The following is a 68,636-nucleotide window of genomic DNA, read 5'->3' as shown; positions in this document are numbered from 1 at the left end:
CCACCGGGGAAGTCCTCTGAGTTTTTAAATTGCAACTGAGAACAGAGCTATTTGGTATGTTCTGACAGACTTTCTGGTCTTTTTCCAGTGGCTGTTAAGACCCAGCTGCACCTCTGTTGTTCAAGTGTTTATCTAAGTTCTTTTCAGTAATGATCCCTTTTGCTCAAACTATTTTGATTTGTGTCTCTTATGTGTGATGAAGAAAGTCCTAACTAGTGCAGAGGACTATCTCAAAATAGTCCTCTATTGGTACTATCTCAAGTACCATTTCAGAGAGGGAGTCAGGAACTGCAGACCAAGGACAGTGTGAGAAATTTGAGAGTTCTTAAAAACATTGTGTGTTCGTTATCTATTGCTACATAACAAATTACCCCAAAACTTATTATTAAACAACAATTTTATTATCTCACAGTTTCTGCATTCAGGAGCAGCTTAGCTGGGTTGTTCTGGTTTAGGGTCTCTCCTGAGACTGAAGTCATGATATTGGTTAGGGTTGAAGTCACGGGCCTTCCATAATGCTGCTCAAATTTTCTCAGTTATGGAAGCTAGCTTACCTCATTGTGAGTCATCTCAGCAAGACAGAGAGCAGAGAGGTAGCCTCAAGGCCTTTTTATGACCTAGTCTTAGAAGTGACACATCATCACTTCTGCCTTATTCTATTTGTTAGAAGCAAGTCACTAAATCCAGCCCACACTCAAGGAGAGGGGAATTATGTTCCACCTCTTGAAAGTAGGAGTAGCAAAAAATTGTGGACATATTTGAGAAACACTACACTTTGTCATTCCTCCATGGGTTATAAAGGTGACACTACCTCCACAGCTCCAACTAGACCATTATTCCATCTGAATTTACAGCCTCTCTTCTTTTGAAGTTCTTGGTGCCAGATTTAGCACCCACTACGCCTCATGTCAGGACTTGAAACCCATGTTTTGCCATTCATGAAACCTGCATCTTAGCCATGGCTAAGCCTGGGAGGCCCGAGCAAATGTAAGAGTTATTCCAGACCCCCAAAACCCTCAGATGGGTTACCCCAGACCTCATCACTGACCTACATCCCTCACAGGGTGGCAGTAGATAGTACTGACACACTTCACACGAGTTCCCTGTCCACATCGGTCCTGGCCTACCTGTTCATCAAGGAGGTACCCTGCTCCTATGACTCCCTAACCACTTGATTTCTGAATACTGTCTCCAGTCTGTCTCCTGATTTTGGAAGGAACAGTTGAGGCATTCTGACTCTGTATTTACCCATTCCCTGCCCAGTTTCTACTGACTGAGGACCACACATGAAGTGTCAACTGTGTGCTCAAGAACATCTTCCTCATAACTCTCCTGGTTCTCTCATCTTGCCACCTACAAGACGGCATCCAATTTGTACTCCATCATCCCCAACAGAACAATTATGGCCTCTACATCTCCCTGCTCTCTACACCCCTAACCCCACTGACACCCCGGCAGTCAGGTCACACAAGGGAATCTATAACCTCTGCTGGTCTGGAAAGTAAGGTAACCAGAGCCAGGCCATGTGGGAGGCCATGAGCATGGAACACATCCGTCTCTCCTTCTAGCAGGCACTTCCACATCTTCCACCCATGCAGTGAATAATTATCCAGCCTTGTGGAGAATGGATGAGGTCCTCAACCCCATGGCCCTATGATACTAGCTCTCCCTACCTTCCTTTTCTTTTCTTTTTTTAAAATATTTATTTATTTGGCTGCACCGGGTCTTAGTTGTGGCATGCGAACTGTTAATTGTGGCATGTGGGATCTAGTTCCCTGACCAGGGATCGAACACGGGCCCCCTGCACTGGGAGCGCAGAGTATTAGACACTGGACCACCAGGGAAGTCCTCTCTCCCAACGTTCTTAATCTACCTGATCTTTCATTGCTCTACAATCATACTAACCCTGATCATCCATACGATCCAGCAACTAAGGAGTTAATTAGGAGATGCTCTTCTGTGAAAGGAAAATAAAAATGGAGTCTGTATTGCCAAGAGAGCTCTCTAACAAGCTATTGAGGAAGCGTGACTTATGCACGTCTTAGCCTGTGGAACCTGACCTTTTGACCTAATGAAGTCATCCAGAACATCTGCCAGAAACAACATATCTACTTATTGACACTCTAAAAAAACTTGTGATTCCTGAGGACAAATCTTTTCCGATCATATCAGTGCCAACCACAATTCTTGCCAGGCAACTTTCAACAGCCTCGTGCTCTTTTTTTATAATAACTTAAAAAAACACACATTTATTTATTTATTTATTTATGGCTGCGTTGGGTCTTCGTTGCTGCGTGCAGTCTTTCTCTAGTTGTGGCAAGCGGGGGCTACCCTTTCTTGCGGTGCACGGGCTTCTCATTATGGTGGCTTCTCTTGTTGCAGAGCTTGGGCTCTAGGCACCTGGGATTCAGTAGTTGTGGCACGCGGGCTCAGTAGTTGTGGCTCACAGGCTCTAGAGTGCAAGCTCAGTAGTTGTGGTGCACAGGCTTAGTTGCTCCATGGCATGTGGGATCTTTCTGGACCAGGGCTCGAACCCGTGTCCCCTGCATTGGCAGGCAGACTCTTAACCACTGTGCCACCAGGGAAAGCCTCGTGGCTTTCTGTCTTTATAAGCCCCTGTTTCTCTTCCCCATCAGGGAATACTCTTTCGAGAGTTACCTGAATCTGTGTCTCCCAAATTACAGTTATTGCAATTGCAATAAGATCCCAAATAAACTTTTTTTTTTCATCCTCCTGCATTATTTTTTTGGCTGACACTTCCTACCTGGTCTCATTCTACCTGTGAGGAGGAGTTCCAGGTAGGGAGGGATATTAGGCCCCTTCAAAGACTCCAGTCCACAGACAGAACTGAAAGTGCTACTTAGGTCTCTTTCTCACTTAGGGGTAATATTTAAATTCTTAACAATTTACTAGCCTAAATGGATCAAAGCAGGTCCTTGATGGGCTAGGCATTAACTCTTCAATTGTTGTATCACATGAGTGATCCGTGAGGGGTTGGTTGGCGGGGGAGTTCCTGTGGGGTTCAGCGTGTGTTTAAATAGTTCAGCCACTATTTACCAACTGGAACATGGGAACTTTCAAAAATGATAAGAAAAAAAATGGTTGGAACCAGAATAGCTATAACCATATGTACAAACTAAAATTTGTACTGCTTTGTACCTGCTTCTCCAGCTGATAATGCCACAAAGTCTCTTCCAGTTATAGCCTAGGAACCAGCCTGCTCTGACTTTCTGATGTGAGTTTTGACCTTCATCCTTGCCTGTTGTTCTTGATATACTCTTGGCCTTAATATTTTGAATCATCTCTGCTTCTCTGGGTGGTGCCCATTCTTGGACAGGGACTTTTCATTGGAAACTTGTCCTTGAGCCTAACTAGCCCTCCTCACTACCCTACCCACAAACCCCTTTCTGTAGCTTCTGGGATACCAGGTCAGAGCCATGCCATCCCCTGCTCTTCCTCTAGATGGAGATGGGACAGGATATGATGGAAAGCTGTAGTGAAAAGATGGAAGGATTCGTCCTGGGTGGCTATCCCACTTACCTTACTTCCTAGGGCAACCCAAACCAATCTATGACAGGGAGTGTGCTAGGAGCTACAGGAACTGTGAGGTGATTAAGAAAATATACAGGCATGGTAATCAGTCACTCTCAAATAACCCTGTTACTTTATTTCTTTTTTTTGGCCACACTGCTCGGCTTGCAGTATCTTAGTTCCTCGAACAAGGATTGAACCCGCGCCCTCAGCAGTGAAATCGCGGAGTCCTAACCAGTGGACCAGCAGGGAATTCCCTACATTTTTTAACTTAGCATTTGTAAATATTTGATGTGAAGTTATTAGTGAAATGGCTTATCAATTTTCCACACTGGACCACTGGCTCTTTTCATAGTAGGTACTTGAGTGCCTTATGTCTTCAAAGACAGGGCCCAGATTGAGTGGCTAAAAAAAGGGTGAAAATCGCAGCAGGACATTTTACTTTCTGTCACTTGGCCACAGCTGATTCTCAGGCTTACATTCTGATCTATTTTCTCTGGCCACAGTCCTGACCACATTCCCACTCCCCATACCCAAACTTCAAATAGGAGGGAAAAAATTAAGGGGGAGATTTTCCCCTTCTTTTTAGAGGCAAAAAGCTGATGCATTTTAAATTTGAAAACACGCAAATGAACAAAGCTCTTCAGCCTGTGGCTTTTGCACGCTGCAGGGAATCAGGGTAAAAGGAAGGATCCTGCGCTCCCAGGTTGTCAACTTTGGCTACATGTTGGGATCACCTGGGGAGTTAAAGAAGTAGGAACACCTGGGCCCCACCCACAAAGCTTTGCGCTTAATTGATGTGCAATGTAAATGCTTTAAGAGCTCCCCAGGGGATTATACTGTGCAGCAGAATTAAGAGCTGGTGATTTACATTCACAGTTCTTTGCTACTCAAAGCCTGGTACAGGAACACAACATGGGCACACCTGTGAGTTTGTCAGACATAGTCTTTGCCCCCTCGCACACCTCCCAAATTAGAATCTGCAGTTTAACCAGTTAAACCTGTTTAACCTCAAGTGATTTGCATTCCCATGCACATTAAAGTTGGAGAAGCTCTGCCCAGGGCTCCTGCCAAGCAAACTGGCCCAATGTGAAAGGAGGTAAAACACTGAGGAAACAGAGCTCCAAGAATAGGCCCCCAACCGGAGGAGGGAAGAGACCTCCTTGCTACAGGCTCTGTGCTGTGGCTCTCAGAGAAATCAGGTAGTGGCTGAGGTGGGCTGAGCCTCAGGGAGCGGGGCAGGACTTCAAAACAGAGCTGCTCTCTGAGCAGAGCAAACAGAGCAAAGAGACTGCTTCTGCAGCGGTGCAAACGCTGGAGGGGCCGATCTGCTGGATCTGTTTGACCACACCAGTCTGGGTGCTGTCTATGTTAGCTGCTGTCCCGTTGCATAAGCACACCCCAAACACAGAACCTGCTCGAGCTCCTCTGTGATGGGAACACTGTGTTCTCAAACAGACTGTAAAACAAAAAATGTTGCTCATCATCCAGTTCTACAAGGATTAATTCATTTGCCACTGCAGCTGCTGACCGACAGTGCACCCCAGGAGGAATTCAGGATGAAAACCAGGATGAGGCGCTCTGTGCTTTGGAAAAACAGGCCCCTTAGACAGTTAGATGTATATCTCAGGAAGAATTTTAATGAGTCTGGATTCTTGCATTTTCCCAAACATAGAAAAAGCACTAAAATCATTAACTGAGATACCTGTTCCTTGTGACCTTTCACTGAGATGTATGCTTGACAGCACGTATTCCCTAGACACAATCATACGTGTACTGGCTTCTCCTCGATCTCTGCAGAGCAGCTCTCTCAGAGCTACTGAGAGGATGTCTTCTGGGCTATAGTCCTCAGTAAAACCCAATCTACCAGCTCTTATGTTGTGTGTTTTTCTTTCAGTTGATGAGACAAGACTCAAAATTCTTTCCTGTGTGTGGTGGCAGATGTCCAATCCTTTACCCATTCACCCACTCCTTGGAGACAAGTTGCTAAGAACATTATTTCAGAAGGAAAACTGTATAGATGAGCAGTTCCCACTTTCCTTTTTGGGTATGTTGGATATTTTCCAGTTCTCCCCCATATTCACTCTCAATCCTTCTCAACGCTGTCCTGAGACCTGAGAAGCTGACCTTCTTCCGCCAGCTTCCAGTTGAGTCATGTTGACTCAAAGAAAAACACACAACATAAGAGTTGTGAGTTTACATTTTGTTCAGGGTCTTGCTGAGGACTAGAGACCAGGAGACAGCCTCTCAGTAGCTCTGAGGAACTTCTCTGAAGAGGTGGGGGGGGAACCAGTTCATATATGGTTTTTTCCTTTTCTTTTGGCTAGGAAATACATGTAGGCAAGCATACATCATGGTAAAAGACCTACTGCTGGTCACAAAGAACAGACACCTTAAGTTAATAATTTCATTGCTTTTCGGTGTAGGGGAAGATGCAAGAATCTAGGGTCATTGAAATTCTTCCTGAGATATACATTTAACTATCTAGGGGCCTGTTTATCCAAAGCACAGAGTACCTTATCCTTTTTTCATCCTGAATTCCTCTCGGGGTGCAGAGTGCAGTGGGTTGCAACTTAACCCTTATATAATTGGGTGATGAGAGATACTCTTTGTTCACAGTTGGGCCAGTGGCAGGCCCTGGCAGGAGATCAAAGGCAGAGTCAGGAAACTTATTACCCCAGCTCACTGTGTGTTGGACCATGGGGTTGGGCGTGTCCCTGAACTGAAGGTCACAGCTTCTGTCAGGTAGCCTGCTCCTAGGGGTGGTAATAGTTTCCAAATATCGCTAGCCCTGGGGTTTTACTTTTCTTACGCTCACCCCACCCGAGTCATCTAATTACCTGTAATGAATACGCTTTGTTTGCATAATTGGGAGAAGTGATAAAACACAGAAACCAGTACTCCAAATTCGCGCCCCGGGCAGCGAAGCGCAGGCAGATACGCCCTCACCGGGGCGGGTCGGGCTCCCAGGCCAGACCCCCGCCCGGGCGCAGCCTCCAGGCCAAGCCTCACCCGCCGACCCCCGGGAACCCCATGTTGTGTTTTCTTAACAATTACACTAGTTTGGGGGCGGGGCACGCCACGAGGCATATGGGATCTTAGTTCCACGACCAGGGATCAAACCCGCGCCCCCTGCAGTGAAAGCGCGGAGCCTTAACCACTGGACCGCCAGGGAAGTCCCCAATTACACTTTTTATATGCTGCCGCTTGAACCCTCCTCATTTATGCTGTGCCGTTGGTTTGTGTCTCATCTCATCAACAGCTCTCTGGTGCCAGGATCCATTCTCTCTTTCCATCCTTGGCGGCTGGGGCATTGACAAAGAACCTGGGGTGGTTCGGACGGCTGGAACAGAGCCTCAGCGCACGGATGAGCACCCCTCCTACTGAAACATCAGTTGGCAACATGCTGAGGCCTGGCACTAGGGTGCATGTACCAGAGGGCAACCAGGACAGCTATCTGGCCCCTTGACACAGCAGCTTGCACGTGTCCTCCAATGGCAGCAGGTAGTCTTTATGGCATTGGCTCCACACCCTCCAGGTTCTCTGATGCTGTCGATAGAAGACATTTGCTCCTACAGGGACTGGGCAGTCTCCTGATGTGACTTCAGCCCTTCTTCAAGCAGCCTCTCTATCCCCAAACCTACTCCTCCAGGATTCCACATATTGGCAAATAGTACCATTGTTCACCCACTAGGTGAGCCTTGTTAGAAATCACCCATAAGATAAAAGAGCTGGAAGCTGTGGGAAGGTAGAGTTTTGTGTGCCTGTGGGCTGGGAATAAGCAAGTACCCCTGGTTGTGGTGGTGATGGGGGAAGAGACTGTCCTGGAGCAGAGCCTCCCTGAGGATCTGGTTCCCCTTGTTGAAAGGGGTCCCAGGGAGTAATGAGTGGTCCCCTTAACAGCTCCTTTTGGCCAGCCTGGTCGCTATCTTGACTCCTGGCTTTGTCACCGGAAAGAGACCCACACCTGTACAGAGGCTAACCTACTTTCTCTTTTTGTTCCCACGCCACAATCTGCTAATCTATGCCACAGCCGTGCTTGCTTAATAGAAAGGAAGGCAGAAGGCCACATAAGCAAAACCGAAGAACCGGCCCGAGACAGAAAGGCCCAAGATGGCAAAAGTCAACTCTCCTGAACATGTTCTAGCCCGACCACGAGGGCAACACCTGTGCAGATGAGATGGAAGTGTGTGAAAGTTGCCTTTGCTTCATTATCATGCTAGGATCTCTGCCCAAAGTGGAGACTCGCACTTTGCTAGGCACAACTAGTGCTGAGTGCAAGGGAGCCCAGAGGAATGCTCTTGCTCCTGCTGTTTCTGGAAATCTCCACCTCTTCCCCCAAATTCTGATGGCACACCCACCTCTTACCCCTTAAAAGTTGCAGGCTTCCCTCCCTCAACGGGAAGGGGGCTTCAGAACAGGAGCTCTCCCCTCCTCATTCCTTGATCAACAAATAAAGTTTCTGCTCTGCTGAACCTGGTCTCATTCTGTTGAGCCAGTAGCACCTCGCAAGGAAAGACCCAGTTGGGGTCCACCCAAGTAGCTGGGGATAAGAAACAGCTTTGATGTCATTCTTCTCTGGGGGGAGGGAGCCCTGGAGGGAAGCCCTGCACACACATGGGGAGGGGTGTAGGAAAACAGGACAAGTCTGATAGAGATCTGGGGCACGAACAGAAGGCAGGCGTCCAGTGGGTTAGGTGGGGAGTGTCGGGGACAAGCCTATGGGCTGGGCTCAGAGGCCGCCCAGAAAGGCACTAGGGCCCGGGAGAAGCCGAGACGTTGGCCCTCCCTGCTTCCTAGAGGGGCCTAGAGGCCCGGAGCGGCGATGCGCGTGCGCGATACGGGCCAGCGGAGAGCCCGGAAAGGGGGCTGGCGCGGGGCTGGTCGTGCAGTCCGCGGACTGAGAGTCTCGCGACCGCGGGCGTCGGTGAGCGGGGCAACAGGGGGCGTCGGGGGCTGCCGTGCGGGCGCGGGGTTCCCCGGGGGCGGCGGGTGAGGCTTGACCTGGAGGCTGCGCCCGGGCGGGGGTCTGGCCTGGAAGCCCTACCCGCCCCGGTGAGGGCGTATCTGCCTGCGCTTCGCTGCCCGGGGCGCGAATTTGGAGTACTGGTTTCTGTGTTTTATTACTTCTCCCAATTATGCAAACAAAGCGTATTCATTACAGGTAATTAGATGACGCGGGTGAGCGTGAGAAAAGTAAAAGTAACTGCAGTCCGTTAACTGTTTTTGTCTGGAGGCTTCCTTACCTTTTAAAATTTGTGCATGATTATGCAAACTCTTACACGTATATGTAAATTTTTAACTACGAAACAGGATCCTACTATTGCTTAAAAAATTTTTAGTATTGTAATAAAACAGTATTGTGATAATATATGCATAACATTTACCATATGATACATAAAAATTTACCATTTTAACCATTTAAAGTGTATAATTCAGTAGCATTAAGTATATTCGTACTGTTGCTTCTTGAAAATTATATCTTCAGCTTCCGGAATGCATTTGTTCATATATTGGTTAAAATTGATGCCAGCATTATGACACCACTGAGATATATATTTGCAAGTATAATTAAAATAAAACATTTTGTTTGCAGTTAATTTCGTATAATGCACATTACATGAAGCTGTAAATGCCGAGCAAGTGACGTTTGTGCAGAAAAATAGCAAATTCTTTACTAGGGTGATTATTTCTGTTTTCAAAATAAAAGAGTAGTGTCTATAAAATGCAGTTTTTAAACACAAGTTACAGCACTAACCTAAAACTACTCTACTGTCGTCTGACATATAGGCTTAAGAAATAAGAAAATGTTCTCCTTCCTAAGTTAAGAGTGGTGGCAAGGAAAAGAACACCATCCTCTTTCAAACTGTTTGTGGTTCTGTTACCAACCAGGGTTCTTGGCCTCCTTAATCAATAGAAATTAAGAGGCCTGACAAGAAATTCAGGCAAGGCAGCAGGAGGGAGCGAAAACAAGTAACAGGTTCCCTTGCTTGCTCCCTGAAGGGGTGGTGGGGTTTCTTACTTGGGGTGAGGGTAGGGGTAGGTCTGGGGGTCCCAACTGAGGGGTGGCTTCGGTCGTCTACCCACCCTTGGTGGTGCTGTGTGCAGGGTACATGGGCTATACTCTGCTTTTGCTCCCAGCTCCTCAGAAGTGGCAGTTGGGTTTTTGGTCTTTTTGTATCTTGTTGTTCATAATTTGCCCCAGCTGGGCCTGGAAGCAGTTATTTTTAGTCCCTTATAGTTTCTTTGTGTTTTGTTGGTGGAGGAGATGTTTGTCTAGGTGCAGGCACTGCAGCGAAGGGTGCTAGGTCCCAGCCTGTCTCACTTCCAAACTGAAAACTCCTTAATGTCAGGTCGCTTATTTTGCAAGGAAGTAATTTGCTTAGGGATTTCAGGGAATTTCCATTTGTTATACACATGTGTATATCTGTGCATTTTCAGGGACTGACAAATGAGGCTGCTCTTGCATGTTGTTCTCAATGCTGAAGAAAGGCAGACAAATTTTGGTTTAAAAAGTAAGCCAAAAAGATGGGATTGTTTTGAAGATAAACCTCTATATGTACTAATAAGGAAGGGAAACTGACAAAAACATGAAAAATAGTAACTATGCCAAGGTTAAGTTTTCTGTGGCTCTGGTATCCAGGAAGCATTAGTGCATGAGCATTCTATGCTGTCATTCTCCAGAGCAAAAATACAGAAAATGTAGTAAAATATAAGTCATTTTACTTTGCAATCTTCAGTATTTTTAATATCAGAAACTGTCTGGAAGAGGTCCCTCAATATTTCTAGATAGAAATAAACACAGTAACTCAGACTTCTTCAGTTTAAAAACCTTTTTATTTTGGGACTTCCCTGGTGGTCCAGTGATTAAGACTCAGTGCTCCCAATGCGGGGGCACGGGTTCAATCCCTGGACAGGGAACTAAGATCCCGCATGCTGCATGGTGCGGCCAAAAAAAAAAAAAACCTTTTTATTTTGACAATTGTAGACTCACAGAGGGTGTGCGAACTTTACAGAGTTCCCTTATATCTTTACCTGTTTTGCCTAAAGGTAGTATCTTGCATAGCTATAGTATAGTCATCAAACTTAAGAAATGTACAGGGGTCCAATACTGTTAATTAAACTGCTGATTTATTTAGGGTTCGTCACTGCCTCACTAATGTTCTTTTTCTGTTCCAGGATCCAATCTAGAATCCCTCATTCCATTTAATTGTCATGTCTTCTTGTTCTCCTTCAGTCTGACATTTCCTCAGTTTTACTTGTTTTTCATGATCTTGACACTTTTGAAGTATTTTATATTTGTAATTTTAGAATGACCCTCTCGATTTGGTTTTGTCAGATGTTCTCCTGCTTAGATTGAGGATGATGTCAATATGTCTTCTTACTAGTGATACTACTTTTGATCCAGTATTTCTGCCAAGTTTCATCACTGTAAAGTTGCTGTCTTTCCTTTGTAATTAGTAATTATTTTGAGGAAGACGTTTTGAGACTTTGCATAGAAATAGTCTTTCTCCTCAACTTTTAGCCACTAATTAGCATTTCTTGGTGGATCTTGTCTGTAGCAGTTATTATTGTGTTGTTCTTCTAGGTGCCTTTCATTTCTATTTTTTCTTCTACATTTGTTAACTGGAATTCTTTGTGAGGAAGAGTTGTGCCTTTTCTCCCTTTTGTTTATTTACTTAATTATATCAGTTACATCAGTGTGTGATGTTCAGTGTTTATTTTGGGGGTTTATTGCATGTATTGTTATTTATTTTGTGGCTTAAGTTATTCTGATTTTGGCTATTGGGAGCTCTTTCAAGTTGGCTTCTGTTTCCCCTTACATGCTTCCATCCTGTTGTGTGTCTTTCTCTGATTTTCAGGCACCACAAGTTACTCATCTTGTGTTTTTACCTCCCCCAGCCCTGGAATCAGCCATTTCTGCAAGGATTCCTGGTTTCATTTATTGCAGAGTGGTACTTAGAAACCAAATTTTGGGCACTAGGTTGAGCTCATTTTTTAATTGGCAAATTGGTATAAATATTATTTTAACATTTTAAATGTGTACTAGAAGCAATCTTTCTTTTAAAAAAATTTTTTAAATTGAAGTATAGTTGATATACAATGTTGCACCAATCTCTGCTGTACAGCAGAGTGACTCAGTTAAACACATACAGACTTCTCTTTTAAAATATTCTTTTCCATTATGGTTCATCACAGGATATTGAATATATTTCCCTCTGCTATACAGTGGGACCTTGTTGTTTATCCATCCTATATATAATCGTTTACATCTGCTAATCCCAAACTCCCAGTCCTTCCTTCCCCCAACCCCCTCCCCCTTGGCAACCACAAGCCTGTTCTCTATGTCTGTGAGTCTGTTTCTGTTTTGTAGATGGGTTCATTTGTGCCAAATATTAGATTCCACATATAAGTGATACCATATGATATTCATTTCTCTTTCTGACTTACTTGACTTAGTATGATAATCTCTAGTTGCATCCATGTTGCTGCAAATGGCATTATTTCGTAGAAGCAATCTTTCTTTAGTGGCAATTGCCTTAGGAACTTATTTGCTTATTATCAGTGTATAAAGTAAACCTTATGTACCCTCTCACTGGGCAGGAAAAACATGAGGACAGGAGACTACTTAATGAGGATTTTAAAAGGAGATCAAAATTACATTGCATATAAGATGATAAAGCAAAATGACAGAAACAAGAAAATGTCCCTGAAAAATGCCCACATGATTGCTTGGGATTTCCCCTGTTCTTCTGAAAGCCATTTTCATTTGGGAATGAAACTGGGCAGAGGGATGGAGCTCTGGGGGAGAAGAGGCCTGCTCCATCTCAGGTTGCCCCCCAGGCCGGGGGCTCCCATTTGTGGTATAATCTTAACAAGTTGATGAATGAAGCTTTTCTTCTGTCCTCAGAAGCTAGTTGGGACTTGGAAGGAACCCTGAGGCATTAGGATACCTGAATTTAATTGGGCAGTTTCAGCTCACTGGCTCCATCTCTTTACTATGCTGTGGGGCTTTCATTCAGACTTCGAAAGGCCCAGGAGGTCATTAACTTTTTTTTTCTTTTAAAGGAATGGTTTTCTTTCTTTTTTTTTTTAATTTTTTTTGGCTGTGTCAGGTCTTAGTTGCAACATGTGGGATCTTTGTTGCAGCATGTGGGAGTTGTGGTGCGCGGGCTTCTCTCTAGTTGTGGCACTTGGGCTCCATGGCGCATGGGCTCTCTAGTTATGGTGTATGTGGGATCTTAGTTCCTTGACCAGGGATTGAACCATCGTCCCCTGCATTGGAAGGCAGACTCTTTAACACTGGACCACCGGGGAAGTCCCAGGAAGTCACTAAATTTTATCCATGTTCATGGTTGCAGAGGCTGGGCTCAGAGGGCTGGAATCTTTTACCATATTCACAGGCAGTTGCCCTCATTTTTCTGTTGGTCCGTCTTCTCATCACCTCTTTACAATTACTTCACTGACCTCTTTGGACATTTCTGCAGCAGCTGCTTCAGAACAGGTCAGCTTGGAGGCTGTTTGGTGCTAATTTCCCTGTGGGTCTCAATTTCCTGAGATAGGTCAGTGCCATTTACATTTCCCGCTGGGTGTGTTTCTTCAAAATATTTCTCTCTGGTCTCCAGTTCATTCTGTTGTGTCTCACTCCCGGATTTCTCTGCACCTGAGTGCCTTTCTCTTCCCCAGTCTGTTCTGCAAGTTTGGCTGGGAAAGTCTCTCGCCTCTTCCTGTGACTCTCAGCTTCCTCCTGAGCAGCTCCCATCGGTGCTGCTGCGGCTCAGCAAGGCTGGAGCCTGCCCCTGCCGCTCCGGAGGCACCTTTCCTCTTCAGCCTCCTCTTGTTGTGTCTTCAAGTCTCTTTTTACAGGCCTTCAGTTATGTACCTTATCACTTCTCAGTTTTCCTTTGCTTTTGTTTTTCTCTGTGTACTTATTTTCCTTACCCCACCCCCTTGTTTCTCAGCAAAGCTTCATTTCTCTGCCAAAACTTCAGCAGCTTCCAAAGTAGTTCTTCAATTGATTCTCCATCCCCTTGTAGCAGCACTGCAGTTTCTTTTATCTGGGTGGTGACAGGCTTTCTGGTGTGAGCCTTCTTCCCATCTCAGTTTACGGTTGTATCTTTTTTGTCAGTCCCAGCAGTGCTCGCTGAGTCCAGGAGACATTGCCTAGGTATTGGTTTGTAGCAAATATAGGAGATGATGGCCTCTATTTTAATCGTGGATGAAGGTAGTGATTTTCTAAAAATTTGCTTAATAACATCGTGGGAGACAGAGGGTTCCATGCTCTCAGGGAAAGCTAGCTATCATCTGTGATCTGGTACACAGAGCAGTGGGGCCAGTTTGCAACAGGTGCCAAGGCCTGCTGTCCATATAATTTTCATACATAGTCTGAGGTACGGGTCTAACTTCATTCTTTTGTATGAGTACATCCAGTTGTCCCAGCACCATTTGTTGAAAAGTCTCTTTCCCCTTTGAGTGGTCTTGGGACTTCCATCAAAAATAAGTTGACTATAGATGTATGGGTTTATTTCTGTACTCTTAATCTATTTCACTGATATATGTCTATCCTTATGCCAGTATCACACTGTCTTGATGAGTGTTGCTTTGTCAAATGTTTTGAAATTGTGAAGTGTGAATCCTTCAACTTTTTTTTTTTTTTTTTTTGGCTGTGCCGTGTGGCTTGTGGGATCTTATTTCCCTGACCAGGGATTGAACCCAGGCCATGGCAGTGAAAGTGCCAAGTCCTAACCACTGGACAGCCAGGGAGTTCCCTCAGCTTATTTTTATTTTTCAAGTTTCTTTTGCCTTGTACTGGAACTCTTGAATTTCCAGTGAATTTTATTATCAGCTTGTCAATTTCTGCAAAAGGAACCAGCTGGGTTTCTGAAAGGGGTTGTGTTGAATCTGAATATCAGTTTGGGGAATATCTGTTAGATGTGGGTTTAAAGAAAAGAGAGTGTAAATTAAAGGTTTTGACTGATGTCTGGAATCATTAACAAAACGTGGGAAGATAGGAAATGAAGATAGTAAGAAGATGTGCTTTTGACACTGAGTTTATGCTACTATGGAGCACCAGGTGAAATGTTCAGTAGGCAATTAGAGCTTGTGTTAGATGTGGAGGAGAGAACAAGGAACTGGCAGAGCAGCATTAGAGAATGAGATCTCTGAGAGAAGGAAAGGAGAAGCTCTGAGACCTGAATGCCTACAGTGTCCGTGATGAGAGGGCAGGTGAAGGAAGAGAAGCCAGGGAATGAGGGGCAGAGAGGTGAGGGGGAGGCCAGGCAGGCTGCTGCTGGGGAAGCCATGGGAGAGAGAAGGTGGTCAGAAATGTAGCTTCCTTCTGAGAGTGGCAGAGAGAGGGCTGGAAGGAGCCGCCAGTTTGGTTTGAACAGGGACCCTCTGTGCCTCCAGGAAAAGTTCACAGCTCACAAAGGATAACGTGTTTATGGAACAGGGATGAGGGTCCGTGTGTGTGGAGCCACCTGGGTTCTCTTGAATCCACTTGCTGGGATAGAGACCTCATTGGAGCCAAGAGCAGGGCTGGTCCCACTCAGAGCTTTCTTTCCTCCCTCAGCTCAGCATGCTTCCCCAGTGCCTGCCCTTCCCCAAGTGGGGAACGTAGGAGACCAAGCAGCGGCAACTGTGCTCCGGATGGTCAGGCCCCAGGTGAGCTTCCTGAGTTCCAAGTCTGTGGCCCAGGAATAGCTAGAGCTCATCTCCGGGCCTCTGGCCCATTCTGAGTCTGCTGCTGTGGCTTCCCCGCCTAACTGCTTCCCCTGGAGCTGCTCCCATCCACTGAATTCATTGACTGTATCTTGCCCTGGACATCTCCTTTTATTAATGTGTCCTTCCAGCTTCCCACCCACCCCCACCCCTTTTGCCACCAGGGCCCTGACCCTGTGCTCTCAGTGCCGCTAATGACTCTGCCCCTCAGACTGGGAATGTCCCTGAGCAGTAGAAACTTGTCATTCCAGGAGGCTGCAGTGTTCGAGTTCCTGTCTGTGGACTATACTCAGCAGAAGTGGAAAGGTCCGGCACTCAGCCAGAGAGCAGCCCTGTACCGGAACATCATGCTGGAAAATTGCCGCAGCCTGGCCTCACTGGGTAATGACTCTGTTCCCCGGTACTTAGAGTCTGTCTTCTTTACACGTTCTTTGGTATATTCGTTTTCTTTTTTAACTTTTTATTATGAAAATATAAAAACACAAAGGGAGAGAATAGTATAATGAACCCCTCTCCATCATCACCCACTTTAATAGTTATTAACATTCTCCTATTATTAATTGAGCTGGGCCAGTTTATTAGAGTTTGTAGTTGGAAGGAGTAGAGTGCCATTCAGTTAGTTATTGTAAGGGATGAGCTAAGTTACTTACAGTAAGACTAAAGGAATGGAAGCCCTGAGCAGACTGACCAGCTAGACCAGACTTCGGGAAATGAAGCCTTGTGGGGACCTGGGAACCTGGGAACCTCAGCAGTGGAAGTGAAAGGATTTTTACACCAGTGTCGTAAGACAGCTGTGCCCTGCGTATCCGTTTTCTCCTCCCACTGATACCCATTCTCTTTACTCTGAATCTTTTTTCCCCCTCTGAGCTCCTTCTTAATTAGACTTTGTGTTTCCTCCTATGTTCTGCTTGCTGTGGCTCCTGATGGTTGCCTTCTCTCCATGCATCATTTCAGCTTCGGCTTCTACTTGTAATTTCCTTCATCTTGTCCTACCTTCAGTTCAGAATTTATGTAGAGAGGAACTCCACGGGTGGTTCAGCCATTAAATATCATCTTTGTTTGAGCAGAACTTTGGCCCAGGCCACGCAGAGGCTGATGACTAATCTACAGATAAGCTACACTTGCGTCTGGTGCTTGGCCCTGTTCCAGTCACCTGTTGTCCATCATGGGATGAGCTGGGTTGTTTGGCACAAAGCATGGTTGCCTCAGCTTCCCCTTCAGAAAGACTGGGGCAGGGCTGCTTCCTGGAAGGGGCTGTTGTCAGGGCAGGTTCTGGGGTTGACCAGTCTAATAACGGTAGCCTACTCTGGAGAGGGTGAGCTTAGAATCAAGGAACCAAATATCTTTAACTTTCCATATGCTAAGGTGGTATGATGGCTTGCGGCCTTGGTTAAGATGTGATTGAAAGGAACCAATATTTTTGTGTTTAGCTATGACCATGATTGCTCTGCCTTCTCCCAACTTTTGTATTCAAAAATTCTAGAATTCAAAAGTAGATACTCAGCTGTTCAGTCTCATTATGACTCCAGATTATCAAGATACAAAACATGTATTTTGATTTACGTTTCAAGTTATAAAAATTAATTTTTATAGGAGTGCCTACTGGCACCTACCAGTCCAATGCTCCAGGGACTAGGGGGTGCCCAATTTTACAGCTTTGCTTTCCCCTTCAATACTTTTCCCCGGTATTTCTCTACCCATGGCTTCTCCAAATCTTGTCACTGTCCTGTTACACCAGAATCACTTCTTTATGTACACTTTTCCCTAATCACATCCTCATAATATAAATTTCCTTTCTACTCTCAGGTTTGCCCACATTGTTTCTCTTATTTGATTTGAGGTATTTGCCACCACTCTCTCTCCCCTACATCTTTGCTGAGAACTGTGGAACCATACAATGTCATGGTTGGAAAGGACCTTAGGGTTCCTCTATTTACTAAGGAGACGTCGCATCTAAGTGACTTCTGGAAGATCACACCATGCTTTACAGTCTGGTCTCTTGCCTTTCAACTGGCCTTTTCACCTGGCTGTGCTGGCTCAGCATCCCTCTGTCCTGAGGGCTGTTCTTCCACCCTCCTCCACTGACCAGCTTCCCTTCTTTGTTTTCCTGTCCATGAAGAAAAATTTGAGCCATTTCCCATTTTCTCTCCTGTTCTTAATGTGTCTCCTCATTCCTTACCTGTAATGTGAAGTTTTTTCAAGTACATAGACTCCTGATGATTCTCTTTCTTCAGTAGGACAAGAAATGAGTGAAAGTTGTTTTCTTCTTTCTTTTGGCAGCAGGTGAGAACAGGATGGAGAGTTCAGAGTTGCCTCCAAAGCAGGAAGTTTCTAAAGTTTTGAAGTCATCTGATAGGACCTCAGTAGTACTCTGTGGAATGATTCCTGGAGGACCAGAAGCTGGAGATGCCTGTGAAGAGACTTTAGAGAAGCTAGAAGTTCAGCCCTCAGGTGAAGAAGGGACCAGACTGGAAAGCGATTTCTTGGAAATAACACAGAAAGATAAAAATAAATCCACAAAAGATGGGTGTGATGAATATAAGGAACTTGGGGGACATCCAGACCTGTCCTCCAGTCCTACAGAACATCAAGGAGTTCTGAAGGGACAGAAATTCTATCGATGTGATGAATGTGGCAAAGCTTTTAATTGGAGTTCTCACCTCATTGGGCATCAGAGAATCCACACTGGGGAGAAACCCTATGAGTGCAATGAGTGTGGCAAGACCTTCAGGCAGACCTCTCAGCTCATAGTCCATCTCAGAATCCACACAGGGGAAAAGCCCTATGAATGCAGTGATTGTGGAAAGACCTATCGCCACAGCTCCCATCTCATTCAACACCAGAGACTCCATACTGGGGAGAAACCGTATAAATGTATTGAATGTGGAAAAGCTTTCAATGAGAGTTCCAAACTCTTTGACCATCAGAGAACCCATACTGGGGAGAAACCATATGGATGCAATGAATGTGGAGCGGTCTTTAGTCGGAGTAAAAGCCTTGTCCGCCATCAGGTACTTCACACTGGTGAGAAACCTTACAAGTGTAATGAGTGTGGGAAAGCTTTCTGTTCTAACAGAAATCTTATTGACCATCAGAGAATCCACACTGGGGAGAAGCCTTATGAGTGTAATGAATGTGGCAAGGCCTTCAGTCGAAGTAAATGTCTTATTCGACATCAGAACCTCCACACTGGCGAAAAACCATTCAAATGCAGTGAGTGTGGGAAAGCCTTCAATCAGATCTCTCAACTTGCTGACCATGAGCGAATTCATACTGGAGAAAAACCCTTTGAATGTAATGAGTGTGGTAAGGCATTCAGTCTGAGTAAATGTCTCATTCGACATCAGAGACTTCACACGGGTGAAAAGCCCTATAAATGCAATGAATGTGGAAAATCCTTCAATCAAAACTCATACCTCATTATTCATCAGAGAATTCACACTGGTGAGAAACCTTATGAATGTAACGAATGTGGGAAGGTCTTCAGTCATAATTCTAGCCTTATGGTACATCAGAGAACCCATACTGGGGAGAAACCATATAAATGCAAAGATTGTGAGAAAGCCTTTCGTGACAGCTCACAACTCACTGTGCATCAAAGAGTTCACACTGGAGAGAAACCCTTTGAATGTATTGAGTGTGGGAAAGCCTTCAGTCAGCGTTCTACTTTCAATCACCACCAGCGAACTCACACTGGAGAAAAGCACTCAGGTCTGGCTCGGTCTGTTTCTTAAGGCATGATTCTCTAAGACAGCAAGGAACTCTGAGTTAAGATTTCTATATAAGAAGTATGCTCACCCTGGTCCCTTCTTGGAACCACTATTCAAAGTGGATCATTCCCTAAATGCTCTCTGGTGGTCAGGAAGGTGGGAGAGTGGGAGTAACAGTACGGTCCTTCCCCACTAAGGACTACACATTTCATGTGCTTGTAGGTTTCCTTTTTCTTTCACCTTTTTTTTTTTGGCCGTGCCATGCAGCTTGCAGGGGATATTTCCCGACCAGGGATCAAACCCACGCCCTCAGCAGTGAAAGCAAGGAGTCCTAACCAGTGGACCACCAGGGAATCCCCTTCTTTCACTTTTTAAAAAAATTAAAATCTATCTTGTTTCTTAATTATTTGTTCCATAATTATATTCTTAAGGAAAGAGATATTTCCTTATTCTATTCCACCTCCTCCATTTTACCATTTATATCAAGTCATTCTCCAAGACTCTGAGTCATTCTTTCTACCTCTTGAATGTGGCCCTTTTAAAACTACTTTAATCTAGACTCATCACTTGTGTTCTCTACCTAGAAAAGCTTTTCTTCCTGTTTGCCAATCTGTGTCCCTTGAACCTTTCAGATCTAGGTCATCTCTGAAGGACTGTCTTCTTCAAATGCTCCTTTTTTCCTCCTAACCTGTTGATTGACCTCAGTGTTTTGAATTAACCTGTGCTATAATTTGTAATTGTTATATAATTGCCTTGTCAGTTCTCAACCTAATGCCCCTTTGTGTCCTTTTATACTAACTTCATGTAGGCTTTGAGGTTGGGTATAGTATCTGTTTCTTTTAGCATATAGATAATACTTTACATATTCTAGTTGTTAAATAGCTTTTTAAAACTCACCTCTCCAACTGAGCCATGCTTGAAGTGGGCATGAACTCCCCTTTCACCACCAGACCTAAAATTTCTAAAGATATCACATACAAAGGCCTCATTCATATCTTCTCCTTGTGTCCTTTAGAGTCTTACTACTGTTACCTCAGCCTCAGACAGTTAATGGATTTGTGTTTGAGTTTGTGCAGGTGTGTGTGTGTATGTATGTATCTAGGTATTGGAGGCAGCTGTCATGTTCCAGTGATATGTACTTTGCCATGAACACGGACTCCAGTTCTGTACTAGCTTTCTCCACCCTGCTGTCTAAGTGAACAAGTTAAGAACAGCATCAAAGTTTACTGCAAAGAAGACTCAACTTCCGTGGTAATTTCAGTTCCTAGCATTCTTGGATGATTGGAATGAACAGTAATGAAGTTTGTGACAAGATAATAGAGTCACACCATTCTGATTTTCTTACCAACTAGTTCTAGATGCCTGCAACTGTCATCTGATTTTTAGGTGAGAGGTGTACGCTTAATTATTGTGATTATCTTCTGGGCCAACTTTCATACCTCAAAGACATAAGAAACAAAATCTTTTCAGGGGATTTCCTCTTCTACAGTCATGTATCAGACACAAGTTTTTCTTTCCATCCTTGTAGTAGGGCCTCAATGCTAGGGCATCTTTGCCCCTGGTAGCTATCCTCTTCCTCTTAGCAATATGACAGGATCAGCAGTGTGGCAGAGGAGGAGGAGGTTAGAGGGGCAATGTCAGGCACATAACCTAGAGGAGAGAGATTTTTTGAGCTGTGATTTATGTCTCTGAGACAGTGGAGAAGAAGGGGAAGAGAGTTGGGGCTCAAGAAAATAAGAATTAGATATGATTCTGGGTGAGGCATCTCAGAAAAGGTTAGAGTGTTTATTAGGAGCCTAAAAAATTACTGAACTAAGGACAGAACTGGAAATTTGCCATTTGTGAATATTTTAAATTTCTGTTATAGCTATATTTTTGGTGTTTATTTTCATTCTTTTTAAACCGATAGGACTTTCTTTTTTAAAGTGTTTTACTTTGGAAGCTCCCAGATTCCAGGGGAGAGCCTAACCCCATATGAACACACAGGTCCAACCCTCTACTCTGATTTCAACATGACTGGTTATGTCTTTAGTAGAGAACCCTCTGTCGAGTATTGTAATTTTTTATCTTCTGGTTCTGCTCATACTGTACCACACTAAGTCTCTGGAGGGAGGGATCCAGCACTGTTCATAACCCTGTTAGCTGACCACCACCCGTCTGGGGTAGGTGCTAAGTAGCAGTGAATGTCCTCACTTGCTAGAAAAGCACTCAGGCTCTTGGTTGGAGGAAAAGGGGCTACGTTTGAAAGCCACACCTCGATTTCTACTGGTTATTGCTAGTATTTTAATAATTAGTGATTTTAAAAAAAATTTTACTTGGATCCAATTACCTTGCTAGATTAGTTCTGGTTTGAAGAGTTTTTCAGTTTCATTTCCTAGCTTTTCTAGGTATACAATAAATAACGATTAGTGTTCTCTTAATTCTAATCTGTATGCCACTTACGTCGTGCATGAGCACAAATATTTTAAAAATGTTGAATAGTGAATAACAGGCTTTCAGTGTCTTGTTCCTAACTTTCAGGAGAAAGGTTCTTTAGGATTTCACAGTTTTATATGGCGTTCACCCTCATTGTTTCTGATAAATACTCTACTCTGTTTGGGAAGTTTTCTTCTATTCCTATTTTTAGAAGAAGCAATATGTTATCGTGGTAAAGAGCACAGATTTTGTGCCTGGAAGCCTAGGTTCAAATCCTGCCTCCACCACTTTCTTTAGGTGTGTGATCCTGGGCAAGTTGCTTTGCTTCCTTTTGTCTTCCATGTGTAAAATGGAGCTACCTCATAGGGCCTTGAGGATAAAATCAGTTCGTAGGTGTAACGCACTTGAAACAATACTTGGCATGTAGTATACCCTATAGCAAATAATTATACTTAAGTTTTTATTAGGAATGGATGCTAAGTTCTGTCAGACTTTTAAAAATCTGTTGGTGTAATGTTATGGTTTTATCATTCTTTTCAGAATCGATTCTGCTGGCAAGTTTCCAAATGAAATTTCCTTGTGTTCCTGGAATAAAATCCATTTTTTTGTGGTGATTTTATTTTATTTTTTAAGTACAGAACTAGATTCAATTTGCTTTGCAAACTGAATTTGGAAGTTTTGTTTTTTTCTCTTTTATTACCTGGAAGAGTTTGCATAATGAGGGGATTATTCTTTGAAGCATAAAAATAACTGGGCCTGATCCCTTTTTGGGAGGAAGGGGATTGGGAGGGACATATCTTTAGCAGCTGTCTTAGTTTGGGTTGCTATAACAAAATACCATAGACTGGGTGGCTTAAACAACAGACATTTATTCCTTACAGTTCTGGAGGCTGGGAAGTCCAAGATCAAGTTGCCAACATGGTCAGGTTCTGGTAAGGATCCTTTGAGTCTTGGCTGCCGTCACCTTCTTGCTATAGCCTCACATTGTAAAGAAAGAGAGCAGCTCTCTGTCTCTTCCTCTTTTAATAAGGACATTACTTCCATCATGAATGCCCTACCCACGTAAACTAATCTAACCCCGGTTACTTCCCAAAGGCCCAACTCTACATACCATCACCCTGGGGATTAGGGCTTTAATATATGAATTTCAAGGAAACAAACATTTGGTCCATAAATTCTGAGTCTGGCTTCCCCAAATTCATGTCCTCATTTGCAAAATAAGTTAATTCCATCCCAACAGCCCCAAAGTCTTAATTCAGCATTAACTCTGAAGTCCACAAAGTCTCATCTAAATCAGATATGGGTGAGATTTGAGCTACAATTCACCCTGAGGCAGAGTTCCTCTCCAGCTGTGAACCTGTGAAACCAGACAGGTTATGTGCTTCCAAAATACAGTGCTGGGACAGTTATAGGATCAAATTGTATGTTGAAAAAACCTGCAGTTCTTCCCTCCTGTGTCACCTTCACTAAGAACGTTTCAGTTCTTACACTTGAGGTCACCAGATGTGTGGGTGTCTTCCCCCACACTAATTCTCTGCAACACCAGCTGGGTGTCCTACTATTTAACTCAATTCTGACACTACATGGAAATAGATAGCACACCTTAAGGGCTTAGTCTCATAAGACTCACACACACCTCATCCCCCCACCCCACCCCCACCAACTTTAGATACTAGTTCCAAGCCCAAGTTATCACCTGTGTTACTGACCAACCAGCTATAGATCAGAGGTTCCAACACCCCCGTCTTTGCGTTTAATTTGCTAGAGTGGCTCACAGAACTCAGGAAAACAGTTTACTTAAATTTACCGGTTTATTATAAAGGGATATGATAAAAGATACATATGAATAGCCAGATGAGGAGATACATAGGGTAAGGTCTGGGAAGGTCCTGAGCACAAGAGCTTCTGTCCCTGTGGAGTCAGGATGTGTCACCCACTGGGGAGATCTCTGAACCTGGTTCTATTGGGATTATTATGGAGGCTTCGTCGTGTAGGCATGGTCAATCATTAAGTCCATTCCCAGCCCTTCTCTCTTATAAGGAGAATGGGACTGGGGGAAGGGGGCTGAAAATTCCGAGCTCTGAATCATGGCGTGGTCTTTCTGGTGACCAGCTCTCATCCAGGAGCTCACGCAGAGTTGCTTTATTAGAATAAAAGATGCTCCTATCACTTAGGAAATTACAAATGTTTCAGGACCCCTGTGTCAAGAACCAGGGTCAAAGACCAAATATTAGAACAAAAGATGCTCCTAGAGCTCTTACGACTTAGACAATTACAAGGGTTTCAGGGGCTCTATGCCAGGAACTGGGGGCAGAGACCAATGTAATCTCACACATTCCTATTCCAAAAAGGAGAAATCAGAAGGAAGAAAGTGTGCTAGGGCCTGAGCAAGTCCAAAACTTAGCAAAGCAATTTACATGAGATCTTAAGGCTCAAGAATAACTTTTTGGTCGGTCCTCTGCCCTCCAGGACCACTGGGGTGATGGTCCCACCTTCTGGATGCTCTGGGGAGCATCCAGAGCTCAGACAGAGTCAGAGCTCCGGGGGAGTCTATCCCAAGGCTCTGGGTGGCTCTGCCCGCATGGCTTCTGTGGAAGCTGTCTGGTCTGTTTGAAACCGAGGTGGTAAACCCTGATCATCTCTGAATCACCTTTAGGGTTATTCTTCCTTTGTCTTGAAGAATAAGCACACTTTTGCAATCTGTCTTCATTTCTCGTTTTAGGACTTCAGACGCAGTCAAATTGGAGGTTAGGTCTTCAACATGTTAATGTAGGGGGGACACAATTTAGTCTATAGCAATACCTCAATTCCCCTGCAATACACCGCCAGTGGTAGGCCTAGATCTGCAGCAAGCCCAGGTATCCCCAGAACTACTTTACATCCACTGTGTTGACATCCTCATTGCTGGCCTGACCAAGAAACAAGTTGACCAGTCCCTACGTAAGGTTGTAGATCTTAACGACATGCAGGAAGGGCCGACAACACTGATGAGATGCAAGGATCTGCTCAAAAGTGCAGTTTCTGGGAGCCACCTGGGCCAGTAATCAGAGGAGTATTCCTGATAAAGTCAGCCGAAAACTGCTGTCCTTGGCAGCCCCCGCCGACAAGAAAGAGCCTCCATAACTGGTAGGCCTTCTTGGCTATCAGAGGCAACATGTATCAAATCTGGGTATTCTTTTGGTCCCTTATGTCACGGTTACCCACAAGACAGCCGTCCTTGGATGGGATCCCCAACAGCAGCAGACTCTAGAGGCTGTGCAAGATGCATTGGCATGGACCCCGTCATTGGGACCAATGGTGCTTGCCAGCCCTCTGGAGCTCCACATCTTGGCGATTACTTGTGAGGATTGGAGCCTGTGGCAACAAGAGACTGCTACTTGGGTACATAGGCCCCTTGGGTTTTGGACCGGTGAATACTGAAGATAGCTGCCAGATACACCCCCTTCAAATGGCAACTCCTAGCTGGCTTTTGGCCCTAATGGAAACAGAGCTCCTGACCACCAAAGTCCTGTATGTGACCTTAAGACCTGAGCTGTCCATCCTCAAGTGAGTACTCACTTATCCTACTAATAAAATAGGACAGGCTCAGCAGAGTGCTATCATTAAAATGGAAATATTACATCCAAGATCAAGCCTGAGTGGGATTCCAGGGGGTCAGCCAACTCCATGAAGTAGCTGCCTTTCCAGAAAAGGCTGAACAGGCTGTAGGCTCTCGCTACCCCCTTAGTGAAGTGCAGCCCACGGCTCAAAGATGTTCCGGCTGATGGTATGGTTTGTGTTTGCACTTTTTTTTAATGAGTTGGTCAGTCAGATGCAGCCAGAAGAGGAGACAGAGGAGAGGCACAGGAGAAAAAAAGACCCAAAATTTATTATACTCACTCATCCTAGAGACAGGAGGCATGGCACTCCACGCCGGACCACATGGGTAAGCCACCAGGGTGGTGAAGAGTCAGGGGTCAGGAGTGAGGGGAAGCTTTAGGCCATGGTCTTTACAGGGATTTTCAAGGGAAAGGCAAGGCAGGATTTGATGGGTTTGGGGCTGAAGTGGTTCCTAGTTGCCTAGCACCTGGCCCTGGGATGATAAAGGCAGAGGAATATTGTCTCCTGGGGTGTATGGGCCAGTAGAGGTGGTGAGGCTCTGGACTGGTTAGTTTGCATATCAAAGACATGCCTCTGGCTGGGCCATTTGCTATCTCTAAGAATTGGCTAGCCCTAGGAAGGGCAGTCTCCCCAGCCAGAATGGTTTTTTTGGGGAGATGTCAAACATCATAGCATACAGAAAATTTAAAAAAATATTTAAGTACAATCAGTCCTCTGAAGTTTTGGCATCATGTTAACGAAAGTTTGGGGTGATGATAATGGAGATGTTTAGAGAGTAGGGCAAAGTTGCCCTAAACAGCATAGAAAAGATTTTATTATGAGAGTAGAATAGAGGAACATTCTATTCTAGAATGTAGAATTATAAGGAATTATAATGTAGAATTATAAGGAATTATAATGTAGAATTATAAGGAATCTCTGCAGGCCAGCCCATAACTAAGTTTCCCATTTTTATGGCATTAGCCAAGAAAAATAGATTTGAAATTTGGGGAGTCTAAGAGCCTAAAGGTTAAGAAAAACAACGAATCACAAACAAGTCACTGGGTTTTCCCAAATAAATGCAACCAACTTCAGCTATAGCCAATCAAGCAATTTCCTTGCTTTTCTTCCTCATCCTCTCTATAAAAACCTTGCATCTAGCTCCTGTTGGTGGAGTGCTCCTAACTACTTCCAGGTTGGTGCTGATTTGAATTGATGTTTGCTCAAATAAACTCTTAAAAATTTTAATGTCTCAATTTACCTTTTAACAGTACCAACTGTTGGTGATGTTAAAGGGACATAGAAATTGTCATGACTCCTAGTGGAAATAGGCTGAGTTTTTTTGTTTGTTCTGTTTTGTTTTTGTTTTCTGGCCGCACCTTGTGGCTTGTGGGATCTTAGTTCTCTGACCAGGGATTGAACCCGGGCCCTCGGCAGTGAAAGCGTGGAGTCCTAACCACTGGACCGCCAGGGAAGTCCCAAGGCTGAGTATTTTAGTGAGAAATCTTGTATTGCTTGGAGAACAGTGTGAACACTCAATTTGGACATGTAAAGATAATACTCAGAATTGGTCCCTTCCATCCAGGAGCTCTCAAGCCAGCAAGGGGCATAAGATCTATAAAAACATAAATATGGCATAAGCTGAACGTAAGAAGTGTCACAAGAGAAAAGACCTGGCTTAGATTTAGAGAATGTTCATTTATTTATTCAACAAGTGTTTACGGAGCATCTGCTATGTACCAAGTGCTATTCTAAGTATTTGGTGTGTGGCTGAAGCACGGACTCTAGTTTGTCAGCTCCATTTTAGGCCTGCAATCCCCTTTCTGCATGACGGAGTTTTAGCCTACTCACAAGAAATGCACCCAAGCCAGATATGTTCCCTATCAATTCTTTTTTCTTTTTTTTTTTTTAATTTATTTGGTTGCACCAGTCTTAGTTGCAGCACGTGGGCCCCTTAGTTGTGGCAGGCGGGCTCCTCAGTTGCCGCTTGACAACTCCTTTTTTGCTGCACACGGGCTCCTTAGTTGTGGCATGCATGTGGGATCTAGTTCCCTGACCAGGGATGGAACCCGGGCCCCCTACATTGGGAGCATGGAGTTTTATCCACTGCGCCACCAGGGAAGTCCCTCCCTATCAGTTCTTACCTTTGCCCTCCTCTGATCCTAGAACTGGAATAATGCCTTTTGCTGATACAGATGGTTAATGGTCCCTGAGGAATAATGGTCATGAGTCCCCCAGGGGGAGGAGAAACCTCCGGTTCCGGTTGATATGAATGTGCTTCTTCATTAGTGGTCAGATTCTATCTTTGGCTTTGGCTCAATGTTTTACCAAGGCTCTTGTCCCAGAATCATACTCCTGCCCCTTCCTTGAATAGAAACCAATTTTCTCAGTTTCAGAAGGAAGCTGCAAAGAGAAAAAAAAACACGGACTTCTTAGAACCACCTAGGCCCAAGATGGTGGAAGATATGACTTCCAGTAGATCTTGAGCCTCATTATACACTCATTGTAATACATTAGGATGCTAAAAGACACACCCACCAGCACCGTGACGGTTGACAATTGCCATGACAACAACCGGAAAAACCCATTCAAGGACTGAAAATGCGTGTTGCATCAGTTCTGCGTCCAAACCACACCCCTGTTCTTAGATAAGTCATAAATATTCCTCCCACTCTTTCCAATTCCCTACCTTTAACCTCGACCCTACTATATATTTGGCGTCTCTGCCCGAACTGGGTTGAGAAGTTGATTTGTGAACTAGGTTTCTGGTTCTCCATTCTTTGGCCATTGAATAAAGCTTGTGCTGTTCCAGTCTCAGCATCGGTTTAATAATTGGCTGCGTGAATCTAATCGGGAAAAGAAGCTCCCTGGCTGAGACAAAAGGTCGCGGGTCCAGTCAACCAATTCGGTAATACTTTGAATCCCCCTGTACCTCTTTCAGCGGCGCCGAGTACAGCTGCTAATGCCTCTGGATGGTCATCTGCCTGATCCTTCCTGTATGCAAATTACCTACAACATACTTCATAATTGCACTTTATGGAGTTGCCTGCTTCATTTCTTTGGTCTCAAAGTTCCTTCTCAGTTCAGAGGTTATTGTGGAGCTTAACAATAGCTTCCCGTCTTAGGCTGGGAAGGTCATTTCAAGATAAGACAATTGCACCCTCCCCCAGTGGAAAATTACCAGCAGTCACAAGCAGTTGGCGGTCCTGGAAGATTGAGCAACGACACACCCAGGCCTAACCACCACATGGGTGGAACATTAATCCGAGGGTGACCAGAAGGGACCATAAAAGAAGTCCAGTTTCGCTCCCCCGGGGGCAGACCCCCTCTTGGTCTCACCCGCTGCTCCCTTGCAGTGTACTCAGTAAATCTCGCTTTCTACCCTTGCTTCTGACTCGGTAAATTCTTTTACAGCTCGAGTTGCTGGCCCCATCACTGCACCCTGCGGCAGTTATCATTACATACCCCTGCCATCCAACACTTGGAATACAGCAATAAACAAAAACAGATTCCATAGTCTTTCTTCCCCATGTCTATGGCCTGACACAAAGATAGACAGATCCCTTACCCATTACCAATAGAGTTTCAACTCCCCTTGAGAGCCTTCCTGATCCTGTCTCTACCCCTGCATCCAGAGGCATACCGTAATCTTTTTGGAGGAAGATAGGGGAGGGCTTAGAGGGGTAAGGGGTGGGGGAAGGATGTGTGTGAATTCCTGGTAAGGGAAGGGGGGCTGAATTCCATTTTAAATCCTTTTTAGTATTACTTAAAGTATCAGTATTTCTTTGATATAAGTTAGAAAGTAGTTTAAAAATTCACTTACAAACATCACTTTGTAAAAGAGAACACATTTTTTGATTTCCTGTTTTTCCCCACAAAGAGGGGCTCAGGGTTTGTGACCAGAAGGAGTGAAAATCCCACCAGGACAATTTTCTTTCTGTCACTTGGCTACAGCTGATTCTCAGTTTTACATTCTGATCTTTCTTCGGCCACAGCCCGGACCCCCATCCTCACTCACCATACCCAAACTTATCTCTTCACATTTCAAAATAGGAGGTAAAGGAAATTCCCTGGCCGTCCAGTGGTTAGGACTCCAAGCTTCCACTGTTGCCAGCCTGGGTTCGATCCCTGGTCAGGGAATTAAGAACCCCACAAGTCAGGTGGTGCAGCCAAAAAATAAATAAATAAATAAACAAAATAGAAGGTAAAAATTACGGGGGACCTTTCCCCCTTCTTTTTCAAAGTCAGAAAGCTGATACATTTCAAATTTGAAAACACGCAAATGAAAAAAACCCTTCAGCCTGTGGCTTTTGCACGCAGGGAATCTGGGTAAAAGGAAGGATCCTGCACTCCCAGGTTGTCAACTTTGGCTACATGTTGGGATCACCTGGGGAGTTAAAGAAGTAGGAACACTTGGGCCCCAACCACAAAGCTTTGCATTTAACTGATGTGCAATGTAAATGTTTTAAAAGCTCCCCAGGGGATTATACTGTGCAGCAGAATTAAGAGTTGGTGATTTACATTCACAGTTCTTTGCTACTCAAAGCCTGGTACAGGAACACAACATGGGCACACCTGTGAGTTTGTCAGACATAGTCTTTGCCCCCTCGCACACCTCCCAAATTAGAATCTGCAGTTTAACCAGTTAAACCTGTTTAACCTCAAGTGATTTGCATTCCCATGCACATTAAAGTTGGAGAAGCTCTGCCCAGGGCTCCTGCCAAGCAAACTGGCCCAATGTGAAAGGAGGTAAAACACTGAGGAAACAGAGCTCCAAGAATAGGCCCCCAACCGGAGGAGGGAAGAGACCTCCTTGCTACAGGCTCTGTGCTGTGGCTCTCAGAGAAATCAGGTAGTGGCTGAGGTGGGCTGAGCCTCAGGGAGCGGGGCAGGACTTCAAAACAGAGCTGCTCTCTGAGCAGAGCAAACAGAGCAAAGAGACTGCTTCTGCAGCGGTGCAAACGCTGGAGGGGCCGATCTGCTGGATCTGTTTGACCACACCAGTCTGGGTGCTGTCTATGTTAGCTGCTGTCCCGTTGCATAAGCACACCCCAAACACAGAACCTGCTCGAGCTCCTCTGTGATGGGAACATTCTGTTCTCAAACAGACAAAACAAACAACTCTTTCCTTTGGGTGGTTATGAATGTTCATTTCCCATCCCCCCCCAACCCCCTTCAGCCCCACCCCTATGGAGACAAGTTATCAGGAACATTATTTGTCGAACAATAATTAGTACCAAGGCTGCAAAGAACTGTTGACTGATAGAAAGACACAAAGTTAGTGTTGTGAGTTTGAGTTTTATCTGGGGTCTTGCTGAGGACTAAAGCCTAGGAGAGAGCCACTCAGCTCTGATGAACTGCTCTGAAGGGGTAGGGGAGAAGCCAGTTTAAATACGATTTTTGGCTAGGAAATAAGTGTAGTCAAGCATACATCTTGGTACAGAATTTCAAATGCGTGCATCAAAAGAAGAAGATACTGCAAATCATAAAGAACAGATGTCTCAAGTTAATAGTTTTAGTGCTTTTCTATGTATGGGAAGTTTCAGAAATCCAGGGCCATTAAAATGTTTCCTGAGATATACATCTAACTATCTATGGGCCTGCCTGTTCATGTGTATCCAAAGTACAAGGTGCCTCATCCTGTTTTTTTCTTTAAATTCCTCTTGGAGTGCAACTGTCAGGTCAGCAACTGCAGTGGGTTATGACTTAACCCTCGCAGAATTGGGTGGTGAGCAACGCTCTTTGGCTTAGCGATCCTAATTTTTCTGTGTCCATAGAACAAAGAGCTTTATTTGGGGTCTTGGGAATCGCAAATTGGGAGACACAGATTTGGGTAAAACCGAAGGAGTGTTCTGAAGAAGAGAAAGAATCAGGGGCTTATAAAGGCAAAAGCCACAAGATTGTTAAAGTTGTCTTGCAAGAATTATGATTGGCTCTAATGCAAAAAAGAAATATTTGCCCTTAAGGGTTAGGCTGTCATGAGTTATTTAGGGTAAGGGTCTGATAAGTATCTTAAGTTTCTGGAACATGTGTAGATGTTCTGGATGCCTGCCTTTATAAGTCAATAAGTGGTCAAAAGTTCAGATTCCATCCTGGCTGAGATGTGTATAAGTCCCACTTCCTCAATTACCTCCTGGCTCCATTTGAGTGAGCTCTCTTAGCAATACTGACTCCATTTTTATTTTCCTTTCACATAGTTCAAAAGGAAATTCATGGACACATTAGGCATAGACGAGCAGTCCCCATTTTCCTTTTTGGGTATGTTGGATATTTTCCAGTTGCATCTCCCCACCCCCCCGCCCCCCGCTCTTAACTCTTGGTTCTTCTCAACCCTGCCTTAAGACTTGGAAAGCTGACCTTCTTGGACTGCCCTCCAGCTTCCTGTTGGGTTGGACCAGTGGCAGGCCCTGGCAGAAGGTCAGAGGGAGAGTCAGGTTCAGGTACTTATTCCCCCAGCTCACTGTGTATTGGACCATGGGTTGAGTATGTCCCTAAACTGAAGGCCACAGCTTCTGTCAGGTAGCCTGCTCCTACAGGCGGTAATAGCTTCCTGTTAAAAAACGAAATTCAACTGAGCAAATTTTAAAGATCTTGTTGGCCTTATTCAGCAATTCATGAATCAGGCAGCATCCAACCTAGCAGATAGAAAGGAGCTCTGAGGAGCTTTGCAAGATGAAAGACTTTTATAGGCAGAAGGGAGCAGGAACAACGAAGTTATACAAGGCAAAAAAGCGGGTTGGTTATAAGGTTACTTTCCTTTACCAGGGAATGGCAGGGGTCTATCAGGCAGATTACCTAACTAGTGCTGATCAGGAAATTCCTGATGGATTGGGGCTGGTTTAAAATTCCACTTCTGGAGGAGCCAAAACTTTTTTAAAAAATTTATTTATTTTGTCTGCAGCAGGTGTTAGTTGCGGTATGCGGGCTCTTCATTGCAGCCTGTGGGCTCTTCGTTGCGGCATGCATGTGGGATCTAGTTTCCTGATCAGGGATCGAACCTGGGCCCCCTGCATTGGGAGCACAGAGTCTTACCCACTGGAGCACCAGGAAGTTCCCCCAAAACTTTTAGTTAAGTTTTATTTTGGTGGCTTGGCCCTTAGCATGAGCTACTCCATTTTGGGCCTGTTGCTTTGTTTTTATCATTTCAAATATTGCTAGCCTTGGCGTTTTGTACCATCTCTTGGCCCGTTTCCTTAACAGTTACAATTTTATATGTCACCCCTTGAACTCTCCTCAGTTATTCAGTGTTCATGTGCCATTGGTTTCTCTTCCATCTCATCAACAGCTCTCTGGTGCCAGGATCCATTCTCTCTTTCCATCCTTGGCGGCTAGGGCATTGACAAAGAACCTGGGGTGGTTCGGACGGCTGGAACAGAGCCTCAGCGCACGGATGAGCACCCCTCCTACTGAAACATCAGTTGGCAACATGCTGAGGCCTGGCACTAGGGTGCATGTACCAGAGGGCAACCAGGACAGCTATCTGGCCCCTTGACACAGCAGCTTGCACGTGTCCTCCAATGGCAGCAGGTGGTCTTTATGGCATTGGCTCCACACCCTCCAGGTTCTCTGATGCTGTCGATAGAAGACATTTGCTCCTACAGGGACTGGGCAGTCTCCTGATGTGACTTCAGCCCTTCTTCAAGCAGCCTCTCTACCCGCAAACTTACCCCTCCAGAATTCTACATACTGGCAGATAGCACCATTGTTCACCCACTAGGTGAGCCCTGTTAGAACTCACCTATAGGAGTTTTAAAGATGAGACAACAGGCCCAAAATGGAGTAGCTCATGCTAAGCCCCACGTGACCAAAATCAAACTTAATTTAAAGTTTTGGCTCTGCCAGAAATGGAATTTTAAACCAGTCCCAATCCCTCAGGAATTTCCTGATCATCACTAGATAGGTAATCTGCCTGATAGAGCCCTGCCATTCCCTTGTAAAGGAGAGTAACCTTGCAACGACCAATATCCTTTTTGTCTAGTATAACTTCCTTTTTCCTGCTCCCTTCTGTCTATGAAATTTCTTGCATTGCATAGCTCTTTGGAGCTCATGTCTATCTCCTAAATTGTGTGCTGTCTGATTCATGAGTTGCTGAATTAAGGCCAATAAGATCTTTATTTGTTTTTCTAATTTTTAAAATATTTTTTTGGCCGTGTTGGGTCTTCGTTGCTGCGCTCGAGCTTTCTCTAGTTGCGGTGAGTGGGGGCTACTCTTCATTGCGGTGCATGGGCTTCTCATTGCGGTGGCTTCTCTTGTTGCAGAGCACGGGCTCTAGGTGCGCGGGCTTTGGTAGTTGGGGCGCACAGGCTCAGTAGTTGTGGCTTGCAGGCTCAGAGGGCAGGCTCAGTAGTTGTGGTGCACGGGCTCAGTTGCTCCACAGCACGTGGGATCTTCCCAGACCAGGGATTGAACCCGTGTCCCCTGCACTGGCAGGCAGATTCTTAACCACTGCGCCACCAGGGAAGTCCCAAGGCCAATAAAATTAATTTACTTCATTGAATTTTGTTCTTTAACAGTTTTGGTGATGACAATGGGATCCAAGGGAGTCTACTAACATCCTCAAGGACAATGGGAAACACAGGCATTGGCACCTGCTGAACCCTTTTGTTTTCTTTCTCGCTGCTTCTGAAGGCCGTGGGTAAGTTTCTCTCGGATCTGAGCTCTGCTCCCTTTGCATCTGAGCTTGCTGCTCTCATTGGTTTTCCAGTCCGGGGTTAACAGGGCAGTCTGGACTGACAGGAGGCTCTAACGGAGCACCAGTCCCTAGCTCCTGGTCAGTCCACAATACCATTTCTTTGGTTACTGCTGATATCCACAGGTCTATTTCCTTCTCAGTTATTATTGGTTTCTGCTGATATACACATAAGGTAAAAGAATGATCGATCTATTGTTAATGGGAATCTTGGAAGGCAAAGTTGCAAAAGATGGGTTCAGGTTGAGCACCTAAAAGCTGTTTGAGCTCACCATCTAATCTAAGACCCCCATTCTAGGATAAATTGGTTAGGGAATGGGTTAGATCAGTACTAGGTCACCTGCCAACCTCAAGAAAATTTTTGTGCAATGAGATGCCCTGTAAAACATAAAACATCACAGAATCTCCAACCCAGTGGCACATTCCTGTTAGGGATGAATTTGGTTCCAAGAGACCAAAGGCTTCACTGAAGAAATAGGGTCCTCAAGTTCCAAAGGACTGAGTGTTCTATCTTCTGGCGCACCTGCTTATTTTACGTCTAAGAACTATGGTCCTGGAAGCTATAGATACATACAAAAATGTCAAAATCTTACTAAAGACAACCTAGATTTACAATGACCATTATGGGGAACATTCCAGTTAGACAAGGCCATTCATTCAAAAAGTACAATTGTAATCAAGTGTTCCCAAATCAAACCAACAGAATGGAATACCTATTATTTTAACTGATATGCAGAAGCCTCCAAAAGGCTTCAAGGTTCCAAAATAGCTTCATTGAAAGATTCATTGCAAAAGGCTAATGAAGGGACTTCCTTGGCGGTCCAGTGGTTAAGACTCTGAGCTGCCAATGCAGAGGACATGGGTTCGATCCCTGGTCAGGGAACTAAGATCCCACATACCGCAGGGCCAAAAATATTTTTTAATAAAAGCACTAATGAAAAGTTAAAGACACAAGAGTTACCCAAAACAAAAGGCTGTAAGACTGACATGACTCCTACCACTCCCATCTATCTTCCTTTACCTGAGTACTCCCAGTCTACTAATCCTCTATCTGAATCGCCTTTCCACTCTGAAGAGTCTATTAGTTACCTTTTATTTTATTTTTATTTTTTGTTTATAGTAAACTTTATTTTCATTGATTTCATTTAACATAATTTCAAAGTAGGTCTGTGCTCTAAGATAAGCAAAAGAACAGATATCCTAAATCTCATTAAGAGATCTTTTTCACACTGTTCCTCTGAGTAGGACACAGGGTTTCAGGGGCCCCAGTGGTGATACTTAACATTTTATCCCTGGAGATATTACCTGTAGATACAGAAAGAACAGATAACACCAACACACAAGAATCAAACTGTATGAGGGTACTACAGGAAGAAGCTCTTGTGTTATACTTTACCCACCTCTTTAGGGTTGTAATGATAATGACTGACTTTTTTCTCCGCAAAATTCAGTGTTGTTTTTTGTTGTTGTTGTTTGTTTTTGTTCAGTGTTGTTTTAAATAAAATGTCAGAATATGTCAAAATGCTGTACTCATTTATCTTAATACACTAAAAATCGTGGAAGTTTAAAAATTCTTCATGAGTCCAATCTGGGCCATGACTACCACTGATGGGGTTTACCCAACACACTAATTCCAAGTTTGGCGACCATCAGCAAACTGGCACCCGCAATTAAGCCTGCAGGCATAAATTTTCCAGAGTGGTAGAATCTCATTCCCATAATGCCAGCCAAGGTTCCAGATGTAACAAAGAAAACCTAAATGTTCCTTGGATCCTGAGACCCCTGATAGGCACCCAGGCCCGCTAAACCACCGAAGAGGAGCCCGGCAGCCAGAGACGGGACACTGCCTGCTTTTGCATAGCCAGTGATGCCACTTATCCCACGCGAAGCAACCAGTGCTGCGTAGCCAAAACCAATACAATATAAAGGCACTAGTGGGCTGGAGTCCTTCTGCATTGTTCTCTTTCACTCTGTCCAGACAGATTACACCAGGCCTGCACCTCCTTCCCGAAGGTCTGCACTGGCCGACAAGGGCGCACATGCCTTGGGGTGGAGAGTCGCCAAAGTAAACTTTTAACTTTTTTTTTTTTTTAATTAATTAATTTATTTTTTGGCTGCGTTGGGTCTTCGTTGCTGCTCACGGGCTTCCTCTTGTTGCGCTGAGCGGGGGCTACTCTTCGTTGCGATGCGCGGGCTTCTTGTTGCGGTGGCTTCTCTTGTCGCGGAAGACAGGCTTTACGTGCATGGGCTTCAGTAGTTGTGGCACTCAGGCTCAGTAGTTGTGGCTCTCGGGGGTCTAGAGCTCAGGCTCAGTAGTTACGGTGCACAGGCTTAGTTGCTCCGCGGCATGTGGGATCTTCCCGGACCAGGGCTCGAACCCATGTCCCCTGCATTGGCAGGCGGATTCTTAACCCCTGCACCACCAGGGAAGCCCTTAACTTTTAATGATCTCCTCTGGGTATCTTTCAGTCCTTTGTCACAGACTAAGGGCCACAGTTAAAGAATTTTTCCTAAACACAGGGAGCATCCCCAAAAGTATTTTGAAGAAGTTAGAGTCCTCATCTGGGCTGTCAGATCTTCATCAGCTTGTGCACATGTAGGAAAGCCCCAGAATGGATGCAGGAGGCAGAATGGTGTAACTCCGAGAATGATACTCAAGATCCTGGATCTCCAACATGGTCCCCTTATGGACCAGAAAAATCTCACAAAATAGCAGTGGATCTTTTAAAAGCTCTTCTCAAGGTTTTCCCTGCCTGCAGTGGTTGCTCTATTATTCACACCTGCAAACAAAAGAAAGATGAATTTAGGGCAGACTTTAAAGCCCATCTGAAAGCTCTCTTCCTAAGGCATTCTGATTTCCATACAATAGATGACGCTGCCCAACCTGCTCTAACTGCCTTATTGGTAAATGTATTTTCTCCTGAGATAAGTAGATTGATTAAAAGGCAGAAAATAGAATGGGAAGTCACAGGTCTGACCAAATTTTGAGTTGTTCGTATATTTTGGAAATTAAGCCCTATTGGTCACATCATTTGCAAATACTTTCTCCCAGTCCGTAGGTTGTCTTTTCCTTTTGCTTATGTTTTCCTTTTCTGTGCAAAAGCCTATAAGTTTAATTAGGTCCCATTTGTTAGCTGAGCACTTTGAAAGGATATCTCTTTTTTTTTTTTTTTGGCCGAGCAGCTTGCGGGATCTTAGTTATCTGACCAGGGGTTGAACCCAGGCCCCCGGCAATGGAAACATGGAGTCCTAACCACTGGACCGCCAGGGAATTCCCTGAAAGGATATCTTTTTAGGTGCCCTACAATCTGTCCTTGGTATAGAAGAGGAAGAATTCCAGCCAAAAATCCCTAATTTAATCAAGTTACCCTGATATCTGCGGGCTACCTCTAATACTGACATTGGGAAAATACAAAGTGCAGAACCTATAAATATTCAGATAGACGTAACTAAACCTCTTCCCAAATTATCTCAATATCCATTAAAATCCGAGGCCACACAAGGCCTCACGTTAGACCAAATCACCCAGGGGCTAACCGTTCCCTGTACCAGACCCGGTGTGTGGCTGTTAGCATAACTGATGCCATCTTGCGCCCTTACAATTTCTACTGTTTTTCACTGACTCTACCCAGGACTGTACTGTGCAGTGAATCATTTCTGTACTGTACCGTGCAGTGAATCACTTCTCTGTCATAAAGGGCTTTTTAGTTAATAAATATCGTTTAATAATCATTAGGTCCAGGTAGCCTCTATGCCTCATAGTCCCCAGACAATGATGAAAACCTTCCCTGACGTATTCCCAGCACCCATGAGACTAGTTACCCGTTCATAAATCTTAACTTACGAATGCACCTACCCCCATATCCTAGGTTAACTATAAAAAATTGTCCCAATGGTCCTTCATTTTTATTCCCTTCTGCCTATAAAAGCTCTTGCTTTGTATACTCCTCAGAGCTCCTCTCTACCTGCTAAATTGGATGCAGTCTGATTCAGGAATGTCATGGTCCGAACGCGGGTTGGAAAAGAATTTCCAGATACAAGGCAGAATGTAAAGAAGATAGAATTTATTAAAGGGAAGGGTTGCTGCCAGAAGAGCAGGCCGGCTTCCTGATAATCAGGGAGAGCCGACCCGGAGCAAGGGTTACTGGTCTGTTTTTATATCCAGGGAACAAAGGAAGTTACGAGTCACCTGCTGTTTGGGCAGGGTATGCATACTTCCAGTGTGCAGAGCAGGAGAAGAACGGGGCAAATACCTTTCCTTATATGGGTTGGGAAAGGGACAGGGCATGCTTCTTGGGAGGGATCAGGGATATTGTAATGGTTGCTACGTGACAGAGTGATCCGGTAACTCCCTGTCCCTCGATGTTGGCCCTTTGAGTTTATCTTGTCCCTTGTCCTTGGAGCACCACAATGAATTGCTAATTAAAGCCAAGAGAGCTTTAAAATTTGCTCAGTTGAATTTTGTTAACGGGAGAAAACACTTGAAAGCTGTGGTCAGGAAAAATTTTGTGTGCCTGTGGACTGGGAATGAGCAAGTATCCCTGGTTGTGGTGGTGATGGGGGAAGGGACTGTCCTGAACGGAACCTTCCTTAGGATTTGGTTCCTCTCCTTGAACGGGGCCCCAGAGGGTAATGAGTGGCCCCCTTTACAGCTCCTCCTGGCCAGCCTGGTCATCTAGATCTTGCTGGTCCCTGATTTGACCCCTGGCTTTGATCCCGTTCTTCCCTGGAGGGAGGGAGCCCTGGAGGGATGCCCTGAACACACATGGGGAGGGGTGTAGGAAAACAGGATAAGACGGATGGAGCTCTGGGGTACCAAGAAAAGGCAGGCGCCCAGTGGGTTAGGTGGGGGGTGTGGGGACCACCTCCTAGGCTGGGCTCAGAGGTCGTCCAGCAGGGCACTTGGTCCCGGGAGAAGCCGAGACGTTAGCCCTCCCAGCTTCCTAGAGAGGCCGAGAGGCCCGGGGCGGTGACGCGCTTGCGCGATACGGGGTCAGCGGAGAGCCGGGCGCGGGGTTGCTGGCGCGGCCTGGGCCGTATGGTCAGGGGACCTAGGGGCTCGCGGCCTTGGGAGTCGGTGAGCGGGGCGGGGGGCGGCGTGGGGGGGGGGAGCGGGGCGGCGGGGGTTGTCGTGGGGGCGCGGGGTTCCCGGCGGGCGGCGGGTGAGGCTCGGCCTGGAGGCTGCTCCCGGGCTGGGGTCTGGCCTGGGAGCCCAAGCCGCCGCGGTGAGGGCGTATCTGCCTGCGCTTCGCTGCCCGGGGCGCGAATTTGGAGTAATGGTTTCTGTGTTTTATCACTTCTCCCAATTATGCAAACAAAGCGTATTCATTACATGTAATTAGATGACGCGGGTGAGCGTTAGAAAAGTGAAAGTACCCGCAATCCGTTGTTTTCGTTCGGAGGCTTCCTGACCTTTTAAAATTTGTGCACGATTATGCAAACTCTTATACATGTACAAATATATTTTTTTAAGAAGTGGGATTATTTTACTCGTTTTTAAAGATAATCTATATATTTTATCTTTAATTTAAAAAATTGAGGTGTAATCCACATAGAACAACATATTGGTTTTAGATGTACAACATAATGATTCCGTATTTGTATACTGTTGCTTTTAAAAAGCTCTTTTTAGTATTGTGATAAAATGTACATAACATTTACCACACGATACATAAAAATTGATCATTTAAGCCACTTTAAAGTGTACAATTCAGTGGCATGTACATTCATATTATTGCTTTTTGAAAATTGTATCGTCTTCAACTTGTGGAATGCATTTGTTCATATATTGGTTAAAATTGGGGCCAGCAGTATGACACCACTGAGACATATTTTTGCAAGTATAATTAAAAACACATTTTGTTTGCAGTTTATTTTCCATAGTACACATTACATGAAGCTGTAAATGCTCAACAAGTGATGTGTATTAGGTTGATTGTTTTCAGGATGAAAGAGTACTATATAAAATACAGTTTTTAAACACAAGGTAAAGCTGTAACCTAAAACCACTCTACTGTCTTGTCACTTACATTGGCCTAAGAAATCAGAGAATGTTCACCTTCTTCAGTTAAAAGTGTGGCCAGGAAACAACACCATTCTGTTTCAAACTGTTTGCATTTCAGAACTGAAAACTTATTAATATTAGGTGGGTTATTTTGCAAGGAAGTGTCAGAGAGCAGTTTTAGCTGTAATTTGATTTCAGGGAACTTTCCGTCTGTTATACGCATGTGTATTTTCAGGGGCTGAAAATGTGTGTGTTTTCAGGGGCTGATGAATGCGGCTGCTCTTACATGTTGCTCTTAATGTTGAGGAAAGGCCGACAATTTTTGGTCAAAAACCCCTATGTGTACTTATAAGGAAGCAAAACTGATAAAAGCATAAAAGATAGTAACTTTGCCACTGTTAAGTTTTCTGTGGCTCCCGGTATCCAGGAAGTATTAATGCATGAGCATTCTATGATGTCATGCTCAAGAGTAAAAATACAGAAAGTGTAGTAAAATATGACTCATATTACTTTGCAATCTTCAGTATTTTTAATATCAGAAACTGTCTGAAAGAGGTCCCTCAGGTGTCATCATGTGCTCCACAAGATTGAATTTTTGAGCTTATATTTTTCCTTCCCTTATCTTAGACCTCTTATCTTCCTTTCTTGCTTTATTTTACCACATAGCACCTGTCACTATCTCTGTCTCATTGCCTGTCTTCCCATAAGCTGTTCAAGGCAGTGCATTCTGTCTGCGTTATTCACTGCAGAGACCTTAGTGCCTAGAACATAATATAGATGCTTAGTAAATATTCGTTAAATTAATGGAAGAGTGAATTCAAATTGTAGATAACAATTGATAGTATTCAGTATCCTTGATTGCCAAGTTAATCCTTAATATCCAAGATAGAGATAAATTAAGAAAACCAGTAAGAACTCAAACATCTTCAATTTAAAAACCTTTTTATTTTGAATAATTGCAGACACACAGAGGGTGTCAGAACTTTACAGAGTTCCCTTATATCTTTACCTGGTTTACCTAAAGGTAATATCTTGCATAACCACAGTACAGTCATCAAACTTAAGACATTTGCAGGGGTCCAATACTATTAATTAAACTGCTGATTTATCCAGAGTTCATCACTGTCTCGCTAATGTTCTTTTTCTGTTCCAGGATCCAGTCTACAATCCCTCATTCCATTTAGTTGTCACGTCTTCTAGTTCTCCTTCAGTCTGTGACAATTCCTCAGTTTTACTTGTTTTTCATGATTTTGACACTTTTGAAGTATTTTGTATTTGTAATTTTAGAGTGACCCTCTCGATTTGGTTTTGTCAGATGTTCTCCTGCTTAGATTGAGGATGATATCAATATGTTTTCTTACTGGTGATACTACTCTTTTTTTTTTTTTTTGGTTGTGTGGGGTCTTAGTTGCGGCTCGCGGGCTCCTTAGTTGTGGCAGGCGGGCTCCTTAGTTGCAACTCGCCAGCTCCTTAGTTGTGGCATGCGAACTCTTAGTTGTGGCATGCATGTGGGATCTAGTTCCCTGACCAGGGATCGAACCCCGGCCCCCTGCATTGGGAGCGTGGAGTCTTATCCACTGCGCCACCAGGGCAGTCACTAAATTATTGTAACTTTGGCCATTGGGAACTCTTTCAAGTTGGCTCCTGTTTCCCCTTACATGCTCCCTTCCTTTTTTGTGTCTTTCTCTGATTTTCAGGCACCCCAAGCTATTCATCTTGTATTTTCATCTCCCCCAGCCCTGGAATCAACCATTTCTGCAAGGATTCTTGGTTTCGTTTATTGTAGAATGGTATTGAGAAACCAAATTTTGGGCACTAGGTTGAGCTCATTTCTTAATTGGCAAATTTGTATAAATATTATCTTAACATTTTAAATGTGTACTAGAAGCAATCTTTCTTTAGTGGCAATTGTCTTAGAAACTTGTTTATTATTAGTGTATAAAATAAACCTTATGTACCCTCTCACTGGCAGGAAAAAGATGAGAACAAGAGATTACTTAATGGGGATTTTAAAAGGAAATCAAAATTACATTGCATATTGCTTTGCAATGTTGTGTTGCTTTCTGCTGTGTAACAGGGTGAATCAGCTATATGTATACATGTGTCCCCATATCCCCTCTCTCTTGCGTGAGCAAATATTTATTGATTAACTATTGTGTGTCAGGTAATGGGGACCTATTGTAATAAATATGGCAGCTCAGATTCCTAATCCTATGAAGTTTACACTGTAATTGGGGAAAAAGGGAACAATAGGCACATCATTGAAATTTCTGAATATATTACCTAAAAGGTATGTAACCTAAAAGGTATGTAAGAAAGAAAACAGAAATTCATAAATTCATAGAACACCAGTGACTTACATATAATTTTAAAATAATCCTTCTTTGACACATCTGTTGACATAGCATTTCTTAAAGATGTGTCATACTGAAAAAGGGGGAATACTATAGTCCCATTCTATTGGCAGATACTCTTGGAGATTCCCAATTAATATATTACCAGGCTCTGAAAAGTTCTGAAAGTAAGATATCTGTTTCATTTTCTTTAAGCTTTCCAAAGCTTGTATTTTTTTTTTTTTACAAATGCAGCTCTGTAGTTTTTACCAGATCATATAAAAATGTATTTGAAATAATATTGTAAAGAACAGTATAAAGAAGCAAATATAAATCATCTGAAATCACACCATCCTGAGATAACCACATAAGCATTTTGCTGCTGCCGTTCCTTTCTTTTCATCTCTCCACATCTGTATAATGACACAGTCAAATGTGTATTTAGAGATTGTTCTAAAATACTGTCCTTATTGTATATGCACTTTTCTCTTTTTTTCTTTTCTCTCACCTCTCTATCCTGAAAATCACTATTAAGGATCTGGCTGTTACTTTATTCCATATTCATATTATCATGTACAAATTTTTGTGTAAGAAGATGTTAAATAGGATTGGTCCTGTACTCAGAGTGGGCTGAAACCCTAAACAGAAATGATGAATGATAAGTGTCAAAACATTCTAACCATTTTTAGAGAGAGGCCCCAGACACATTTTCACATGACTTATTAAAAGGTGAACAAAATTGGGCCTGTGAATCTTAGTCACCCCCCAACTTGAGCCTATGTGTGAATATTTATTTATATGAAGAGTGTTGGTTGGCCTGAGAGTGAGCCAGCATTTCCTCTTCCTAATATAGGAGGGAATGCTATCTTCCCACGTGCCAACCCAAGTGCAAGAGTAGGGAGTGAGGAAGGCAGTAATAAAGTCCTTTGAGAAGATTAAAGGAGGCTTGCATAAGAAGATTCTGCCCTGTTATTTTCTGACTGGATGCTTGTTGACCTAAGGGAACTAACTCATCAGCCCAGCCAGCACCACATCCACTTCTATTACAAAAGAATTCTGAGAATATGATATAGTCCTACAAGGGTTTGGGGAATACGCCATAAAATCAGAGGCTGCTAGAATTCCCCTGACATCAGAATAAGAAGAGAAGATTACGATGGGAGTAAAGTACATTTCCACAGATGTGGGGCAAGAGGGTAAGTTTTCCATAAGTCAGGTGATACCATAGATGTAAGTAGGCTGAAGCCGCCTTAAAAGAATCCCCTTTCAGGGTACCTGGCAGAAGGAAACGACCCCAAATATAAATCCTTTGAAAAGGAGGTAAGAGAAAATTTTAAAAGGATAAACCAAAAGTGCATCACTCAAATTAGGAAAAGGTGGACTATAAAAGGCCACTGCACCAAGGTGCCTGGGGTAGGGGTGCCAACGAAGAATCTACAAATGCATTCTGAAGAGGAGCTAGCAGCAGTTGGATGTCTGCCGTAACAGACAGCATATAAGAGCCAAGAAAGAACTCCAGACAGCATCAGATTTTGCCTGGTTGCCTCTCATTTCTTTTCCCTGCTCTGACACTGGAAGAATCAGAAGCAGCAAGAAAGTGAGGAAGGCAAGCAAGAACAAGATAGAAAAACAGTGAAAGAATAGATGGTACTACATCACTACTCACCCCCTCCCTTCTCATCTTCCTCACTGCCGCTTTGCAGAAGCAAGAATCCAACCTGAGCTAGGGGTAAGGGAGAAGATTTGAACTGGTTGAGAGATTGAAGTTTTGGTATTAGGTTAGCCTGGGTTTTTTATTATCTTTTTAAAGAAATATTTATTTATTTATTTGGCTGCCTCAGGTCTTAGTTGCAGCACACAGGATCTTTGTTGCCTCACCTTTTTAGTTGTAGAATGCAGGATCTTTAGTTGCGGCATGCGGGATCTAGTTCCCTGACCAGGGATCGAACTTGGGTCCCTTGCGTTGGGAGTGCAGAGTCTTAGCTACTGGCCCGTCAGGGAAGTCCCGGTTTTTTATTAGCTTAAAAAATGGGTGGAACTGCCAAGAGGTCTGAGATCAAGATTAATTCAGGGACAAGGAATATCCCAGAAAGTCTGTTTGGTCATCAGTGGAGAAAAGTAAGTTATTTGCTTTTTGCATTCCCTTGAGACTATCACATTTAATAAATAACATATAGATATAGATAGATAAATATAGATGTCTTGTATATATATATCGTGTGTGTATCACTATTAAATATATAAAATGCAAAAAAAATTGCATATAAGATGATAGAGCAAAATGACAGAAAGAAGAAAATGTCCCTGAAAAATGCCCATCTGCTTGCTTGGGATTTCCCCTGTTCTTTTTTTTTTTTATAAATTTATTTATTTATTTACTTTTGGCTGCGTTGAGTCTTCGTTGCTTCACGCAGGCTTTCTCTAGTTGCGGTGAGTGGAGGATACTCTTCATTGCGGTGCGCGGGCCTCTCATCTCGCTGGCTTCTCTTGTTGTGGAGCACGGGCTCTAGGCTCTAGGCACACGGGCTTCAGTAGTTGTGGCTTGCAGGCTCTAGAGCAGACGCTCAGTAGTTGTGGCGCACAGGCCTAGTTGCTCCGCGGCATGTGGGATCTTCCCGGACCAGGGCTCGAACCCGTGTCCCCTGCATTGGCAGGTGGGTTCTTAACCAGTGCACCACCAGGGAAGTCCTCCCCTGTTCTTTTGAAAGCCATTTTCATTTGGGAATGAAACTGGGCAGAGGGATGAAGCTCTGGGGGAGAAGAGGCCTGCTCCATCTCAGGTTGCTCCACAGGCCTGGGGGCTCCCATTTGTGGTATAATCTTAACAAGTTGATGAATGAAGCTTTTCTTCTGTCCTCAGAAGCTAGTTGGGACCTGGAAGGAACCCTGAGGCATTAGGATACCTGAATTTAATTGGGCAGTTTCAGCTCACTGGCCCCATCTCTTTACTATGCTGTGGGGCTTTCATTCAGACTTCGAAAGGCCCAGGAGGTCATTAACTTTTTTTTTTTTTTAAAGGAATGGTTTTCTTTTTTTTTTTTAATTTTCTTTGGCTGTGTCGGGTCTTAGTTGCCACATGTGGGATCTCTGTCTCAGCATGTAGGAATTGTGGTGCACGGGTTTCTCTCTAGTTGTGGCCCTTGGGCTTCATGGCGCGTGGGCTCTCTAATTGTGGCGTGGAGGCTTAGTTGCCCCGCGGCATGTGGGATCTTAGTTCCTTGACCAGGGATTGAACCATCGTCCCCTGCATTGGAAGGCGGATTCTTTAACACTGGACCACCGGGGAAGTCCCAGGAAGTCACTAAATTTTATCCATGTTCATGGTTGCAGGGGCTGGGCTCAGAGGGCTGGAATCTTTTGCCATATTCACAGGCAGTTGCCCTCATTTTTCTGTTGGTCCGTCTTCTCGTCACCTCTTTACAAATACTTCACTGACCTCTTTGGACATTTCTGCAGCAGCTGCTTCAGAACAGGTCAGCTGGGAGGCTTATGTTTGGTGCTAATTTCCCTGTGGGTCTCAATTTCCTGAGATAGGTCAGTGCCATTTACATTTCCCGCTGGGTGTGTTTCTTCAAAATATTTCTCTCTGGTCTCCAGTTCATTCTGTTGCGTCTCACTCCCGGATTTCTCTGCACCTGAGTGCCTTTCTCTTCCCCAGTCTGTTCTGCAAGTTTGGCTGGGAAAGTCTCTCGCCTCTTCCTGTGACTCTCAGCTTCCTCCTGAGCAGCTCCCATCGGTGCTGCTGCGGCTCAGCAAGGCTGGAGCCTGCCCCTGCCGCTCCGGAGGCACCTTTCCTCTTCAGCCTCCTCTTGTTGTTGTGTCTTCAAGTCTCTTTTTACAGGCCTTCAGTTATGTACCTTATCACTTCTCAGTTTTCCTTTGCTTTTGTTTTCTATGTGTACTTATTTTCCTTACCCCACCCCCTTGTTTCTCAGCAAAGCTTCATTTCTCTGCCAAAACTTCAGCAGCTTCCAAAGTAGTTCTTCAATTGATTCTCCATCCCCTTGTAGCAGCACTGCAGTTTCTTTTATCTGGATGATGGTGGGGATATTGAATAATAGCCTCCGAACTGAGAAGAAACTTTGAGACCAAAAAATGAAGCAGGCAACTCCATGAAGTGTAATTATGACGTTTATTGTGGGTACTTACATAGTGGCAGTATGGGCAGACAACCACCAGAGGCATTTGCAGCTGAACTCTGCGCTGCCAGAAGGGGCATGGGGGAATTTATTTGTTTATTTATTTATTTAAAAATGTTTTCTTATTTATTTATTTAGTTTATTTATTTTTGGCTGCACTGGGTCTTTGTTGCTGTGCGCAGGCTTTCTCTAGTTGCGGAGAGCCAGGGCTACTCTTCGTTGTGGTGCGCAGACTTCTCATTGCGGTGGCTTCTCTTGTTGCAGAGCACGGGCTTTAGGTGTGCAGGCTTCAGTAATTGTGGCACATGGGCTCAGCAGTTGTGGCTTGCTGGCTCTAGAGCACGGGCTCAGTAGTTGTGGCACACGGGCTTAGTTGCTCCGTGGCATGTGGGATCTTCCTGGCCCAGGGCTCGAACCCGTGTCCCCTGCATTGGCAGGCGGATTCTTAACCACTGCACCACCAGGGAAGCCCCGGCATGGGGGAATTTAAAGGGACCAAAGCTAAAGATAGAATCTGACTACTAAGCGAGAAGCACATTCGTGCCAATGGGAACTGGGGGTTTCTCCTCCCTTCTGAGGTCTCATGAACATTATTCCTCATGGACCATTAACCATCTGGACTAGCAAAATGCATTCTTCCAGTTTTCGTATCAGATGAAGGCAAGAGTAAGAGCTGATAGGGAACTTATCTGGCTTGGGTGCATTCCTCGTGAGTAGGCTAAAGCTCAGAAAGGGGACTGTGGGCCTAAGATGGAGCTGACAAAATGAAGTCAGTGTGGTCCAGCCACATAGATGGCATGCTTTCTTCATCCCATCTCAGTTTACAGTCATCTTTTTGGACAGTCCTAGCAGTACTTGCTGAGTTCAGGAGATGTTTGTAGGTGATGATGGCTTCTGGTTGAAGTAACGGTTTCTTTAAATTTTCTTAACAGTGGTGGGAGGTGGAAGGTTCCACCCTTTCAGGGGAAGATGACCGATCATCATCTGTGACTTGTGCACTGAGTAATTGGGCCACTTTACAACAGGTGCCAAGATCTGCAGTCTACCTCATACTTCAGTTGGAGAACGGAGGGAATGAAAAGTGCCCATTGAGCTGAGAAGATAGCTTAAGACTGAAAAAGAAGGCAGGCAGCTCCATATAATCAGTGGATCAGTTTATTAGAGGGTAATTTACTCACATGGTGAGATCAGGTGGGTGAACTAGAAGCATTTGCAGCTGTACTCCACACCACTGAGGGGCCACTGGGACAGCTTTATAGTTAACCTAGGTATGGGGGTATGTGCTTGGAAATAGGAAGTGCATTTCTTTTTTCTTTTCTTTTCTTTTTTTTTTCCAGGAAGTGCATTTCTAAGTCAAGTTTCATGAATGGGTAACTAGTCTGGTGGGCGATGGGAATGTGTCAGTGAAGGTCTTCATTGTTGTTTGGAGACTGTTAGAGCATAGAGGCCACCTGGAACTAACGATCCTAAAACAATATGTATTAACTACAAAGCCCTTGATGACAGAAAAGTGATTTTACCTCATAGTACAGTTACAGGAAGGGTCACTGGAGGGACAGGAGGAATTGAATGGGCCCATGATGGTGGCAGTTATGCTAACAGCCATACATTACTTCTTTGTAGACTCTTTTGGTTTGGTTTTGTTTTAATATGCTCTTTCTGGCTTTTTTCTTTTGCATGTTGTGGTTTTGGGCAGCATTTTACTCTCTTTTGTTCTCTACCTCATTTGTCAATTTTTGTCTTACCTTGTTCTCAGTTCAACCAGCCTTCTTTGGTTTGGTTGTTGACTCGGTGGCTAAAACAGAACAAGGGCCAGCCGGGTTTCTTTTCCCTTTTGCAGTTACTTGAGCTGCAGCCACCATCTACATACAACTGCCCTTCAAGGACGTGTAACCTATTCTGCTGAGTGCCCACCTCTTCAGTCCTGGGAGCTGATACTCAGTACCCTTTTTTTTTTTTTTTTTTTTTAATTGGCTGCACCATGCGGCATGTGGGATCTTAGTTCCTTAGTTTCCTGACCAGGGATTGAACCTGGTCAGTGAAAGCATCGAGTCCTAAACACTGGACCTCCAGGGAATTCCAGTCGCTTTGTTTTTTAAGCAGAATTATTGATCACTTTGCTGATTATAAAAATAATGTACAATTCAGGGAACATAGAAAAACAGGAATGGAAAGTCCTCTAATCCCACTTGCCAGAGGAGATAAACTGCTGAAAACACTTTGGTGGCCAAGGCTTAGGAACTTTTTTGTGCATATGCAAACTGTGCTTTATTTTTATTTTGTTTAAGACATAAATAAGTGAGTTCATAACTATAATTTCTAAAACTTGCCTCTTAGTTTACTTTTTTGGGGGGGAAATTGGGAAAAGACAAAAAATATAAAGAAGAAAATAACAGGCAGGCGTATTTCCAACACACAGGAGTAACCTCTTCCAACATTTTGGCATATTTGCAGTCATCATTGTACAATCTTAAAAAAAAAAGAGAAGAGACCTTGTACATAAATGTTGTGTTAAAAAAAATCAAATCACTACAAATAAACTAAAGTCTCCCTTTAACTGTTATTTCCAATCTCTCCACTCCCACAATCAGTAGGAGTTTTTGTAAATCCTTTTAGGCCATTTAAAAACCTTTCGAGTGCTTTTATGTACATCACACCTAACAAATTTACACATAAATATGATTTTAGGTTTTTTCTCCAGTTATACCTAAGTTCTTTTCAACTTAGCATACGTTTTTGATACTGTTGGGAAAAGCAGTCAGGTGCAGCTGCTTCTCTCTAGCATAACTCTGCAAGAGTAGCCCTGGCTGAGGACATTTTCTTGCAAAGAAATCAAGAGCCCTCATAGCCTGTGCTGTGCTTACAGCCTTTTGAGGGACTATCTTTACCTGTTCAGTGCTTAATCTATACTCCTTTTTTCTTCTTTTTTTTTTCCTGGAGAATTATGTTTTTTTAAAAATTTTGTTTTATTTTATTTTTGGCTGCGTTGGGTCTTCGTTGCTGCGCACAGGCTTTTCTCTGGTTGCGGTGAGTGGGGGCTACTCTTCGTTGTGGTCCGCGGGCTTCTCATTGCGGTGGCTTCTCCTGTTGCTGAGCACGGGCCCTAGGCATGTGGGCTTCAGTAGTTGTGGCATGTGGACCCAGTAGTTGTGGCTCTCAGGCTCTAGAGTGCAGGCTCACTAGTTGTGGCGCATGGGCTTAGTTGCTCCGCGGCATGTGGGATCTCCCCTACGGTCTCGAACCCGTGTCCCCTGCATTGGCAGGTGGATTGTTAACCACTGTGCCACCAGGGAAGCCCCCCTTTTTTCTTCTTAAGTGCATGTGTCAGTGGCCCCCAGGCCCTCCCTTGCTTTCTGTATTTCAGACCCCATGGGTAAGGGACCAAGGTCCTTCTACTGTATCATGAAGGGTGGTGCTGGTATCTGTTCCGCCCGCATGGCTTTGGCTGCGAAGTGGATCCGTTGGTCATGGGGGACCAATGGATTGCAGGGGGTTGAATCTTGTACACACTATTTTCTTCTCTTGCTCTAAGTGAACACTGTATCACTTGAGCCTAGTGTGTGTGTTGTCTGCTCTCAGGAACTTAGAATTGTGCTCTGGTCTCTTCTGTGCGTGGCACTTACCTGCTTTTTAACCTTGGCTGCATAGCATGACCACCCAGTGAACAGTGAAACAATTGTATTGTTTCTTAAAGGTCTAGTACAGTCTTTTAAATTGTTGTATGGTATTTCATCCTATAAAGTGCTACACTTTTATTTAGTTGTATTGATGGGCAAGTAGGTCATTTCCAATATTGTGTTATTACAAAGAGTACTCTAGTGAACACCTGTGTAAATGCCTGAAAACCTGTGCAAGTGTTTTTCCAGGGAGCTTCCTAGAAGTGAAATTTCAGGGGCATAGGTAATGTGACTTTAGCTTCACTGCAGACTTTCAAACTACCTTTCCTAGTGGCTGTACACATTTGCACTTCTGCCCAGTGGTTTGTGCTTTTGGTTTTTTTTTTTGGACAAGAGGTATTAAAATACTGACATAGTCATATATCACCCTTTTTCCTTTTGTTTTCTTAAGAAATCCTTGCTTACCCCAGGGTTCTTACTCTCTTTTGTTTGTTTTAATATTTATTTATTTGGCTGCGTCAGGTCTTTGTTGCAGCACACAGGATCTTTAGTTGCGACATGCGAACTCTTAGTTGTGGCATGTGTGATCTAGTTTCCGGACCAGGGATTGAACCCGGACCCCCTGCATTGGGAGCATGGAGTTTTAGCCACTGGACTGCCAGGGAAGTCCCTCTTTGTTTTTGAAGTTAAGTCTTTAGCTAGAACTCCTTTTTTGTGTGATCCCCTGCGGGTACTGAAGGATGGCTGTATCCATCTATCTAGGAATGGAGTTGCAAGTAGTAACTGTATGTTTAACTTAATGGTGCCTGACTGTTTTCCATGTGGCTGCACAATTTACATTTCCACCAGCAGTGTATGAGTGTTCCAGTATCTATCTCTACATCCTTACCAACATATGTTATTTTCTGACTGTTTGATTCTAGCCATCCTAGTGGATGTGAAGTGGTATCTTATTGTGGTGTTGATCTGCTTTTCCCTGATGACTGATGTTGTTGAGTATCCTGTGTGTTTTTCAGCCATCTTTATATTTTCTTTGGAGAAATGTCTGTTAAGATGCTTTGTCTAATTTTAATTGTGTTGTCTTTTTATTATTGAATTGTAAGTTATTTATGTTTTCTAGTGACAAGTCCCTTATAAGATATGTGATTTGTACACTTTTTTTTTCCCACTCTGTGGGTTGTCTTTTCACTTTCTTCATGTGACCTTTGAAGCATAAGAGTTTTAATTTAGGTGAAGTCCAATTTATCTATTTTTTCTTTTTTTTGCATGTGGTATGCATTTGGTAGAATCCATTGACTAATCCATTGTCACAAAGTATTACACTTACATTTTATATAGGAACATTATAGTTTTAGCTTCTTACATTTGGGTCTTTGATCCATTTTGAGTTAATTTTTGTATATTGTATTATGTAGGGGTCCAACTTCATTCTTATTCATGTAGACATATAGTTGTCCAAGTACCACTTGTTGAAAAGACTATTCTTCCTCCCTTTGAGTGGTCTTGGCACACTCGTTAAAAATAAATTGACCATAGACAGTTTTTGGACTCTTAATTCTGTTTCATTGATCTGTATGTCTGTCCTTATGCCAGCACCACACTGTCTTGATGACTGCTGCTTTTTTATAAAGTAAGTTATGAAATCTATTCTCCCAACTTGCTCTTTTTAGTTTTAGTGATTCAATTTTTTAATATATTATACTCACTCAAAGTTATTATAAAATATTGCTATGGTCCCTGTGCTGGACAATATATGCTTGTAGCTTACTTATTTCATATATAGTAGTTTGTACCTCTTAATCCTCTACCTCTGTCATGCCCCTCCTCCCTGCCCTCTCCCCATTGGTAACCACTAATTTTTTCTCTGTTTCCGTTTTGTTATATTCATTTGTTTCATTTTAAATTTTTATTTATTTATTTATGTGGCCACGCCACACGGCATGTGGGATCTTAGTTCCCTGACCAGGGATCGAACCCACGCCCCCTGCATTGGAAACTCGGAGTCTTAACCACTGGACTACCAGGGAAGTCCCTGTTTCATTTTTTAGATTGCATATTTAAGTGATAACATACAGTATTTGTCTTTTTCTGATTTACTTCACTAAGCATAATACCCTCCATGTCCAACCATGTTACAAATGGCAAAATTTCATTCTTATTTATGGCTGAGCAATATTCCACATCTTCTTTATCCATTCATTTGTTGATGGACACTTAGGTTGCTTCCATGTCTTGGCTATTGTACATAATGCTGTTATGAGCACTGGGGTGCATGTATCTTTTCAAATTAGTGTTTTTGTTTTCTTTGGGTATATACCCAGGAGTGGAATTGCTGGATTATATGATGGTTCTATTTTTAGTTTTTTGAGGAACCTCCATACTGTTTTCCATGGTGGCTGCACGAATTTACATTCCCACTAACAGTGTACTAGGGTTCCACATCCTCACCAGCATTTGTTATTTGTGATCTTTTTGATGATAACCATTCTGACAGATGTGAGGTGATATTCTCATTGTGGCTTTGATTTGCATTTCTCTGATGATTAGCAGTGTTGAGTATCTTTTCATGTGCCTGTTGGCTGTCTATATGTCTTCTTTGGAAAAATGCCTATTCAGGGTTTCTTCCCATTTTTTAGTTTGGTTGTTTGTTTTTATGATATTGAGTTGTGTGAGCTATTTATATATTTTGGATATTAACCCTTTATCGGTAATATCGTTTGCAAATATTTTCTTCCATTCAGTAGATTCTCTTTTCATTTTGTCGGTGGTTTCCTTTGCTGGGCAAAAGCTTCTGTGTTTAATTAGGTACCATTTGTTTATTTTTGCTTTTGTTTCCTTTGCCTTAGGAGACAGATCCAAAAAAATATTGCTATGATTTATGTCAAAGAGTGTTCTTCCCGTGTTTTCTTCTAGGAGTTTTATGGTTTTTGGTCTAACATTTAGGTCTTTAATCCATTTTGAGTTTAATCTTTACTTCATTTTTTTTTTTTTAATTTTTTTATTTATTATTTATTTATTATTTTTATTTTTGGCCGTGTTGGGTCTTCGTTTCTGTGTGAGGGCTTTCTCCAGTTGCGGCGAGCGGGGGCCACTCTTCATCGCGGTGCGCGGGCCTCTCACTATCGCGGCCTCTCTTGTTGCGGAGCACAGGCTCCAGACGCTCAGGCTCAGTAGTTGTGGCTCACTGGCCCAGTTGCTCCGCGGCATGTGGGATCTTCCCAGACCAGGGCTCAAACCCGTGTCCCCTGCATTGGCAGGCAGATTCTCAACCACTGCGCCACCAGGGAAGCCCCTTTACTTCATTTTGAGTTTATTATTGTGTATGGTGTGAGAAAATGTTCTAATTTTCATTCTTTTACATGTAGCTGTCCAGTTTTCCCAGCACCACTTATTGAAGAGACTGTCCTTTTTTACATTGTATATTCTTGCCTCCTTTGCCATAGATTATTTGATCATAAATGTGTGGGTTTATTTCTGGACTCTCTATTCTGTTCCACTGATTTATGTGTCTTGTATGTGTGTGTGTGTGCGCACATATGTGTGCAGCACCATACTGTTTTGATTATTGTAGCTTTGCAGCATAGTCTTAAATCAAGGAGCATATCTCCAGCTTTGTTCTTTTTTCTCAAGATCACCTTAGCTATTTGGGGTCTTCTGTGGTTTCATAAATTTTAGGAGTATTTGTTTTAGTTCTCTGAAAAATGCTGTGGGTTTTTTGATAGGGATTGCATTAAATCTGTAGTTTGCTTTAGGTAGTATGGACATTTTAACAATATTAATTCTTCCAATCCATAACCACAGGATTTCTTTCCATTTCTTTGTTTCATCTTCAGTTTTCTTCAATAATTTTTTTTAAATTAATTAATTAATTTACTGGCTGTGTTGGGTCTTTGTTGCTGTGTGCAAGCTTTCTCTAGTTGTGGCGGGTGGGGGCTACTCATTGTTGCGGTGCGCGGACTTCTCATTGCAGCGGCTTCTCTTGTTGTGGAGCATGGGCTCTAGGTGCGCAGGGCTTCAGTAGTTGTGGCACGCGGGCTCTAGAGCGCAGGCTCCGTAGTTGTGGAGCACGGGCTTAGTTGCTTCGCGGCATGTGGGATCTTCCTGGACCAGGGCTTGAACCCGTGTCACCTGCATTGGCAGGCGGATTCTTAATCACTGCACCACCAGGGAAGTCCCTCAATAATGTTTTATAGTTTTCAGAGTATATAGATCTTTCACCTCCTTGGATAAGTTTATTCCTAGGTATTTTATTCCTTTTGATGCAATTTTAAATAAGGTGGTTTTCTTGCATTCTCTTTCTGATTCTTCATTACAAGTATATAGAAAAGCAATAGATTTGGGTATATTACTCTTGTATCCTGCAACTTTACTGAATTCATTTAGTCTAACGGTTTTTTGGTGGAAGCTTTGGAGACTTTAGGGTTTTCTATATATAGTATTATGTCATATGCAAATAGGGACATTTTTACTTCTTCCCTTCCAGTTTGGTTGCCTTTTATTTCTTTTTCTTGTCTGATTGCTGTGGCTAGGATTTCCAATACTATGTTAAGTAAAAGTGGTGAGAGTGGGCATCCTTGTCTTGTTCCTGATTTTCGAGGGAAAAGTTTCAGCTTTTCATCGTATGGTGTTAGCTGTGGGTATGTCATAAATGGCCTTTGTTATGTTGAGATGTTTCCCTCTAAGCCAACTTTGAAGAGAATTTTTATCATGAATGGATTTAAATTTTGTCAGATGCTGTTTCTGCATCTATTGAGATGATCATGTGGTTTTTATTCTTCATTTTGTTAACGTGGTGTATTGCATTGATTGATTTATGGATGTTGAGCCATCCTTGCATTCCCTGGAATAAATCCCATTTGATCATGGTGTGTGATCCTTTTTATATATTGTTGAATTTGGTTTGCTAATATTTTGTTGAGGACTTTTGTGTCTAGGTTCATCAGAGATACTGGCCTGTAATTTTCCTTTTTTGGTAGTGTCTTTGTCTGGTTTTGGTATCAGGGTAATGTTGGCATTGTACAATGAATTTGGGAGTGTTCCCTCCTCTTCAAAAGTTTGAGAAGAATAGGTATTAGCTCTTCTTTATATGTTTGGTAGAATTTGCCTGTGAAGCCATCCAGTCCCGAGATTTTGTTTGCTGGGAGTTTTTTGATTTCTAATTTAATTTCACTATTAGTGATTTGTTTGTTCAGATTGTCTGTTTATGATTCAGCCTTGGAAGAGTGTAGGTTTCTAGAAATTTATCCATTTCTTCTAGGGTGTCCAGTTTGTTGGCATGTAACTTTTTGTAGTACTCTCTTATGATTTTTTTGCATCTCTGTGGTATCGGTTGTAATTTCTCCTCTTTCATTTATTATTTTGTTTTTTGGGGTCTTTTCCCTTTTTTTGTTAAAGAGCCTGGCTAAAGGCTTATCAGTTTTGTTTATCTTTTCAAAAAAAAAACAAAACAAAACCAGACAGTTCTTAGTTTTATTGATCTTTTCTGTTTTTTTAAATCTCAATTTTATTTATTTTCTCTCTGATCTTTATTACTATTATTTCTTCTGCTGACTTTGGGCTTCATTTATTCTTCTTTTTCTAATTCCTTTAGATGGTAAGTTTGGTTGTTTGAGATTTTTCTTGTTTCTTGAGATAGGTCTGTATTGCTATAAACTGCTTTATCTGTGTCTCAGATTTCGGAAAGTTGTGGGGTTTTTTTTTTGTTTTTTTGTTTTTTTTTAAAGAAGGGAGTCATTATTTTTTAAAGTATTTGTTTATTTATTTATTTATGGCTGTGTCGGGTCTTCGTTTCTGTGCGAGGGCTTTCTCTAGTTGTGGCAAGCGGGGGCCACTCTTCATCGTGGTGCGCGGGCCTCTCACTATCGCTGCCTCTCTTGTTGCGGAGCACAAGCTCCAGACGCGCAGGCTCAGTAATTGTGGCTCACGGGCCTAGTTGCTCCGCGGCATGTGGGGTCTTCCCAGTCCAGGGCTCGAACCCGTGTCCCCTGCATTAGCAGGCAGATTCTCAACCACTGCGCCACCAGGGAAGCCCGGTTTGTTCATTTTTACTATGTAGAAATACCACTGATTTTTTTTTAAAGTATAAAAAAATTTTCTTCTAGTTTTTTTGAGATATAATTGGTATACAGCACTGTATAGGTTTAAGGTGGACAGCAGAATGATTTGACTTACATACATCATGAAGTGATCATCACAGTAAGTTTAGTGAGTATCCATCATCTCATTTAGATACAAAATTAAAGGAATAGAAAAAAATTTTTTCTTGTGATGAAAATTCTTAGGATTTTCATCTTTCTTAATAATTTTTATATATAATGTACAACAGTGTTAATTATATTTATCAAGTTGTACATTACATCCCTAGTACTTATTTATCTTATAATTGGAAGTTTATACCTTTGACTGCCTTCATCCAGTACCCCCCACCCCTGCCTCTGGTAACCACAAATATGATCCCTTTTCCTGGTCTGCTTGATCCTGACAGGCTCCACTGTGCAAATGTTCATGAGTCCTTTTCTCAGAAATCCAAAGATGATCCTAACTAACAACATCTACTTGCACCATCCTTCTCAAATCCCTCCTGAACAGTAATGTTGGTTATTTCAGTCTCTTGCCAGTGACTTCTGATGTCCCAGCAAATGGCATTATCCCCAGCAGTGCTGAAAAGATACTCCCGAAGGCCTAGCAGTGATATATACAACTAATGCAGACTTGCTTGCACTCTGCTGGGTAGACCTTGAACAGGAGTGATGCCTCCAGGCAGGTGGTATGCTGTCCATCCAGCTCAGGCCAAGGCTTCAAGGGAGCGAGGACGCCTTCACACGGTAAAGAAGGAAGAAGAGGATGAAAGCTACGCTTCAGTGCCAGCTGCCAGACCACAGACACTCAATCGTCCTGGCCAGGAGCTGTTCCGCCAGCTCTTCAGACAGCTTCGCTACCATGAGTCTTCTGGGCCTCTAGAGACTCTGAGCCGGCTCCAGGAGCTCTGCCGCTGGTGGCTGAGGCCAGATGTTCTTTCAAAGGCCCAGATTCTGGAGCTGCTGGTCCTGGAGCAGTTCCTGAGCATCCTGCCAGGGGAGCTTCGGACCTGGGTGCAGCTGCATCACCCTGAGAGTGGTGGGGACGTTGTGGCCTTGCTGGAAGAGCTACAGAGGGACTTCGATGGGACACCATGGAGGGTGAGTGTGAGCAAGCGTGCGGTGCCCAGTGAACTCTGCCTGCTCGTGAGCCTGCTTGTGGGTGGGGGGGTGGGCCTCTGAACCTTCAACATGGAGGAATTCAGGGAAAGTCTTCCCTTCTCATTCCCATGGCACCTGAGCAGCTCGACCCTAAGCTAAGGACCATTTAGCAGGCAGCCCTTCCCTCCTTCCCAGAGGAATATAAGCTCCAGGAAGAAGAGGGTCTGCAAGTATCCATAAACAGTAATGAGGTTCTGGGCACACTGACTTACTGTGCATAAAGTACATCTCTACATACCTAACTTGACTTGTACTGACCTGTAAAGTGGGAGTGGTATCTCTTGCTCGTACCTGGGGGAATTAGTGTCAGGATCCTTGGCTTCTAAGTACATCTTGAGACCTAGAAGAGCAGTCTACACAAACCATGTTACTTCTCTCTCAGTAAACTTTTGAGGATTTGTTCTGTGCGGGGGAGATGGGGAAGAAGAGTGGTGAGGGGCAGCCCAGGGCTAGGAAATTGGAAGATCACAATTTTAGACTGCATTCCACAACCTCGGTGTTCTTGCCAACATTGTGGTACCTTCAGAGCCTCAGTTTATTGAAAACAAAATGGAAAACTGATCTAACAATGAGAATTTGTTCGTTACACATTTGAGTGCCTACCTTGCGCCCAGCCCTGGGCTTGGTGCTGGGAAACAGAGCTGACAGTCCCAGTGCAGGCAGTAGAGCAGTGGACCAGTTAAAGTGCGCTCTGCCTGCCCCTCTGCCCCACTCAGGCCAGCCTCTCAGTACTTCTCTGGACCTTTGAGGGTTTTTGTTTTTAAAGAGCATTTATCATTTTTGTAGGCTTTTAAAAAATTTTATAAAGTATGTGTAATTCTACATGTATGATTCATGAATAAATGAAAGTTACTTTTAAGATTTCTGAAACATGTTTGACATACTTCTCCCCTAAATTTAATATAAAAATTAGATCAATCAGTTAAAACATCTGAACATTGTCTACCAGCAATAAATGGTAACAAATATTAAACAAGAAAACCTTTTGCCCAACATTGGGTACTAGTTCTTAAAATCTAAAAGGACATTTATAATTTTTACCAAATCCATGAGTTGTTCAAAATGATCTAAAGATAACTTTTAAAGCAAATAAGGTACATAGTAGGTACAAAATTGTGGCTTGGGTATATTCAAGTCAGTCAAGAGCTAGGTGTGTGGTTTAAAAATCCATGAAAACATTGCCAAACAAGCGGAAAGGGCCTACCTGGTTGAAAGCTAGTTAGAAATTAGAAAACAAAAAGCAGAGCCTGGAAAAAAGCCTACCAGATTCTAAAAAATGAACAGAAATGCTCAAGATGCATATAAATTGTAGTTTATCAAAATTACCAAAATGTGAGAAACAGGGGCCTGAGAAAGTTTGTCCTTAAACTCATTTGTCTATGCTTCCATATTGTTATTGTTTCTTTATTCTCCCTTTGGTAGGATTTGGGAGGAACAGGAGATAAATTGCTGTGATGACTTATCATCTTCAGTCTATAGCTCGGTATTAGGTACTTAATGGCCTCAGGCGAAGATTCGTCCATATCAGTGTAGAGAATGTCTTGGCCACAGGACCAGAAAAACCTGAAGTTCACTGGCTGTAGCTTCCTATGCTCACTTTTGCTTCAGGGATAGCCTTGCCTCCAGAGACCAGGACTGTTTGAAGACGCAGGACAGAGACCGCCTTTCTCCAGGTCTCTGCTTGGATGGGCACCTCCCTGTTTTTGCACCTGAGACTTTTTCTTCTGTGATTCCGTAGCTGACACAGTTAGCATTGTCTCTCTAGTGGTGTTGCTATTTTAGTCAGGTTTATAGTCTGGGAGCCTTCCTGCCTCTTTGAGGTCACTTTGCGTATCATTACCTAGAGCATTGCCTGATACTTGAGAGATGTTATCTGACTGCATCTCTGCTGTGAACCATTATCAGTTTAACTCTCAGGGATAAATTTCTTTTCTCATTTCTAAGTTCCTGGCCAGGGGTGGGGGCTGAGGGCTAGTGGGGAGGTATCCTGCAGCACCCGAGGCCTGACAGCAGTGCTGTCACTGACTTGCCAGTTGCTTTCCTATGTCAGGCAGGAATCTGGCTCCACCTGTCTCCCCATGGCCCGCATTAGAGCCCAGCGAGGTGGAGGGGTGAGGGAATCCTCCCTGGGCTTTCTATTCCTCCTTTTCCCTCTGCCTGTAGGTAATAAGGGCCCAGCGCACCGTTCCCTGGGCCTCTACCTTTTAGAGATTGGCCATGTGGCCTGTTCTGTGAGTTTGCTTTCTGATTCCCACGAGGATCCTCTCACAACATTTTCTTCTTGCCAGGACCCAGCCCCTGCCCAGAGCCCAGATGTGCATTGGATGGGCACAGGAGCCCTGCGAGCCGCACAGATATGGCCCCCTGCTTCACCTCTCAGGAGCGGCTCGGCTCTGGGGGACCACCTGCTGCCTCCCTATGAAATAGGAGTGCGTGACTTCCTGGCTGGGCAACCCGGTACTTGCCGCCTGGCTCTAAGACCCCAGCCTATGCCACACTTCCCGAATTTCCTATAATGTTGTGTTTTCACCCTCTGTCCTCTCACGAGAATCCCTTCTGTCCTGGCCTTGAGCTCTGTGTCCCTTCTATCCTGTGACCCACGTTTACCTAGCTTCTCCTCCTATTGTACCCCCCACTTCCTGACCCCAGCAGACACCGGGGAAATGTGAAATGGGTGTTTAAAACAGTCCATACCTGCCTGTGGGCCCAGGAGTCCTCCATGTGGGGGGAAGAGTGGGCTTCTCAGTGGGATACCAGAGCTGGGCTGCCCTCTCTCATGACTCTTTGTTCTTCAGATCCTCCTGCTGCACAGGTTCCTGCCCTTTCCCAGAGAGAGGGATGCTCAGGAGACCTGGTGACAGTCCAGCCTCAGGTGAGCCACAGGACCTTCGGTCCTTCCTGATGTCCCACCATTGCTGCCTAATGGGGTAGCTGTAGCTCCCCCCGTCCTGTGTCTTTCTATCCAGTGACCTCACATCCTGAGACGCATGCCCCAGAGACCAGATTATCCCCCAGGAGCCCAGAGCTCTTCTGCTGGGTGATGATCTTCTCTTTCCCCTTTATCAGATCCATCCTGTACTCACTCAGAGCCAGCCTCATTCCCCTGCCCCCTCCTGAAAGCTGGGAGTTGTGGACTTGCTCTAAGGCATAGGACCGTGTTTTTTCAGGAGGCTGTGACTTTCAAGGATGTGGAGGTGACCTTTGCCCAGGATGAGTGGGGATGGCTGGACGCTTCTCAGAGGAACCTGTACAGGGATGTGATGCTAGAGAATTATGGGAACATGGCTTCTTTGGGTAAGGCATTGATACCCCCATGCTTCTACCTACCTCTACTTCTGCCTTCTTAGTTTTCATTTTGGTGCATAGAAAGGGGCCTGACCTGGGTTTAGGTCCTGTCTCTCTACTAACCAAATCACTTAATCTTAATGCCTGTCATGCTGAGTTATTATAAAGATTAAAAGTCATATGTGTCAAGTTCCTAGTCCATTTAGGCATCCAAAAAAAGTTGGCTGATTTAACCAGTTGACTTGTCACGTGGTTCTGGAGAATGCTAGCGATCCTTTTGTCTGTGGCTTCTCTCAGCCTCTCTTGTCTCTGCTTAGAGATGTCAGAAATTCCTGTCTAGGCCTCCTGTCCTAACTTCCTCCACCTGCCTCCCTGGCTTTCCCTCCTCCCTACCAGGAGCTCAGGCCTGAGAGGGTCCTGGAGAGTAGTTCTGTATAATTCATCTACCTTCCATTCACATCCCATTTTCTTCTCTTCTGCAGTGGGGCCATTCACCAAACCTGCTCTGATCTCCTGGTTGGAGGTAAGGGAGCCGTGGGGCTTGAATGTCCAGGGAGCTCATCCTAAGGGGAGTCCAAGTGCTGCCCCTGCAGGTGAGTTCCAGAGAACTGACCAGGTCTTGCTCCTCCCGCATCTACTCTCCTCTTTCTTAAGGTCTTTTATACTAAGTAAATCATGGGGAACTTACTCCATTGTTTGCTGGAAGGAAGATCCTTAACAGTGTTGCTAAGAAGTACTGGGTGCCTGGGCTTCTCCCCTCCAGACCGACCTATTAGACATTGGTTTCTGGTCCTGCCCCTTCCCCAGCAGCCCTCTCAGTAACAGCTCTTGCCTACTGGAGGGCTTCACTGTCCTTGTCAGTTCACTGATGCTCCTCCTCAGCCCTGTGCTGCTCTCCCCTTCCCGCTCCTAGGAACCCTCGTCCCACTCCTGCTGCTCCTCTTTGCTTGGCCCTTCCCCCGTGGTCGGCTTGGCCTCTAGCCCTTGCAGCCAGTCCTCCTAGGAGCCCCACCTCTCAGCTCTTGGAGACCTTCCTATCATGCTCTGTGTTGTGATTCCTCTCCCCTCTCTTGCTGTTTAACACCCCCTTCTCAACCCTTCTTGTTTTTCACCTGGATGTGTACAGCTAGCTGCTGTACCTGTCTTGCTTCTCCTCTCCCTTTTCTGTCGTCTGGAATACTCTTCCATGTTTTGCTTTATCCCTGACTATTTTGTAAAGGTATTGGCAGTCAGGCAAAAGCCTCACCACCTAAGTTCATGACATTTTTTGGTCCCTTGGTGCTTTCTGCAGTTGCGAGTATGGGAAAAGAGAACATTCTCTTTCCCCTTTTCTTTTTTGGCCACACCTAGTGGCTTGTGGGATCTCAGTTCCCCGACCAGGGATTGAACCCAGGCCACGGCTGTGAAAGCCCGGAATCCTAACCACTAGGCCACCAGGGAACTCCCAAGAGTACATTCTCTTATGTTTTATTTGTGTCAGGAGATGAGCTCCATGTGAAAACAGACAAGTTCATCTTAAAACGTGAACCTTTGGAAGAAGCTGTGCCATCAGGATGTCATGGTGCAGCAAATGTTTCTCAGGGAACAGGGCTCAGAGAATCTTTTGCACAGAAGAGCAGGTTAAAGGAGCAATGTGGAAACCCCATACAAGTGAGAGTTAAGAAAGAAGAGACCAATTCCAGCCACAGGACAGGAGAAGACTGTGAAGAATCGGGAAGAAGTAATAGTCTTCATTTAAAACATATTACATGTTTGAGAGGACCCAGAAGAAAGCAGTCCCTTAAACATGGCTATGGCAAACACTTCAGAGGGAGTTCATACCACTGTGATTACAAGGAATATGGGAAAGGGCTCAGACGCATGATTGGCGGGTTTAGCCTACATCAGAGAGTTCATGCTGGACTGAAAGGGAAGGCAAAGGATGCGCACGGGAAGGACTTCAGCCTTAGTTCTCATCACCAACACGGACAGAATCTTCACGTGGTGGGGACATCGTATAAGTGCAGTGACTGTGGGAGGACCTTCAGTCATAGCTCCCATCTTGCATGTCATCAGCGACTTCACACTCAAGAGAAGCCGTTTAAGTGTAGGGCCTGTGGGAAAGCCTTCAGGTGGAGCTCAAACCGTGTGCGACATGAGAAGATTCACACTGGTTTGAAACCTTATAAATGCAGTTTATGTGACAAAGCTTTCCGACGCATGTCTGCCTACCGCCTGCACCAGGAAACTCATGCTAAGCAGAAATTTCTTGAATCTAATCAGGATGAAGAAGCTCTCACTTGTGGCTCAGGGTTTGATCATCATTTGAGAGACCAAAGTGGGGAGAAACTCTTTGACTGCAGCCAGTGTAGAAAATCCTTCCACTGTAAGTCATATGTTCTTGAACATCAAAGGATTCACACCCAGGAGAAACCCTATAAATGTACCAAATGTAGGAAAACATTTAGGTGGAGGTCAAACTTCACTCGTCACATGAGACTGCATCAGGAAGAGAAGTTCTGTGATCCAGACAAATGTAGGGAAGACTTTAGGCAGACCTCCGACTACAGTCAGCCCCAGAGTGCCCCCACTGTGGAGAAAGCTCTTTTGTGTCAGCAGTGTGGGAAAACCTTTACTCGAAAGAAAGCTCTCATTGATCATCAGAGAATTCACACAGGCGAGAAACCATACCGATGCAGCGAATGTGCAGAAGAGTTTCCTCACAGGTCGGCCTTTATCGTTCATAAGAGGCAGCATGCCGTCGAAAGAAAGCCTGAGGACGTGCCATCGTTTAGTCAGGACAGAGCATTCCAAGTTCCTCAGAGCAGTCACACCACAGAGGAACCCTACAAATGCAGCCAGTGTGGCAAAGCCTTCCGTAATCACTCATTCCTCCTTATCCATCAGAGAGTTCATACCAGAGAGAAGCCTTATAAGTGCAGGGAGTGCGGGAAGTCTTTCAGATGGAGTTCTAACCTCTCCCGACATCAGAGGATTCACTCTTTGGGAAAACCGTATGAGTACCACGAAAGTGAAGATGCTCCAAATCTGCAGTCACAAATCCTCACTGGTGCAAAGCCTTTTTGGTGCCAAGAATGTGGGAAAAGCTTTACACGTAAGAGAAGTCTTCTAGATCATAAGGGAATACACAGTGGAGAGAAGCGCTATAAATGTAATCTGTGTGGGAAATCTTATGACAGAAATTATCGCCTTGTTAATCATCAGAGAATCCACACAAAAGAGAGACCATTTAAATGTCAGTGGTGTGGGAAAGATTTCATTGGAAGACATACTCTCTGTATTCATCAGAGAAAACACACCAGAGTGGCCCAGTCCGAATGCAGTGTGGCTGGGTTGTCTTCTCGCCAGGATACAGGGGTGAGTTTACAGGAATTAAAACCAAGTGAGGAGAAGCCTCTTGAAGATTGTGAGAAAACTTGTGCTCAGAACTCCGGACTCACTGGGCTCCAGGACATACCCACTGGGGGAAAGTGCCACAAATGTACCACGTGTGGGAAAACTTTTAGCAAGGGCTCACAACTCATTAGCCACAAGAGATTTCACACTCGAGAGAGGCCCTTCAAATGCAGAGAGTGTGGGAAGACCTTCAGGTGGTCTTCAAATTTGGCTCGGCATATGAAAAACCATACTAGAGATTAGCTTGGGGTCTGACAGTGTGGGGAGGGGGTCCTGGCTACCCTGCTAGAGAACCCCTGATTGTAGGCAGTGTGGGGCAGACCTTCACGGAGGGCCCAGCCCTTTCTATTTTGGAAGCTAGTGGCAGAGAATCCTGAGGATTCAAAAATGCAGGGCAGGCACCCCCATCCTACTGCTGGAAAATGAGATGCTGGGGAAGAGCAGCAACGTGTTCCAGAAGGAGGCTTGGGCCCCTAGGAGTGGTCTTTGCACAATGGCCTGGAGCTCCCCCAGCCAGATCTCCTTCTATAACTCTAAAGGGAGAGACCATTGCCTTTCTTGGTTCAACAAAATGTCCGTGGCATGGTGGGCTGTGGCTGCTGGGAGGGGGCCATTTGGAGCCTAAGTTTCCCTTTGAGTTTGGCTTGTGATGGTGCCTAGTCTGTTTGACCTTAAAAGCACCAGCAGCAGCAAGAACTAGTCTCTCCTGATGCCTCCAGGGGAGTTCTGGCTGCGGCTTCAGTCTTCACAGCTGACTGGATATTTGCCATGGGCATAGAGTTGTCTCAACTGCGAGTGGAGAACAGGGTACTGGGCTTGATCACCTGGAGAATGAAGCTCGACCAGTGCCCCATCGCCATCTCCATCCCACAGGCCTGTATGGGCAGCAGCGGTCCATCTGCTAAACAGAAATGTGCTGAGCATCTCTCATATGCCAGGCACTGTCGTGTGTGCCAGAGACCCAGCAGTGAGTGGAACAAAAAAGTCTGCCATCTTGGATCTTTACAGACAATAAACAAATGAGATATATATAGTATTTTGGATGATGATACGTGTTGTGGACAAAATGAATCAGAGTAGAGTGAGAGGGAATGCTGGATTGGGAGGTAGGTTGAGATTTTAAATGGGCTGGTCAGAGAGGGCCTCAACTGAGAAGGTGAGGTTTGAATAAAGACCCAAAGGAGATCATGGAGGAAGCCCTGTAGGTCCCTAGATGCTACATAGGACCCTTCACAGGAGGTAGGGTCTTGTCTGGTCTCCTAGGGAATTTCATAGGAGGTAAGGTCTTGTCTGGTCTCCTAGGGAATGGCAAGTAGGCCCCTGAGCCAGAGTGAAGTGAGCCAGCTGGAAGTGAGGAGCCCAGAAAGGTGGAGGGCCAAGGCGCATGAGCATCGTGGGTACTCACTGGGGCTTGGCTACCTCAAAGGGAGGTAGGGGGCTTTTGGACAGTTTTGAGTTGAGGATTATTGTGGTCTGAATCTGGACCCTTATAGAATGTAATTCAGATTCAGAGTCCCATGTGTTGAGGGCCCAGGGTCATGGCAAGGGCCTTGGAGTCGTCAGATCTGTATTCCAGGTTTGGTGTGTCTTTTCTTGGCAGGATGATCTTGAGTGAGTCACTGAACATCAGCATCTATTTCCTTGTGGGTGAAATTAGAGTAGCTGGCTATGCTACCTGGCTGTTGGGATTGGTGAAAAGAAGGCTTGGTTTACTAAGATTCTGGGTTAGGGGTCTGATCTCTAGACCAGAGCCTTCACAGAGCTGCAGCTCCCATGTCAGTTGATGCTACAGGCACAGAAATACCCCTTTACTGTCTATATTTTTCATCCTCCCACTCCTTGTGTGCCACCTGGTACCTCATAGAGTTCCTGCCCCAATAGGGGTGTTTCTACTGCCATTTTTATAAAATGATATATATTTATTTTTAAACATTCAAGTCAAATTTTAAAAAATGTAAATGGAGTAAAAATCAACAGAAATCCCTCTATACTGAGGTAAGCCTTGAATATTTGGGGATAGTGCTGATGCAGTCTGTTCAGTAACCTGAGTTTTAAAATAATTTTAATTATATAAGTAGTATGTGATTATTATAGAAATATTAGTAAATACAGATCAGCTAAAAGGAAAAGTCTGACTACTTGGAGCTAACTACTAAACATTTTGGTGTAATCAGTGTTGGGTTTAACTTCATTGCTCTTGCCTGAATGCCCCTGGGCGGACCTGCCTTGTGCTGTCTCCCTTCACCTTCACGCAGAGTGCCACACTGCTGTCCAGGCTGGCCCAGGTCCTCACTCTTTTAAGTCCCAGCCTTCCCTGACCTTTGTCCCTCTAAGCCCTCTCCCCAGGTCCCACCTCTCCTAATGCCTGTATGTTACTCTGTTAGGTGTTGTCTGGGTTTCCAAAAGTTATTCCCACTACTGCAGCCAGACCAAGTACTTTGGAAGCCAGGTTTGGGTCCATATTTATCCTTTTGCTGGGCAGAGCAGATTTTGCACAAAGTTGCCTCTTTTAAGGAATGTAGAACTGGATTTATTATTTCAGCTAAGTCAGGATTGGAAGTTTTTGAAGGGGTCTGTGAGTGAAATGTTGACTAGAGACCGCCCACAAGCGCGCCTACTACTTGGGAGCCCAGCCATGGATGGTTCCGAGCCATAGGGCGCTCAGACAGTTTCTGACTGCCCCAGCTATCAGTGCTCACCTCACACCCCATCCTGGCCTGGAGAACATACCCCTTATTCCAGCCCTGTCCTGCCTTCTCTCCTCTTCCTAGGAAGAACTGAAGTTAGGGAGCCAGATGGGCTGGGACTCCATGGAGAGGAGTGGGTATCAGGAGGTCTTTCAGGCAGGTGTTCAGTGTGGTCGGTCTCACCCTTGCTGACAGAGACTGTCAGCCCAGACAGAGGCAAGTGCAGAGAAAAAAGCGTAGGAAATGTAAATTGATATGGACCATCTTACACTCATATAAAGTTGGCAAATTTTTAAAAGCCATTGTGTGGTTAAGTGTATGGCACATGGGAACTCACTGCCATGGGAGTGGAAATTGTGACAACTACCGTGCCAAGCAATTTGCAACATCTTGTAAAATTGTGTGTACTCTACCACTTAGAATTCTACTCTTGGATAAACCCTAGAATAACTCCATGTGAAGAAGGAAATGTGTACATGACTGTTCTTTGCAGCACTGTGTAGATAGTAAGACTGGGAGAAGCCTAAATTTCCATCAACAGAAGAACGGGTAAATAAATGGGTTGTTTGGTACTTTGGGAAGTGAACATGAAAGAGCTAGAGTTACATCTGTCAACACAGATGAATCAAAAATGATGCTGAGAAAGTTGTGGAAGCTACGAATACCATTTATGTAAAGTTAAACATACTGTGTATCTGTGGGCACATTACTTAAACTTACTTGTGTTTCACTTTTTCTGTAAAATGAGATAGTAGTGCCAACCTCACAGGGTGATGGGGGGAGGGGGACAGTTAATGAGTTAATGCATGTAAAGTGCTTAGAATAGTGGCTGGCATGTAAGCCTTGTTGGCATATAGTAAACAGTGTTACTGTTTTATACAATAATATATTTCCTGTGGATTCAAATTATATGAAGAGTGTAAAATCATGTGTTAGAATGAGGTGTGAAAGCCATGCTCTGCCTTCCCAGAGCAGGAGTTGCTGATGGAATCACGGAGGGTACGTGGAAGCTTCAGTTGTGTTTTATTTCTTTTAAGAAGTTGATGTAGATGGGTCAGCATGTTGATTTAATGGGATAAGTGGTGGGTTCTTTTTAAACTGTTTGTTTAAAATATCTCAAAATAAAAATATTTTTGAGCATGGGCTCTGCCATTTTATGATTTTATAGAAATCCTGGCTCTGCCATTTATGTGATGTTTCTTAGAGCGAGCCACTCCATCTCTCAAGGCTTCAGGTTCCTCACCTGCAAAAATCAGGAGCAACACAGATGGCTCTTGGTAAAGGAGTGGTTAAACAGGTCTGATACATCTATGATAGAGAACTGGGCAGCAGTTAAAAAGAATGGGAATGTTCTCCATGTATTGACACATGATCTCCAAGGCCTGCAGTTTATAGGAAATTATAAGCTCCATTTCCTTTCATTCCTCCTTGCCTAAAAATAACAAGTGATGCCAGAAGCTGTAGCCTTATAAGTTTAATGGAGAAGTGGGAGCCTGTGAATGGAAGATGCCTAGTCATCCATTCCACTTTTTTAGGTTGGTGAGTAAATAGGTTTACATACCAACTACCCCACCTTTTAAGTTAACGCTAGCCCAGCTAAGAAGAGCAAAGATGTGTCAGCAGGTTCTAGTCAGGAGCCAGAAACCATATTAGTTAACTTAACAAAAAACTTGTAAAGGATTGTTCACTAGATCTGTCTAAGTAATTATAAAGGGAAAAAGAGAAGGCTAAGGTATCGTGGAGGTAGTAACTGTGAGAAGGAGCTACCACCCAGGACTGGAGGAGCGGTGATAGAATCTGGCCTCATTTTGGATGTTTGACCGCTGACAGCTTTCAAGCCCTGTCCCCATTTTGCCTCACATCTGGGCAAGCTGATAAGAAATCCCAAGCACACCCTCTCAGCTCTGAAGGGGAAGTTTATGCAAATCCTGGTCTTTTTTTGTTGCACTGGAATCCTCACCCCTAACCACAATAAAAACCGGAGCCACTCACCCCTCCTTTATCAAGGCAAACCAGCTGGCTTTGGTACCTGTCCCGCTCTCCCCACAGAGCCTCATTATATGAATAATAAACTTTTTCATAACCTCTTGATGTGTGTGTTGTCATTATGGTTTCAACATCTGAACCAGTTTGGGGTGGTGGTATATTGATCCCACCTCCACAGGGCAAGATACAAAGCAGAAACAAGGAGAAACGGTTAGAATCGTTAAAAGGTTAGACATTGGAAGAGAGCCCCTGTGGAACTGAGCTCAGACATAGGAGGAGGAGAGCACTGCTGGGCTGGTGCTAGTG

General features: G+C 44.1%; 2 protein-coding genes and 1 pseudogene across 10 annotated transcripts; 2 read left to right on the top strand and 1 right to left on the bottom strand.

The window, feature by feature from the left end:
• The first annotated feature begins 8,374 nt into the window (after positions 1 to 8,374).
• On the top strand, positions 8,375 to 21,991 carry LOC137774180 (zinc finger protein with KRAB and SCAN domains 7-like). 5 transcript variants are annotated; one of them, XM_068559322.1, is made up of 4 exons: positions 8,375 to 8,458; positions 15,104 to 15,195; positions 15,504 to 15,633; positions 17,536 to 21,991. In XM_068559322.1, the coding sequence occupies exons 2-4, from the start codon at positions 15,181 to 15,183 to the stop codon at positions 18,984 to 18,986; spliced, it is 1,596 nt and encodes a 531-aa protein (XP_068415423.1). In that variant the 5' UTR covers positions 8,375 to 8,458; positions 15,104 to 15,180; the 3' UTR covers positions 18,987 to 21,991. The 5 variants fall into 5 exon arrangements, with proteins under 5 accessions (XP_068415423.1, XP_068415424.1, XP_068415426.1 ...); XM_068559323.1 differs by lacking the exon at positions 15,104 to 15,195 and having other exon boundaries at positions 8,391 to 8,458; positions 17,533 to 21,991; XM_068559321.1 differs by lacking the exon at positions 8,375 to 8,458 and having other exon boundaries at positions 15,042 to 15,195; positions 17,533 to 21,991.
• A 13,236-nt stretch (positions 21,992 to 35,227) lies between these two features.
• LOC137773652 (transmembrane protein 14C pseudogene) lies at positions 35,228 to 35,601 on the bottom strand (annotated as a pseudogene).
• A 3,033-nt stretch (positions 35,602 to 38,634) lies between these two features.
• Positions 38,635 to 68,435, top strand: ZNF445 (zinc finger protein 445). 5 transcript variants are annotated; one of them, XM_068559316.1, is made up of 7 exons: positions 38,635 to 38,722; positions 56,345 to 56,916; positions 59,265 to 59,433; positions 59,772 to 59,848; positions 60,144 to 60,270; positions 60,744 to 60,854; positions 61,742 to 68,435. In XM_068559316.1, the coding sequence occupies exons 2-7, from the start codon at positions 56,488 to 56,490 to the stop codon at positions 63,898 to 63,900; spliced, it is 3,072 nt and encodes a 1,023-aa protein (XP_068415417.1). In that variant the 5' UTR covers positions 38,635 to 38,722; positions 56,345 to 56,487; the 3' UTR covers positions 63,901 to 68,435. The 5 variants fall into 5 exon arrangements, with proteins under 5 accessions (XP_068415417.1, XP_068415420.1, XP_068415418.1 ...); XM_068559319.1 differs by having other exon boundaries at positions 38,639 to 38,722; positions 56,356 to 56,916; XM_068559317.1 differs by lacking the exon at positions 38,635 to 38,722 and adding an exon at positions 44,018 to 44,100.
• Positions 68,436 to 68,636: the final 201 nt, after the last annotated feature.

Source organism: Eschrichtius robustus, chromosome 12, assembly GCF_028021215.1.
Source record: "Eschrichtius robustus isolate mEscRob2 chromosome 12, mEscRob2.pri, whole genome shotgun sequence".
NCBI lineage: Eukaryota > Metazoa > Chordata > Mammalia > Artiodactyla > Eschrichtiidae > Eschrichtius > Eschrichtius robustus.
Note: the sequence above shows the minus strand (reverse complement) of the source record. Positions and strands in the feature narration are given on the sequence as shown.

Bases quoted from the DNA above. Each gene is read 5' to 3' on its own strand.
- LOC137774180 (XM_068559321.1), top strand. The intron at 15,634-17,532 runs GTAATGACTCTG...TTCTTTTGGCAG, and splicing joins CCGCAGCCTGGCCTCACTGG to CAGGTGAGAACAGGATGGAG.
- ZNF445 (XM_068559316.1), top strand. From the start codon at position 56,488: ATGCCTCCAGGCAGGTGGTATGCTGTCCATCCAGCTCAGGCCAAGGCT. The intron at 59,434-59,771 runs GTACTTGCCGCC...TTTGTTCTTCAG, and splicing joins CTTCCTGGCTGGGCAACCCG to ATCCTCCTGCTGCACAGGTT. The intron at 60,855-61,741 runs GTGAGTTCCAGA...TATTTGTGTCAG, and splicing joins TCCAAGTGCTGCCCCTGCAG to GAGATGAGCTCCATGTGAAA.